The sequence below is a fragment of the Muntiacus reevesi genome, chromosome 1, assembly GCF_963930625.1.
Source record: "Muntiacus reevesi chromosome 1, mMunRee1.1, whole genome shotgun sequence".
Taxonomy (NCBI): Eukaryota; Metazoa; Chordata; class Mammalia; order Artiodactyla; family Cervidae; genus Muntiacus; species Muntiacus reevesi.
This window is the reverse complement of record NC_089249.1, coordinates 186084724-186149461: the sequence shown is the minus strand read 5'-3', so window position 1 is coordinate 186149461 and position 64738 is coordinate 186084724. Positions and strand designations below refer to the sequence as shown.

The 64738-nt window shown below is 40.6% G+C and overlaps 3 protein-coding genes and 1 pseudogene across 3 annotated transcripts; 3 read left to right on the top strand and 1 right to left on the bottom strand.

The window, feature by feature from the left end:
* The first annotated feature begins 8666 nt into the window (after window positions 1-8666).
* Window positions 8667-9599, top strand: LOC136155615 (olfactory receptor 10H1-like). The gene has a single exon (XM_065917539.1). It carries the CDS (start codon window positions 8667-8669, stop codon window positions 9597-9599), a length of 933 nt encoding a protein of 310 aa, XP_065773611.1.
* A 7041-nt stretch (window positions 9600-16640) lies between these two features.
* LOC136155151 (olfactory receptor 10H4-like) lies at window positions 16641-17744 on the bottom strand (annotated as a pseudogene).
* Window positions 17745-22702: 4958 nt separating this feature from the next.
* On the top strand, window positions 22703-42588 carry LOC136155008 (olfactory receptor 10H3-like). The gene is made up of 2 exons (XM_065917025.1): window positions 22703-22835; window positions 41627-42588. The coding sequence occupies exons 1-2, from the start codon at window positions 22703-22705 to the stop codon at window positions 42586-42588; spliced, it is 1095 nt and encodes a 364-aa protein (XP_065773097.1).
* A 20200-nt stretch (window positions 42589-62788) lies between these two features.
* On the top strand, window positions 62789-63736 carry LOC136165511 (olfactory receptor 10H1-like). Its single transcript, XM_065932021.1, has one exon. It carries the CDS (start codon window positions 62789-62791, stop codon window positions 63734-63736), a length of 948 nt encoding a protein of 315 aa, XP_065788093.1.
* Window positions 63737-64738: the final 1002 nt, after the last annotated feature.

Sequence of the window (64738 nt, the reverse complement as noted above, 5' to 3'; positions counted from 1 at the left end):
TAAGAAAGCTTGCAGTGGATGTTGGAGAGCTAGAGAGAGCACAGCCCACAAGATCTCAGTCTCATCCACTGAGGATCTTCTTGGTGGCTCTTGTTCCCAAGTTGTTGGCTTTCATTTACCCCATCAAGGATCTCAGGGTATCAGGACTGAGTGGGGCCATCCTGGGGATCTGTAAACAAATGCTGACCTAGAAGTGAGAAAAAGAAGCAAGTGACTCCAAGGGATGAAGGCTAAGACACTCTGGAAACTGATGATGTTTGGGGAATGCAGCCTCAAGTCACCAAAGTTTTATTCTCAACCTGTTGAGACTTGATCTAGGATATGAGTCCATTTAGTCAGGCATTCATTGGATTGTGGTATAATTCACAAAACAAAATTTACCATTTTCTCCTTTTTATAACATACAATTAATTCAGTGACAGTGAATATATTCATGATGTGCAAATTACATCTGTATCTATTTCCAGAACTTTCTCAGCATCCGCAAAGGAAACCCTATACCCGTTAGCAGTCAATCCCCTTTCTTCCCGTCCCCAGACTCTGGCAACCACTGATATGTTAAAACTCTGACATGAATGTTCATAGTAGCACTACTCACATGACTGCAAACATGGAAACAACCTGAATGTTTATTAGGGAATTTGGGGTGGACAGGTATACACTGTTATATTTAAAGTGGATAACCAACAAGAACCTACTGTATAGCTCAGGGAACTCAGCTCAATGTTATGTGGCAGCCTGAATGACAGGAGAGGCTGAGGGAGAATGCATACATGTACATACATAACTGAGTCCCTTTGCTGTCCACCTGAAGCTACAACATTGCTAATCAACTATAATCCAAAATAAAATTATATAATTATAATCAGGTATAATGCAAAATAAAAGTTTAATTAAAAAATACTCACTTCCTTGCCTTCTCCCATAGAGACCAAAAGTCATCAGTCCAGGCTGGATGCATGAGACAAGTGCTCAGGGCTGGTGCACTGGGATGATCCAGAGGGATGGTATGGGGAGGTAGGTGGGAGGGGGTTTCAGGATGGGGAACACATGTAAATCCATGGCTGATTCATGTCAATGTATGGCAAAAACCACTACAATACTGTAAAGTAATTAGCCTCCAACTAATAAAAATAAAAAAAATAAAAAAAAAAAAACTCACTCCTATGGATAGATCAACCAAACAGAAAATTAAAAAGGAAACACAAACTTTAAATGATATAGTGGACCAGTTAGACCTAACTGATATTTATAGGACATTTCACCCCCAAATAATGAATTTCACCTTTTTCTCAAGTGCACACGGAATATTCTCTAGGATAGATCACATCCTGGGCCATAAATCTAGCCTTGGCAAATTTTAAAAAATTGAAATCATTTCAAGCATCTTTTCCAATCAAAATGCAGTAAGATTAGATGTCAACTATAGGGGGAAAAGTTACAAAAAAAATGGAGGCTAAACAACACACTTCTGAATAAGCAACGTATCACAGAATAAATAGAAAAAGAAACCAAAAAATGCATAGAAACAAGTGAAAATGAAAAAAAAAAAAAAAAAAGGACTATCCAAAACCTATGGGAGTCAGTAAAAGCAGTGCTAAGGGGAAGGTTCATAGCAATACAAGTTTACCTCAAGAAACAAGAGAAAATTCAAATAAATAACCTAACTCTACACCTAAAGCAACCAGAAAAAGAAGAAATGAAGAGACCCAGGATCAGTACAAGGAAAGAAATCATAAAAATTAGGGCAGAAATAAAATGAAAATGAAACAAAGGAGACTATAGCAAAAATCAACAAAACTAAAACTGGTTCTTTGAAAAGATAAATAAAATAGACAAATCATTAGCCAGACTCATCAAGGAAAAAAGGGAGAAGAATCAAATCAACAAAATTTAAAATGAAAAGGGAGATATCACACTGTTGTGATACAACAGAAATACAAAGGGTTATAAGAGACTACTCTCAGCAACCATATGCCAATAAAATTGACAACTTGGAAGAAATGGACGAATTCTTAGAGAAGTATAACCTTCCAAAACTGAACGAGGAAGAAATAGAAAATTTTAACGGACCCATCACAAGCACGGAAATCGAAACTGCAATAAAAAATCTTCCAACAACAACAACAAAAGGCCAGGACCAGATGGCTTCACAGGTGAATTCTACCAAAAATTTAGAGAGAGCTGACACATATCTTACTCAAACTCTTCCAGAAAAATGCAGAGGAAGGTGGGCTGCCAAACTCAATCTATGAGGGCAACATCACCCTAATACCAAAACCAGACAAAGATGCCACAAAAAAAGAAAACTACAGGCCAATATCACTGATGAACATAGATGGCAAAATCCTCAACAAAACTCTAGCAAACACAATCCAACAACATTTTAAAAAGATCATACATCATGACTAAGTGGGCTTTATCCCAGGGATGCAAGGATTCTTCAGTATTCACAAATCAATCAATGTGATACAGCACATTAACAAATTGAAAGATTAAAACCCTATGATTATCTCAACAGATGCAGAGAATGCCTTTGATAAAGTTCAACATCATTTAATGATAAAAAACCTTTCCAGAAAGCAGGCATAGAAGGAAAATACCTCAACATAATAAAAACCATATATGATAAACCCACAGCAAACATTATCCTCCATGGTGAAAAATTGAAAGCATTTACCCTAAAGTCAGGAACAAGACAAAGGTGCCCACTCTCACCCCTACTATTCAACACAGTTTTGGAAGTTTTAGCTACAGCAATCAGAGAAGGAAAAGAAATAAAAGGAATCCAGATTGGAAAACAAGAAGTAAAACTCTCACTGTTTTCAGATGACATGATCCTCTACATAGAAAACCCTAGAGACACCACCAGAAAATTACTAGAGTTAATCAACATAGTATTGAATATACTATAGTATATATACTATATCAATATAGTATAGAATATAGTAAAGTTGCAGGATATAAAATTAACACACAGAATCCCTTGCATTCCTATATACTAACAATGAGAAAACAGAGAAATTAAAGAAACAATTCCATTCACCATTGTGATGAAAAGAATAAAATACTTAGGAATAAATCTACCTAAAGAAACAAAAGATCTAGATATAGAAAACTATAAAACACTGATGAAAGAAATCAAAGATGACACAAATAGATGGAGAAATATACCATGTTCATGGATTAGAAGAATCAATATAATGAAAATGAGTATACTACCCAAAGCAATCTATAGATTCAATGTAATCCCTATCAAGCTACCAATGGTATTTTTCAGAGAACTAGGACAAATAATTTCACAATTTGTATGGAAATACAAAAAACCTTGAACAGCCAAAGCAATCTTGAGAAAGAAGAATGGAACTGGAGGAATCAACCTGCCTGACTTAAGACTATACTACAAAGCTACAGTCATCAAGATAGTATGCTACTGGCACAAAGACAGAAACATAGATCAATGGAACAAAATAGAAAGCTCAGAGATAAATCCACACACCTATGGACATCTTATCTTTGACAAAGGAGGCAAGAATATACAATGGAGAAAAGACAATTTCTTGGCATTTGGTCCCACCACTTCATGGGAAATAGATGGGGAAACAGTGGAAACAGTGTCAGACTTTATTTTTGGGGGCTCCAAAGTACTGCAGATGGTGATTGCAGCCATGAAATTAAAAGATGCTTGCTCCTTGGAAAGAAAGTTATGACCAAACTAGACAGCATATTAAAAAGCAGAGAAATTACTTTGCCAACAAAGGTCCATCTAGTCAAGGCTATGGTTTTTCCAGTGGTCATGTATGGATGTGAGAGTTGGGCTGTGAAGAAAGCTGAGCACCGAAAAATTGATGCTTTTGAACTGTGGTGTTGGAGAAGACTCGTGAGAGTCCCTTGGCCTGCAAGGAGATCCAACCAGTTCATCCTAAAGGAGATTAGTCCTGGGTGTTCATTGGAAGGACTGATGCTGAAGCTAAGCTCCAACACTTTGGCCACCTCATGCGAAGAGTTGACTCATTGGAAAAGACCCTGATGCTGGGAGAGGTTGGGGGAAGGAGGAGAAGGGGACGACAGAGGGTGAGATGGTTGGATGGCATCACTGACTCGATCGACATGAGTTTGAGTAAACTCTGGGAGTTGGTGATGAACAGGGAGGCCTGGCATGTTGCAATTCAAGGGGTCCCGAATAGTCAGACATGACTCACTGACTGAACTGAACTGAACAAGTGGTGCTGGGAAAACTGGTCAACCACTTGTAAAAGAATAAAACTAGAACACTTTCTAACACCACAAAAATAAACTCAAAATGGATCAAACACCTAAATGTAAGACCAGAAACTACTGTAAAACTCCTATAGGAAAACATAGGCAAAACACTCTCTGACATAAATCACAGCAGGATCCTCTATGATTCATCTCCCACTGTAATGGAAAAAAAGCAAAAATAAACAAATGGGACCTAATTAAACTTAAAAGATTTTGGACAATGAAGCAAACTATAATCAAGGTGAAAAGATAGCTTTCAGAATAGTAGCAAACGAAGCAACTGACAAAGAATTAATCTAAAAAATATACAAGGAACTCCTGCAGCTCAATTCCAGAAAAATACGACCCAATCAAGAAATGGGCCAAAGAACTAAACAGACATTTCTCAAAAGAAGACATATAAATGGCTAACAAACACATGAAAAGATGCTCAACCTCACTCATTATCAGAGAAATGAAAATCAAAACCACAATGAGGTATCATCTCACACCAGTCAGAATGACTGCTATCAAAAAGTCTACAAACAATAAATGCTGGAGAGGATGTGGAGAAAAGGGAACCCTCTAACACTGTTGGTGGGAATGCAAACTAGTACAGCCTCTATAGAGAACAGTGTGGAGATTCCTTAAAAAACTGAAAATAAAACTGCCATATGACCCAGCAATGCCACTACTGGGCATACACACCGAGGAAACCAGATCTGAAAGAGACACGTGCACCCTAATATTCATTACAGCACTGTTTATAATAGCCAGGACATGGAAGCAACCTAGATGCCCATCAGCAGACGAATGGATAAGGAAGCTGTGGTACATATACACAATGGAATATTACTCAGCCGTTGAAAAGAATTCATTTGAATCAGTTCTAATGAGTTGGATGAAACTGGAGCCCATTATACAGAGTGAAGTAAGCCAGAAAGATAAACACCAATATAGTATATTAACACATATATATGGAATTTAGAAAGATGGTATATGCGAGACAGCAAAAGAGACACAGATATAAAGAACAAACGTTTGGACTCTGTGGGAGAAGATGAGGGTGGGATGATTTGAGAATAGCATTGAAACATGTGTATTACCATATGTGAAATAGATCACCAGTCCAAGTTCGATGCATGAAATAGGGCACTCAAAGTCAGGGCACTGGGACAACCCTGAGGGATGGGATGGGGAAAGAGGTGGGAGGGGGTTCAGGATGGTGAATACATGTACATCCATGGCTGATTCATGTCAGCATATGGCAAAAACCACTACAATATTGTAAGGTAATTAGCTTCCAATTAAGATAAATTAATTAATTAATTTAAAAAATAAAACCTCAAAAAAATTTTATTTTATTTTATTTTTTTAATTTTTCAGTGGATTTTATCATACATTGATATGAATCAGCCATAGAGTTACAAGTATTCCCCATCCCGATCCCTCCTCCCACCTCCCTCTCCACCCGACTCCTCTGGGTCTTCACAGCCCACAAGGCCCGAGCACTTGACTCATACATCCCACCTGGGCTGGTGATCTGTTTCACCATAGATAATATACACGCTGTTCTTTCGAAACATCCCACCCTCACCTTCTCCCACAGAGTTCAAAAGTCTGTTCTGTACTTCTGTGTCTCTTTTTCTGTTTTGCATATAGGGTTATCATTACCATCTTTCTAAATTCCATATATATGTGTTAGTATACTGTAATGTTCTTTATCTTTCTGGCTTACTTCACTCTGTATAATGGGCTCCAGTTTCATCCATCTCATTAGAACTGATTCAAATGAATTCTTTTCAATGGCTGAGTAATATTCCATGGTGTATATGTACCACAGCTTCCTTATCCATTCATCTGCTGATGGGCATCTAGGTTGCTTCCATGTCCTGGCTATTATAAATAGTGCTGCGATGAACATTGGGGTGCACGTGTCTCTTTCAGATCTGGATTCCTCAGTGTGTATGCCCAGAAGTGGGATTGCTGGGTCATATGGTAGTTCTATTTCCAGTTTTTTAAGAAATCTCCACACTGTTTTCCATAGTGGCTCTACTAGTTTGCATTCCCACCAACAGTGTAAGAGGGTTCCCTTTTCTCCACATCCTCTCCAGCATTTATTGCTTGTAGACTTTTTGATAGCAGCCATCCTGACTGGCGTGTAATGGTACCTCATTGTGGTTTTGATTTGCATTTCTCTGATAATGAGTGATGTTGAGCATCTTTTCATGTGTTTGTTAGCCATCTGTATGTCTTCTTTGGAGAAATGTCTGTTTAGTTCTTTGGCCCATTTTTTGATTGGGTCATTTATTTTTCTGGAATTGAGCTTCAGGAGTTGCTTGTATATTTTTGAGATTAATCCTTTGTCTGTTGCTTTGTTTGCTATTATTTTCTCCCAATCTGAGGGCTGTCTTTTCACCTTACTTCTAATTTCCTTTGTTGTGCAAAAGCTTTTAATTTTCATTAGGTCCCATTTGTTTATTTTTGCTTTTATTTCCAATATTCTGGGAGGTGGGTCATAGAAGATCTTGCTGTGATTTATGTCAGCGAGTGTTTTGCCTATGTTTTCATCTAGGAGTTTTATAGTTTCTGGTCTTACATTTAGATCTTTAATCCATTTTGAGTTTATTTTTGTGTATGGTGTTAGAAAGTGTTCTAACTGATTGGGTAAACCAAATTTGGTTTATCCATAAAGGGATATGAAAAGGCTACGAAAAGGCATGAAGTTCTTCATATATGCCACAATGTGTATGAATCTCAGAAACATCATGCTGAGCCAGCCCTCAACAGCTACATAGTGTATGAGTCCATATTGCCCCGAGCAGGCCAAACCACAGAGGTGGAAAGTAGATTGGTATTTTCGTGCCTTTCCAGTTGACTTTGGCTAATAAGAAAGATCACATAAAAATTGGTACTTTATTTATGGAGAGATATTGAAATCTCATTAAACTGAAGTTACTGAGCACAGACACTGTACATGTACTCATTTAGTGTATTGACTTAATTATCATAGATAGCACCTATTGTTTTCTGGATCACAGTCCAAGAATAATTCATTAACTTCTCAAACACTTGTTTGAGACAGGTATAGAGAAACAGAGGCAAAGAGAGGTGAACAAATTGCTCAGTCTCACACTGAGCAATGGGAAGAGCAGGGATTTGAATTCCGTCAGCTGACTCTCTCATCCCTTTGTCAGATGGCTGTGTTGCATTGCCTCAGAACACACAGATAGGCTATTGGGATCTGGAAAATAACCAGAACATTATTTCTACACAGTGTCTTGTCTCAGATTCCTTGCATGAATAACTCATCTCCAGAGGAAAAATCTGATTGATGCATGTTAAGTTAGAGATGTGCACAGGTCAAAATGACTGTAGGCATGGAATAGGGATGGCTCATGGTATTTGACATCCAGGCAAATCCTAAACCAGTCCATCCTGAAGGAAATCAACCGTGAATATTCATTGGAAAGACTGATGCTTGAAGTTGAGGCTCCAATACTTCGGGCACCTGATGCAAACAGCTGGCTCATTAGTAAAGACCCTGATGCTGGGAAAAATTAAAGGCAGGAGAAGGGGATAACAGAGGATGAGATGGTTTGGTGGCATCACTGATGTCCATTGGGACATGAGTTTGAGCAAGCTCCGGGAGATGGTGATGGACAGAGAAGCCTGGTGTGCTGCAGTCCATGGGGACACAAAGAGTCAGACACAACTGAGCAACTGAACAACAACAACAACATGGTATTTGAAGCCCTGAAAAGAACAAGACTTATCAGAAGGGAGTAGAAGGGCAGACAAGCAATGGTTGGAAGCTATTTCCATTTTTGGAAGATGTAGAAGTGAGAGAAAGGTAGAGTGTTTGGGGACAGCTAGGTATAGGTTCTGCCATTTTGACAGCTGCACCATAAACAAGTTGATTAGACTCTCAAATATTTTCAATGTGTATTCTCAAGATACTTTGTTCTTAGTCACTCAGCTGTGTCTTACTCTTTGCCACCCCATGGACTGCAGCCCACCCGGCTCCTCTGTCCATGGGGATTCTCCAGGCAAGAACACTGGAGTGGGTTGCCATGCTCTCCTCCAGGGTATCTTCCCAACCCAGGAACTGAACCCAGGTCTCCCGCATTGCAGGCAGGTTCTTTATCATCTGAGCAACCAGGAAAGCCCAAGAATACTGGAGTGGGTAGCCTAACCCTTCTTTAGACAGTGATAAAAACAGCATACACACCCTCCTCCCCACAAGATTGATGAGAAGATTAAATCATAGGAGGCACAGAGTAGGAATTCAGCCAAGGTCACCTGTCATTTATCAGGATCAGGAGCAGCCCCTGGGACAGAGCCGGGAATGATGGAAGCTGAAGACCTCCTTCCATCCAGTAACTGATCTCTCCATGTCACACTTCACTTCAGGAACAGCCCCCATGCAGGGAGGCAACTTCTCATCAGCAACTGAATTCATCCTCATCGGCTTCTCCGCCTTCCCCCACCTTCAGCTGATGTTCTTCCTGCTCTTCCTGCTGATGTACCTGTTCACGCTGCTGGGGAACCTGCTCATCATGGCCACCGTCTGGAGGGACCGCAGCCTCCACACCCCCATGTACCTTTTCCTGTGTGCCCTCTCCATCTCAGAGATCCTATACACCTTTGCTGTCATCCCACGTATGCTGGCCGACCTGCTTTCCACTGACCACTCCATTGCTTTGAGAGCCTGTGCCAGCCAGATGTTCTTTTCCTTCATGTTTGGCTTCACCCACTCCTTCCTGCTCACCGTCATGGGCTATGACCGCTACGTGGCCATCTGCCACCCCTTGCGCTACAACACGCTCATGAGCCCCCGAGGCTGCGCCTGCCTGGTGGCCTGGTCCTGGGCTGGGGGCTCAGTCATTGGCTTGGTCGTGACAGTAGCCATTTTCCAACTAACTTTCTGTGAATCTAATGAGATCCATCATTTTGTTTGCCATGTGCAGGCTCTTCTGAAGTTGGCCTGTGGAGAAAATGTCTCCATTCTGGCCATGGGCTTAGGACTGGTGTGTATCACCGCCCTGCTGGGCTGCTGTCTCCTCATCCTCTTGTCTTATGCCTTCATCGTGGCCACCATCTTGAGGATCCCTTCAGCCGAGGGCCGGCACAAAGCTTTCTCCACGTGTGTGTCCCACCTCACTGTGGTGATAGAGCACTACGGCTTTGCCTCTGTCATCTACCTCAAGCCCAAGGGGCCCCAGTCTCTGGAAATAGACACCTTGATGGGCATCACCTACACGGTCCTCACTCCCTTCCTGAGCCCCATCATCTTCAGCCTCAGGAACAAGGAGCTGAAGATCGCCATGAAGAAGACCTTCCTCAGCAAACTCTAGCCAGACAAAAAAGTGATTATCTGGGAGGAATTCCTTGGAAATAGTTAAATCGGTTTACTAGAGGCTACTATTAAAGATGGCACCCTGTAAGCACATAATAGCCTATATTTGCCTAATGCTGTATGGTTTATAAGGACCCTTGTAGGCAACATTCAAATGTTTGCAAAATGGTTAAACATCATTCTCCATATATTCTTGGTAGAAAGATGTATGTGATGATAACACGGAGAAAGTCAGATTCATTGATTCCTATTTCTTGCATGACACTTTGTCAGGTAGCATTAAACCTGGAATATGTTCTTCTGCCAGAAACCAGGGTGATCTAATTACTCCCATCACCATAAACCCAATTGCTAAGAGAAAAGTTATAGCTTACAGTGAATGATGCTGCATTCGTAATCCCTGAGGAAGAAGATAAAGCTTTGGGGATCAGGCTTGATCAGTCAGAGTTTTCGTGTGGCATAAGTCTTATTACAGTGAAAGGGGACAGAGAAAGCTTCTGACATAGACATTAGAAGGGGAATGGAGAGTGTCCCACTTGCTAGTCTTATCAAGGCCTTATATACTTTTATTAGAGCCACTCCCACAACATAAGTTATCTTGTTATCTTAAGATAACAAGATTAGTCACAAGGTTCTTGTTAAAAAGGAGAAACCTGTCTTCCAATAGTTGTCCATTGTTGTTATATAATCATTAGTACAGAGCTTAAGGAAAAAGATACCTTTGAGCAAGATATGTTATTTTGTTGTGTAATCATTAGCTCTGGGCTTAAAGAAAGTTAGTCTTAAAGATTGTTTTCATAACAACTCAGAGTTTAAGAAGAAATGTCTTATGTGACTAAGACAAAGCAATGTAGAAAAAAAAGTTTGTCCCTTTTTCCTTCTTGAGAGCCCCATACCCCTTTCTCTTCCTTGGGGACCCCAGACTTCTTATCAACCTACCCTGGACTTCTTACCAACTCTGTCAAAAGGAATAGGTCAAGCCTCCACCCTCCCCTGGGCAGCAGCATATAGCCACAACACAAATTTTGTGAGGCTACAAAAGCCTAGGCCAGATTACCATAGAGGAAAGCAAAACACCCCTGAATTTTAACTTTGCATGGATCTGTGCAGTAGCAGTTAGAAACAGTAATAAACAACCTCAGAAAAAGTCAGGGAAACCACCACATTTCAAATGTGAATTTTGAGCAGCTGTAGAGAGAAATCTCCAGAGTTGAGTTAAGGAAAAAAGTCCCACCATGAGAAATTGCTTTCTCTGTGGGAGAGTGACATTGCACACAAGTCAGTGTGGAACTGTTTGTTGAACAATGGTGAGTGCAGAGCCCAGGATTAAATTTACTACTTAGTCACAATGTGTAATGATATCCCTTGAGTATGAGGGGAGGATTTAAAGTTGACTACACATCATAATACTTAGAATTTGTTGAAAGCATGTGTATTCAAGAGAATGACAAATACAGCATAATATCCCTTATAAATGGAATCTGAAAAAGGTAAATTCATAAAAAACAGAGAGTGGAATGTTGATTACCCGGGAATGAGGGGTGGGGGAATTGGGGAGATGTTGTTTAAGGGCACAAATTTGCAACCAGTAGATCAACCAGAAGATAAATAAGACCTGGGGGTCTAATGTATAGCACAGTGATGCTAATAATAATGTATTAGAAATTTCAAATTTGCTAATACTCTAGATCTTCATTGTTCCCACCACAAAAAGCTATGATAGATGTGTTAGTTAACACTGCAGTGATAATCATATTATGATAAGTAAATATATCAAATCATACTGTATACCATAGACTTACACTATGTTATCTGTCAATCATATCTCAATGTTTAAAAAAGTTTCATTGACAAAGTTAAATTGCTTTGGAATATGAATTTTTGCAGCTATTTAAAATAACAATTTATAACACTTAACGGACACTAGGTTGTGGTGATACTGCTATACACAACAACAAACATGAAACCATGCATGTGTGGTCAGTCATGTCCAACTCCTTGTGAGTCCATAGGCTGTAGCCCACCAGGCTCCTCTGTCCATAGCATTTTTCAGGCAAGAATGCTAGAGTGTCTTGCCATTTTCTACTTCAGGGGATCTTCCTGACCCAGGGATCGAACTCACATCTCCTGTGTCTCCTACATTGGCAGGCACATTCTTTACCATTGTGCCACCTGGGAAGTCCATGTATACAATAACAAAATAAAGTTTAAATGCACAAGCAATAAATTAATCAAATTATCCAAAGTTAAAAAGATATGAGCATTCACGTTTAAGTTGAATAGTAACTATACATCATTTGTCTCAAAGCTACATTCAGTCTTTCTCCATAAGTTGAGCCTCTGTTTGACAATCATTTGAGATCTCCTGTGTGCCAAATCCTGTGCTAGTTTTGGGAGAACAGAGATGGGTCTGTTGCTAGCCCCTGTCTTTGAAGAGTTCCCATGATCCATGGTGGAAAGACACATAGAGAAATGTCAGGGCTCTCACCAAAATATGGACCAGATGCTAAGAACCACCAAAGGGGCGTGACTCTGCAGCTTGGGAGCATCAGCCAGATCTTCCCTCATTCCTGTACTCCAGTGGCTCACCAGTACCTCCAGAGGACACTTGGTTCTGTAGACATTTTTGGTTATTACTACCAAAGGAGGAGGAGATGTGCTATAATATCTAGTGAGTAAAGTTACGGGATGTTGCTCAACGCCCTACAAGGCACAAAACAGATCCCACTGCAAAGAATGAGCCAGCCCCAAATGTCAATAGTGCCAAGTAATAAACCTTGATGTATATACTTAACAAACATTTATTGAGCACCTACTATGTGTGTTAAACACTTTTATGGATGCTACAGGGGATCCATCATTGAAGTATTTAGATGTGACCCTGATTACAGTGTTCAAGAAAGCAAACAGTAGTGGAGAGACAAAGATGTGACTATTAAAAAAATCACAATAATTAATATACATGATCTATTGTGATTAAAAGCTACAAGGAAAATAAAGAAGTAACTATGAGGGTTTAAAATAGGAGTGATGACTTAGTATCGGAAAATTAGGGGAGGCTCCCCTGAGGAGGTGACATTTAAGGTCAGACTCAAGAATGTGTAGAATATGCCAAAGGAAGGGTATTCCAGGCAGAATCAACAGCATGTGCAAAGTTCCTGAGGTCTGAACATGTTTGGTTTTTCCAGGAACACCCAGGAAGTTAGAAAAGCTGGAGAGCTGTGGAGGGCTGGGATGTAATGTTGAAGATGAAGCATGATCTTTTGACCACAGGAGAGTTTATACTGTGTCCCAAGGGTATAAGCAGACAGGTCATTTTTCAAGTGTTCCCTTCTCTTCAACTTTTTGGAGTAGTTTGAGAAGGATAGGTATTAGCTCTTCTTTATATGTTTGATTGAATGTTCCTGTGAAGCTGTCCAGTCCTATACTTTTGTTTGCTGAGCAACTGTTATATCAATAATGAAAGCAAAAGAGAATTTTTAAAAATATTGGAAGACAGGAAAATGGATACATAACATACCAAAACTTGGGATACAGCAAAAGTAGTTCTAAGAGGGAAGTTTATTTTGATAAGCATCTACATTAAGAAAAAAACATAGATCCCCAAATAAAGAAGCTAACTTTCAATCTCAAGGAATTAGAAAAAGAAGAACAAACAAAGGCTAAAGTTAGTAGAAAGAAGGAAATAAAACAGGTAAAAGCAGAAGTAAAATACAGACTAGAAAAACAACAGAAAAGATCAATGAAAATAAGAGCTGATCCTTTGGAAAGATAAACAAAATGGACAAAACTTTAGGTAGGCTAAATACAAAAAAAGAAAGAGGACGCAAATGAAATCAGAAATGACAAAGGGAATATTGCAACTGATACCACAAAAATAAGAAAGGTCGTAAGAGACTATAATGAACAATTAAACACAACAAAATGGACAACCTAGAAGAAATGATTAATTCCTCAAAATCCAAAGACTGACTCATAAAGGAATAGAAAATGTGAACAGATCAAGACAAATAAAGAAATTGAATCAATAATCAAAAACCTTGAATCAGGTTTTTGTTTAGGTGTTAACCCTTCTCTAAATGTTTCATAGAATTAGAAAAAAGAAGTCCAGAACCAGCTGTTTCACAGATGAATTCTACCAAACTCTTAGAGAATCAATTCCAATCATTTTCAAGCTCTTCTAAAGAATTGAAGAAAATGAACACTTTCAAACTCAGTTTAAAAGACTACCTTTCCCTGACACTACAAGATAATAACACTACAAGATTTAAAAATGACAGGCCAATATCCTTGATGAATATAGGTACAAATAATCTCAATTAAAATACTAGGGAATCAAATTTAAGGGTCCATTAAAAGCTTTTCTGCATAAATTGAGATGATCATATGATTTTTATTCTTCAATTTGTTAATGTGGTATATCATATTTATTATTTTGTGTATATTGAAGAATCACTGCCTCCCTGGCATAACATGGTGTAGGATCCTTTTAATGTGCTATTGGATTTTGTTTGCTACTACTTTGTTAAGAATTTTTGTGTGTATATTCATCAGAGATATTGGCCTGTAATTTGCTTTTTTGTGGTATCTTTGACTTGTTTTGGTATCAGGGTGACAGTGATTCATAGAATGAGCTTGGAAGTGTTCTTTCCTCTACAATTTTCTGGGACAGTTTCAGAAGGATAGGTGTTAACTATTCTCTAGATGTCTCATAGAATTAGCCTTTGAAACCATCTGGTCCTGGAATTCTGCCTGTTAGGTGTTTTAAAATCACAGTTTCAGTTTCAAATCTTGTGACTGGTGTGTTTACATATCCTATTTCTCCTGGTTCAGTCTTGAAAAGTTGTACCTTTTTAAGCTCCTGCAGCTCAATATATATAAACAACAACAACAAACAACTCAATCCAAAAACTGAGTGGAAGATCTAAATAGACATTTTTTCAAAGAAGACATATAGATGGTGAAAAAGCTCATGAAAAGATGCTCAACATTAGTAATTATTGAAGAAATACAAATCAAAACTATAATGAGGCATCACCTCATGCCCATCAGAATGGCCATCATCAAAAAGGCTATAAGCAATAAATACTGGACAGAGTATGGAGAAAAGGGATCCCTCCTACACTGCTGGCAGGAATGTAATTTGGTACAGCCACTATGAAAGTTTCTTTAAAAATTAAGATAGAGCTACCATCTGATACAACAATCCCACTTGGGCATATATATGGAGAAAATCATAATTAGAAAATGTATATGCACCCCAAAGTTCACTATTTGCAATAGCCAGGACATGGAAGCAAACTAAATGTCCATTGACAGAAGAATGGATAAAGAAGATGTGCATATATTCTTATATATATATATACACACACACATGTATGTATATATATAAAGGAATATTGCTCTACCATAAAAAAGAATGAAATAATGCCATTTGCAGAAACATGGATGGAACTAGAGATTATCATAGTAAGTGAAGTAAGTCAGACAGAGAAAGATAAACATTCATGATAACATTCATATGTAGAGTCTAATTTAAAAAGTGATATAAATGAGCTTATTTAGAAAATAGAAACAGATTCAGAGGCTTTCAAAACAAACTACAGTTACTGAAGGAGAAACATGAAGGGGAGAGATAAACTATGAATTTAGAGTAAAATATACACAATACTATATGTAAAATAGGTAACCTACAAGGACCTATTGTATAGTACAGGAAATTCTCTCTATTCAATATTCTGCAATAACCTACATATGAAAAGAATCTGAAAAGGAATGAATATATGTACATGTTATAATTGAATCAATATGCTGTATACTTGAAACTAATGCAACATTGTAAATCAACTATACACCAATAAAAAAAAATTTTTTTTAAAGACAAAAGCAACAAAACATGAGATCCAGTGCTTCGTATATGAAAAAGGCACTGTTCTGGTAGCATTTCTTATTATCTTCAGGTTATTCTAGTATTTTTTTTAAGTTGGGAGAATGCGGAAATAAAATCTTTTACTAGTCCATTCAAGAATCAGCTGTGTCAGGGTCCTGACACATCCATGTGGTGCTCTTCATCTGCCTATAGAAAAATAATACATTCTTAGGCAAAAATAATGGGATGGAGTTCATCTCACTGGGCACAAAGATATATGCACCCCAATATTCACTGCAACACAATTTACAGTAGTCAGGACATGGAAGTAACCTAGATATCCATTAACAGATTAATGGATAAAGAAGATGTGGTGCATATCTACAATGGAATATTACTCAGCCATAGAAAGGAAGAAAAGTGAATCAGTTGAACTGAGGGTGAAACTTGAGTCTGTCTTTTACCCCTAAATTTTTTTTACTGGCATATAGTTGATTCGCAGTGTTGCATTAGTTTCAGTGTACATCATGTTGATTAGTTATACATGTACATATATTCATTCCTTTTTCAGGCACAGACTAGAGTAAGTCAGAAAGAGAAAAACAAAGATCATATATTAACACATAAATGAGGAATTTAAAAAAATGATACAGATGAACCTATTTTCAGGGCAGGAATAGAGACACAGACATAGAGGACTGACATGTGGGGAAAGTTGAGGGGGGGAGGGAGATTGGGATGAAATGGGAGAGTAGGATTGACATATATACACTATCCTGTGTAAAACAGTTGACTAATGGGAACCTGCTGTTATAGCATAGGGACTTCAGCTGGGTGCTCTATGATAACCCAGAGGGGTAGGATGTGGAGTGGGAGGGACAGAGGTTCAAAAGGAGGGGATATATGCATATATACAGTTGATTTTCTTTGTTATAAAGCATAAACGAACGCAACATTTTAAAGCCATTATACTCCAGTTAAAAAAAAGAGATTGTGATGATAGAGTCTATGGCAGGAAAGGGAAAATTGGAGAAAAACTAATAGCTAGAGCGCATCAAACTCCTATGAAGTGTGGGTATTTTACAGACCTAAATCACTGCAGGAGTTATATAGAGATAGAAATTATTAAACCCAAACCATCTGTCACCTTCCATACCACCAAACTGGCCATCAGGAGCTTAGGGGATGGAAAGTTCTATGGAAGCTTCTCTGTATGGCGTTCTTCAGCTCCTTATTCCTGAGACTGAAAATGATGGGGCTAAGAAAGGGGGTGAAGACTGTGTAGGTGGTGGCCATGAGCGTGTTACTGTCCATAGAATGAGAGCCTTTGGGCTTGAGGTAGATGAGGGAGGCAAAACCGTAGTGCACGACCACTATGTTGAGGTGGGAGACACAGGTGGAGAAGGTCTTGTGCCGGCCCTCAGTGGAGGGGATCCTCAAGATGGCAGCCACGATGAAGACATAGGAGAGGATGATGAGGAATAAGCACCCCATCAGGGCTGTGACACAGACCAGGATCACACCCATGGTGACAGAGGCTGTCTCCTTCCCACAGGCCAACTTCAAGAGGGAAAGCACATGGCAGACAAAATGGTGAATCTCCTTAGACCCACAAAAGGTGAGGTGAAAAACGATCAGTGTCAGCATCATCCCCATGACTGAGCCACCGGCCCAGCAGCAGACACAAGGCGGGCACAGTCACAGGGGCTCATGAGCATGTTGTAGCGCAGGGGGTGGCAGATGGCCACGTAGCGGTCATAGCCCATGATCATGAGCAGGAAGGAGTGGGTGAAGCCAAACGTAAAGGAGAAGAACATCTGGCTGGCACAGGCCACAAAGGTGATGGAGCGGTGGGTGGACAGCATGTCTGCCAGCATGCGCGGGGTGACCGCAACAGTGAACAGGATCTCAGAGATGGAGAGGGCACAGAGGAAGAGGTACATGGGGGTGTGGAGGCTGTGCTCCCTCCAGATGGTGCCCATGATGAGCAGGTTCCCCAGCAGTGTGAACAGGTACATCAGCAGGTACAGCAGGAAGAAGGAGGGCAGGAGCTGCTGAGGGAAGTTGGAGAAGCCGATGAGGATGAATTCAGACACTGTGCTGTCGTTCTGATCAGACGAGGATGTTGCATCTGGGGAGATGAGAAACAAGATGAAGGCCCAGGGTTAAAACAGGGGCTCTAACATAGGTGAAATGGCAATCGAAGACCTCTATACTAGTCTCACAATCTTCATCAGTAAGATGTAGTAAATCATAATAGTACTTTTTGCTCATGCTTGCGGTCATTCGCTCAGTCATGTCTGACTCTTTGTGACCCAATGGACTGCAGCCTGCCAGACTCTTCTGTCCACGGGATTTCCCAGGAAGAATACTGGAGCAGGTTGCCATTTTCTCTTCCAGAGGATCTCTGACCCAGGGATGGAACCCACGTCTCCTGCATTGGCACGCAGATTTTTTACCACTGAGTCACCTGGGAGCCCATAATAGTACTTACCATTTATTAATGTGATATCGATAAACTAAGATCAGCTCCCTAAGTGCTTAAGATATTGTTTGGCTACTGGGTTATTTTTATTAACAGTGATGGAAAGAAATAAAAGAATCTAGATTTGTAATCGTTAAAACAGACATGGGTGATCTGGGTCATATTCTCTTGAATAGGGCTCCTGTTCTAGAAAACATATATTTGGTTATTAGTATTCTGAAAATATCTTTTCTCTCTGATCATCTTTGTCCTTTTATTGAGCAACTCATTCATCTTTATTTTCATACAATTTATTGGTACTCACTTCTGGCAACCTATCTCACATTTTGTACTTGCTCTTCTAAAGAACCAAATGGAAAATTTGAAAATGAAAAAATGGACAAATATATGCCAGGAAAATGTGTACCAAAGGAAATCTGAAGCAGCAATCTTGAAAGCAGGAGCAATTAAATTAATTTTAATAATAGCCATAAAATCTCTGTTACCATATGTCAGTAAAAAGAACCAGGTTCCCTGGAGAGATGGTCTGGTCATGGAAGGAAGCTTAAGAGATCTCTTCCACTGTCAAATGGAACTTTCACTGAAAATGTGTTAACGTTAAAGGATGCCAGAACCATGCCTACTGAGCATCAGAAAAGGTGATCATGTGCAGAGGATGAAGGAGTAAGCTAAATGACACCTTGAGGGATCAGTCAGAAAATCTGGAAGGTGAAATCCTACACAGAACAGTTGGTCTGTTCTCATCAATCAGCCAGGATCAAGAAAAAATGAATAGACAAGCAAAGGCCATAATAACAATATACAATATGAGGTATTGATTTAGATCAATAGCTGGAAAGTATTTTTAAGGAACTAGTCTCTTCTTGTGTGAATGAATGATGAAATACAAATAATAGGAATTATTCTTAATTTAGTTATTCATTTAAATGTGATTTTTGTTATAAAAAGGCTTTGAAGGAAAATATATCCAGTTTAAAATCATATTGAAATATAAAAATTACACATATGCACACAGGATGGGCCTAAGAGGAATATTTTATGTAAATTGAAAGAAAATTGTAGCAACCTGCATATATATGATTAACACATACAACAATATACACTTGAATATTAGGAAGAAATATTCAACCTAACTTCAGTGGAATAGCTATAAAATAGAAATAGCTAAATCAGTACTAGATAGATAAAAAATTGAAGTTGGAAATTCAAACAGAGCTTAGAATTGCAATTTGGGAATTATTCATTGCAATTCTTTAATAATATTCAAACATTAGCTTCTAGACATACTTAGGTTCTTCAACAAACAAAATTAAACATTTTTTTTCAAGTACGCAGAAGGCCTTAACCAAATCTTGCCCTGTTTTAGGACATAGAGAAATCCTTCATTCACTTGGAAGTATAAATAATATATAGATTAAAATGCAGTAAAAATGGAAATCAGTAGAGAACCAGTAGCTTTCCAAATTCCACAATTGGGAAATAAACATAGTATTAAATAATCATTTGTTTCAGTAGTAAATAATATAATAAATGAAGAAATAATTAAATAATGTAAGCATCAAATGTCAAAGTTTTAACCTAAAACATTACTATGAGGGGCGTACACATCTTTAAATATATTTTTCAAGATACTTTGTCCAGAAAATAATGCTTAACACAATGAAAGTCAGGTGATTGGAACAGATTAATAAGATAGAAGCAAGGAGAAAATGCCAATAAAAAAACCTAAAATTAAAATTGGAACTAACTACAAAAATAAGGGATGCTTTTAAGTGAATAGAAATAGCAGTAATAAAACATAAGTTAAGAAATTGAAACAAAATGAAATGAATGTTCAGAAGCATATAAAATTGCAGAGCTAGTGCAAGAAAATAAAAGAGACCCTAGATATTCAAAAAAGTTTTAAAGAAACTGAAATGGTTAAAGACTTTCTCTTCCTATAATCATTAGTTCCAGTTTACAAGTGAGTACTCTTAAACCTTTAAGGAACACTTGATGAATATCTTACACATATGTTTAAAAAAAATAAAAGAAATCCACTGAGCTCATTTCATCAGGTTAATGCAATCTGATTCTAAAGCCAGGTAAGAATGTTATAAGAAATGACAATTGCAGGTCCACTTTACCTATCCTTGCAAATTTTATAATCCATTAAAAGATATTACTTAACCAAATAAAATGATGTATTAACTTTAGTGTGTTATGATCAGGTGATGTTGATATATGAATGACAAGAGGGTGCAGCATCTTTAATTCATCCCATAAACAAACTGAAAAAGAAAAATGATAGAATTCTTTTGATCCAGGAAGGAATATATTTTCTAAAATTAAACTACTATTTATGATTTTTAAATTTTTTGTATAATTGACATATAACCTTGTATTAGTTTTACATGTACAGCATAATGATTTGATATATGTATATCTATTTGTGAATCTTTAAAAAACCTTTTTACACCACGAACTTGAAGGGGACTTTCTTGGCTAGATAAAGAATACATACTAGAAACCTAGCTAATATTATATACTAAGCGGGGACCTTTACATGCACCATTCTGTAGGAACAGGAATAAGTCAAGGTTACTCACAGTCTCTGCTGTTCTTTAGCATGGAACTGAAAGCCATAAGCAGTTCTACAAAGAAAGATAGGAAGGGAAGTGACCTTATCATCTATCCAGAAAAAAATGAAAGAATCAAGATGTAAAATATTAAAAATTAAATAAACGAGAGAGATATACCCTCCCGGGTAGTGAGAACGTTATAGTCATAGCCACATTTTAAAAGTGTGAACCTGGATTAGACATGTTGTTTGTTGTTTAGTTGCTAAGTCATGTCTGACTCTTTTGCAACCCCATGGACTGTAGCCCGCCATTCTCCTCTGCCCATGGGATTTCCCAGGCAAGAATATGGGAGTGGGTTGCCATTTTCCTTCTCCAAGGGATCGTCCTGACCCAGAGATTGAACTCACATCTCCTGCATCTCCTACATTGGCAGGGAGATTCTCTACCACTGAGCCACCAGGGAAGCATTGATTAAATCAGTTTCATATTTCAGAAAATATCCCTTCATTATTCAGAACTTAATATGATAAAGGTGGCAGCATAAATCAAAGGGAAAAGATAAGATTGTTAACTTCTTCTTGATGGGAAAACTGTTCATTTCATGAAGCAAAGTAAATCTGAATTTCTGCCCAAGAACAAATGCAAAAGTGGCATTTAGACAGATTCGAGAAATAAATATGTAATATCAAGACATAAATATGTAATCTCAACCAAAGTTAATGGAAGAAAGGGCAAGAGAATTAGTTTTTTGATATTCAAAGATGCAAATGCTAAGGATATTTAAAAAAATGCAAACATCCACATTAAGGATTTTTATTCACAAAGGAAATTCTGGACAAAGTTATTAGTCAGATGGAACATTGGGAAAAATAATTGCATTGTGTAAAACTGACAAAGAAATACTATCTAGAAGAATGAACATGAATTAGAAACCTTGGTACAAATATGAGCAGAGAAATTACAGGAGTTTGTAAAGATGTGCCAAATGTAAAGATGCTTAGTAAAACAGGGAAGGGGAGTGGGCGCACACACACATACACACATAGGGGAATTTCACTGTATAATTATTTAATTCCCCCAATTAGACAATGCTTGGATTATGGGGAAAAAAGAATCCTCCTGCAATGCTGGTGAGAATGTAGAATGGTGGAAATTCAGAATAGGCTTGCTCTGTACTCCAGCAAATTTGGTCCTAAGTATATTTCAATTTCTGAAACCTATTTGTAGGGGAGCAGGTAAGAGGATGTTCCTTTTATTAGTGGGAGACTTGGACAAGCCTGCAGAAAGCAGAAAGATGGGGTGGATACAAACACTGGAGCCCCAGCCAGGTGTACACATAACAGTGTAAGTGGATTTTTAAAAATAAAATTGAGTGAATAAAGCAAAAAACAGAGTGAACTGTCTATGAAAAGTGAAGTGAAGTTGCTCAATCTTGTCCGACTCCTTTCGACCCCATGGACTATAGCCTACCAGGCTCCTCCCATGGGATTTTCCAGGCAAGAGTACTGGAGTGGGTTGCCATTTCTTTCTCCAGAGGATCTTCCCCACCCAGCGATTGAACCTTGGTCTTCCACATTGCAGGCAGACGCCTTACCGTCTGAGCCACCAGGGAAGTCACTGTCTATAATTCCACATAAAAAATATAGCACATGAAACTGCTTTGTATGAACGGGGAACAGCTGATACATGTCACTGCACATTTGTCAAAATCCATAGAATGTACCACACAGAGAGTGAAGCTTAAAGTAAACTTGGAGTTTGGTTAATTATTATGTATCTATATAGGTCCCTCAATTATAACAAATGTATCACACTCATGCAACATGTAAATGACAGAAGAAACTATATAGGGAAGGAGGTAAGTGGGAACACCGTATACTTTCTGATCAGTTTGTCTGTAAACCTAAAAGGTCTCTGATAAATTAAAATCCATTAATTTGAGAATTAAAAGGTTAAAAAGATATGCATATGGAAAACTAGATAAACGTGGAAGAACATATACAAATCAAAGAGCCCTCAGCTTCAGCCTCAGCATTCATGATCACTTCAGGCCACATCATTCTTTGGCTGTCATTTTCATTGTAAAACGTGTAGCAGAAACACTGGCCTCTACTAACCAGATGCCAATAACATCCCCTTCTCACCATGAACTGTGACAACTAAAAAAATTTCCCGTTTATGTCCAAATGTGCTCTGTGGGCCAGAATCAGCCTGAGCTCAGAACCGCAGTCCTAGAAGTTGCCAGGGGCACACAGGCTAAGCGAGAACTAGGGATGCACATTTCTTCCTACCCGCTCTCTCCTGGCCCCCCTCTGCCTGGTCTGTCTCTTCCAAGAAATGGCCAGCAGGGAAGGGCAGAAGAGAGTGTCTGGCTTGCTGCTGTCCATGGCATCCGCAGGCAGGGGTGGGGCCAGACCTAAGGACTCTTCTCCCTCATACAGTGTGCTTTATCCCCACTGACATCTCCAGCAGACTGTTCCCAAGAGTCTGTCCATGAAACCAGACCAAAAGGGCAGTCCTCTGGGTATGGAGAAACCAGGTGGGACCTCAGAGGGCTGTCTGGCACCTGTAGTCTCTGCTTCCTCCTAGAGAGACTGCAGCCCCTATTGAGGACTGAGGAGCAACTAGCTATGGGAGAGAAAAGCCTGAATACAGATGCCCAAACCCCTCAGGGTCAAGTCAGAGGGAAGGCAGGAGCTAGACAAGTCCAGAGTGAGAATCCACTGTGGTGCCCTCAGGGAAAGGGAAGTTGGAAGACTTCTCAGAAAAAGCGTAACTTGGAGCTGGGTCTTGGAGAACGACTTCTCTTGGGGGTAATGTAAGTGCTCAGGGTGTTCTAGTCAAACTGCAAAACCTCACCTCTCTTCTCAGTCAAGTTCTACCCTATTCCTGTTGTCCTGTTGATCTAAACCAGATAGTCTGATACTAGCACATGTGTCCCTAGGATAAAGTATAAATATTTGATCTCTCATTCTTCATCTTGTTCCTGACACTCAGCACTTAAATTTGTTAGTATCTTAGGAGTGATTAGTTTCTTTTTTATGCTGATGAGATGACTAGAGGCTGGGGGCCTCTAGGTAGCTTCAGGATGAGGACTGGTCTCCAGAAACACCAACCATGAGAAATTTTGTTCTGTGTATGTCTTGTCTTTACTGCTCTATCCTGGTTTGGCCCAAAGTGGTTGCTACTAACCTAGAAAGGAGGCTCTGGGGGAGACAGAGGTGTGAGGTGGGAGCACTCCTGTGATGTGTATGTGTATTTGCTCAGCACTGGTGTGTGAATGATCTTCTATGAGACCAGAGGAAACAGAATTCAGTCCACCTGCCATAAGAGCTCGGAAAGCCCAGCCTCGAAAGGAGAGTCTGCTGTTGTTCAGTCACTCACTTGTGTCTGACTGTTTGTGATCCCACAGACTACAGCATGCCAGGCTTCCCTGTCCTTCATTCTTTCCCAAAGTTTGCTCAAACTCATGTCCATTGAGTCGGTGATGCCATCCAACCACCTTATCCTATGTCGCCCCCTTCTTCTCATGCCTCCAATCTTTCCCAGCATCAGGGTCTTTTCCAATGAGTTAGCTCTTTGAATCAAGTGGCCAGGGGCTATAGATTAAGTTAAGCACCAATAGCCAATGATTTTATTAACCATGGATCTGTGATGAAACCTTTATCAATGCTCCCCAAGCAGCACAATTTGGAGAGTTACTAAGCTGCTGACCACATGGAGGTGCTGGTAGAGTGGTGTGTCCAGGAGGGATGGAAGCTCCTTGTACCTTCCCCCACACCTTGTCTATGGCTCCCCTTCTATTTGGCTGTTTTTGAGTTGTGTCTCTGATAATAAACTGGTCATAGCCATTGAAGCACTTGTCTGAGTTCCATGAGTTATTCTACCAAAGTGTGAAATCTGAAAAGGGGGTGCTTTTTGGCCAATTCAGGTGGAAGTGTGGGTCCCATAGGAACCCAGTACTTGCAACTGATGTCTGAAGTGGAGGCACTCTTGTGGACCTGAGCCCTTCACCTCTGAAGTCTCAAAGTAATTTCAGGTAGTTAGTGTCTGAGTTGAAATGAATTATAGTACATCCAATTGGTGTGCAGAGTTGGAGAACTATCCTTGGTGTGGAAAGAAGCCACACAGTTGGTGTCTTAAGTGTTGTGAGTAAAAGCAATTGGCCCTTATCTCCTTCTGTCTAGGCAGCAACACTGCCCACTTCACTCCTGTAATCAGCTTCAAATCTGGCCATTCAACAGTCCAGGGTGCCTGCACCTCCCACACCCTACCTCTCCCCATCTCTTCCTAGGTCTCATCACACCCACCCCTGCTATCAGCAGCATACTCCCCTCACAACATCCAGAAAGAGCTCTCTATATCAAGAATCTAACGTTGCTACTTGTTCTTGAAACCAACTCCTTGTTACCACCACTTTGGAATGTATTAAAAGCTCTTGGAGTCTCACTCTCTTTATTTGACTAGTAGTTCTCATGTTGTTGGTGTTGGAGAAGACTCTTGAGAATCCCTTGGACAGCAAGGAGATACAACCAGCCAATTCTAAAGGAAATCCATCCTGAATATTCATTGGAAGAATTGATGTTGAAGCTGAAACTCCAATACTCTGGTCACCTGATGTGAAGAACTGACTCACTGGGAAAGACCCTAATGCTGAGAAAGATTGAAGGTGGGAGGAAAAGGGGATGACAGAGGATGAGATGGTTGGATGGCATCACTGACTTGATGGACATGAGTTTGAGCAAGCTCCAGGAGTTGTTGATGGACAGGGAAGCCTGGCATAATGCAGTCCATGGGGTTGCAAAGAGTCATAAATGACTGAGAAACTGATCTGAACTGAACTGAACCTTGTAGGATGGGTGTGAAGAGTAAATGTGATTATGGATTTTGTGTGTTTTGCAGTGAATCTGGAAAATAGAGGACATTCCAGGTAAGTTAGTTCCATTCTCCCTCCTTGTTGCATCCTAGATTTAAAATTAAAATAATATGTACTGCAATTTCCTCATCCATTCATCTGCCAATGGACATCTAGGTTGCTTCCATGTCCTAGCTACTGTAAATAGTGATGCAATGAACATTGGGGTGCTTGTGTCTTTTTCAATTCTGGTTTCCTTGGGATATGCCCAGTAGTGGGATCGCTGGGTCATATGGTAGTTTTATTCCTAGTTTTTAAAGGAATCTCCATACTTTTCTCCATAATGATTATATCAGTTTGCATTTCCACCAACAGTGCAAGAGGGCTCCCTTTCTCCACACTGCCTCCAGCATTTATTGTTTGTAGACTCTTTGATGATGGCCATTCTGACTGGAATATTGTAATCATCCTCCAATTAAAATAACTAAATAAAAATTAAAATAACTAAATAAAAATTAAAATAATAGTAAGAGAATAAAAGTGTAGGGGAATGCTTATGACAACATGCAGTTAAAGAAAAGAGCATTTAGAATGATTGCTTCCTTGAAATAGCTGCCTCTGCTTCACTGAGAACTGGCAAGGACCTTTCATGATAGAGCTGAGCAGAAGGCTAGAACCAGGTTCTTTCTCCAAATAAATCAACTGATGCTCATCTCTATGGATATCTTGTATCATGGGCCCAATGCTGAGTTAGAAAGGATTATGGTGCACAGCCATGGCCAAAGACAGAGGTGATCTGTTCCCTGGGCTTCTTAGGGTTCAGCGGGGAAGGTGTCATATAACCAAGGATGACAACACAGAGGGGTCTGAGGTGTGATGAGGGAATCCTAAGGGTCTGTGGGAGCTGAGTTTCAATTAAAGACCAGCCTGGGGCTTAAAGAAAACTGCTAGAGAGGAATGATGTCTAAAATGAGACCTGGAGGGTAAGTAGATGTGATACAGGTGAGGTAGGAAATAGGATCAGGGTTTTCTACATAGAGGGGACAGAAAAGTGCAAAATATCAAGGTGACAAAATCATGGTGCCTTCAGGGATAATAGTGTGTCTGGTGAGCCCTGGAGAGTTAGATGTGGTTCGGGGGTTTCTGGGATATGAAGGCATAGAGGTGGGAAGGGTAAGAGCAGGCAAGACTATGAGGTCCATTTGAAGAGTTTGTTCCAAGGGCAGTGGGGTACCATAAATATTTTAAATACACTTTAAAAAGTTTATAAAATATTCCATGATATGAACATATTCATAAACATTTGGGTTGTTTCCACTTTAGCGATCCTATAAATGGTATTCTGGAATAACTAGTACATGTCCTTTAGTAAATAATGCTTATTTGTGTTCCTTTAGGTCTGCACCTAGATGTGTAATTGCTGAATCATAGTGGAGATCTATGTTCACCTGGAATAGATGCTGCCAATCAGTTTTCCAAAGTGGTGATACCACGGAGTTGGTTTCAAGCACAAGCAGCAGCATCAGATTCTTGATATAGAAAGCTCTTTGTGGATGTTGTGAGGCTGGCTGTGGTGAGACCTAGGAAGAGATGGGGAGAGGTTGAGGCACTCTGGACTGAGCTGAACAGCCAGATTTGAAGCTGATGACAGGAGTGAAGTGGACAGTGTTGCTGACAAGACAGAGGGAGAAAGTAGTCAATTGTTTTTACTCATAACACTTATGACACCAACTGTGTGACTTCTTTCCATATCAAGGATAGATCTCCAATTCTGGACACCAACTCAGTGTCCTACAGTTCAATTCAGTTCTGACACCAGTTACCTGGAGTTACTGTCAGGCTTCAGAGGTGAAGGTCCCAGGCCCACAAGACTGTCCCCACTTCAGACATCAGTTGCAAGTACTGGGTGCCTGTGGGACTCACACTTCCTTTCGAATTGGCCAAGAAGTTGGAACTTTCCACAACACACCTCATTTTCAGGTTCCACACTTTGATATAATGACTCATGGAACTCAGGCAAGTGCTTCAATTGTTATTCAGTTCCGTTCAGTTCAGTCACTCAGTCCTGTCCGACTTTCTGCAACCCCATGGACTGCAGCACACCAGGCCTCCCTGTCCATCACCAACTCCCGGAGTTTACTCAAACTCATGCCCCTTGAGTAGGTGATGCCATCCAACCATCTCATCTTCTGTCGTCCCCTTCTCCTCCTGCCCTCAATCTTTCACAGCATCAGGGTCTTTTCAATGAGTCAGCTCTCTATCAAGTGGCCAAATTATTGGAGTTTCAGCTTCAACATCAGTCCTTCCAATGAACACCCAGGACTGATCTCCTTCAGGATGGACTGGTTGGATCTCCTTGCTGTCCAAGGAACTCTCAAGAATCTTCTCCAACACCACAGTTAAAAAGTATCAGTTCTTTGGTGCTCAGCTTTCTTTATAGTCCAACTCTCACATTCATACATGACTACTGGAAAAACTATAGCCTTGACTAGACAGACCTTTGTTGGCAAAGTAATGTCTCTGATTTTTAATATGCTGTCTAGGTTGGTCATAACTTTTCTTCCAAGGAGTAAGCATCTTTTAATTTCATGGCTGCACTCACCATCTGCAGTGATTTTGGAGCCCCCAAAAATGTCTGCCACTGTTTCCACTGTTTCTCCATCTATTTGCCATGAAGTGATGGGACTGGCGGAGAAGGCAATGGCAACCCACTCCAGTACTCTTGCTTGGAAAATCCCATGGACAGAGGAGCCTCGTGGGCTGCAGTCCATGTGGTCAAGAGTCGGACACGACTGAGCAACTTCACTTTCACTTTTCACTTTCATGCATTGGAGAAGGAAATGGCAACCCACTTCAGTATTCTTGCCTGGAGAATCCCAGGTATGGGGGAGACTGGTGGGCTGCCATCTATGGGGTCACACAGAGTCGGACATGATTGAAGCAACTTGGCAGCAGTAGCAGCAGATGCAACTGAATGCCATGATCTTAGTTTTGTGAATGTTGAGTTTTAAGCCAACTTTTTCACTCTCCTCTTTCACTTTCATCAAGAGGCTCTTTAGTTCTTCTTAACTTTCTGCCATAAGAGTGATGTCATCTGCATATCTGAGGTTATTGATATTTTTCCCGGCAAACTTGATTCCAGCTTGTGCTTCATCCAGCCCAGCATTTCTCACGATGTACTCTGCATATAAGTTAAATAAGCAGGGTGACAATATACAGCCTTGATGTACTCCTTTTCCTATTTGGAACCAGTCTGTTGTTCCATGTCCAGTTCTAACTGTTGCTTCCTGACCTGCATACAGATTTCTCAAGAGGTAGGTCAGGTGGTCTGGTATTCCCATATCTTGAAGGATTTTTCAAAGTTTATTGTGATCCACACAGTCAAAGGCTTTGGCATAGTCAATAAAACAGAAATAGATGCTTTTCTGGAACTCTCTTGCTTTTTCCATGATCCAACTGATGTTGGCAATTTGACCTCTGGTTCCTCTGCCTTTTCTAAAACCAGCTTGAACATCTGGAAGTTCATAGTTTATGTATTTTTTATTATAAAAGACATGACACAGAAACAGCCCAATAGAAGAGATGCATAAGGCAAGGTGTGGGGGATGGTGCAAGGAACTTCCATCCCTCTCTGAATACATCACTCTACCAGTACCTCCATATGGCCACCAACTTAGAAACTCTCCCAATTCTGTTGTTTAGGGAGCATTTATAAAGGCTTCATCACAGAGCTATAATTAATTAAATCATTGGCCATTGGTGCTTACCTTAATCTAGAGCCCCTCTCCTCTCACTGAATGTCTAAGAGGTGGGGCTGACAGCTTCACCCCCTTATCATGCTTAATCTTTCAGGAGCCCAGTCCCCACCCTGAAGCTATCTAGACCCCCAGCCTCTAGTTATCTCAGCATAAAAAAGACACTCTTACCAATCCTAAGATGTGTGTGTGTGTGTGTGTGTGTGTGTGTGTGTGTGTGTGTGTGTCTGTGTGTCTGTGTGTCTGTGTCTGTGTGCTAAGTCACTTCAGTTGTGTCTGACTCTTTGTGACCTTATGGATTATAGTCAAAGGAACCAGGCTCCTCTGCCCATGGGCTTCTCCAAGAAAGAATACTGGAGTCAGTTGCCATGTTTTCTTCCAGGGGATCTTCCCGACCTAGGGATCAAACCCGTGTCTCTTATGTTTCCTGCATTGGCACCTAGGTGGGTTCTTTACCACTAGCACCACCTGGGAAGCCCCAGTCCTAAGATAGTAGGAGTTTTATAGGCTGAGTGTCATGAATGAGAGACAAATACCCCCAAATTAAATATTTATATTTTATCAAAGGGAGGCATATGCTAATCTCACATTTTCTGGTTTAGACCAACAGGGCAAGAGGGTTTGGATAGAACTTGATTGAGAAGAGAGGTAAAGCTTTCCAGTTTGGTTAGAAGAGGCTGAGCACTTAAAATACTCCAGAGAAACCATTCTCCAAATCACCCTTATTCTGGGAAGCCTTCCAACTGCCCTTACACAAGGAGCATAGCCCTGGATTCTTACTCTGTGCTCCTTTAGCTCCTGCCTTCCCTCTGACTTGACCCTGAGGGGTTTGGGAATCTGTGTCCAGTCTTGTCTCTCCCAAGACCAGGTGCTCCTCAGCCCTCGGTAGGGACTGCAGCTTCTCTGGGCAGAGAGAGGCAACAGGGAGTCCTATTGTGAGTGGATAGTTGGAGGAGCAGGTAGAGACTGCAGATCCCAGCAGACCCCCTGAGGTCCCTCCTGGCCTCTCTAGACCCAGAGGACTGCTGTTTCAGGTTGGTTCATGGAGAAACTCTTGGGAACACCTGTTGGAACCTGCAGCAGGGATAAATCATCCTATTAGTTCCAGAGCCCTTAGATCTGACTCCATGCCTGCCTGTGTATGCTGCTGACAACAACAAGAAGGAGACCTTCTTCTGTCTTCCTCTGCTGGCATTTCTTGGGAGAGGCAGCCCAGGCAAAGGGGATCAAGAGGGAGAGGGTAGGAAGGAAGAATCCTACAGATGTGGATGGTGCTACCTAGCCTGGGCATGAGGTCAGGGCTGGGAAGAAGGGTCATAAAAGAGGATCTTATTCTCTGGGAGGCTGTTGGGGATCTTCTCATTTTGCGCATCTGTATCCCCAGTTCTTGCTTAACCTAGGTGCCCTTTGTGGCTTTTAGGTCAGTGGTTTTCAGCCCAGGGTGATTCTACCTGACAGTGGACATTTGAACATATCAGGGATTTTTTTTGGTTGTTCAAAATATACGGTGAGAAGGGGGTGCCAACAGCATCTGGTAGGTTGAACCTAAAGTTTCTGCTGAACATTAAACAGTGAAAAGGACAGTCAAGGAATAATCTGGCTTCAAATATCATGAGTACTGAAGCTGAGAAATCTTGTTGTATGTATGTCTTGTCTTTGCTGCTGTATCGTGGTCTGGCCCAAAGTGGCCCCTGCTAATCTGGAAAGGAGGCTCCAGGGGAGACAGAGGTATGAGCTGGGTGCTCTCCTGTGATGTGTGTGTGATGTGTGCTCAGCACCTCTGCTTGAGCACTCCTCCATGAGACCAGAGACACAGAATTCTGTGCCCCTGTCATAAGAGTTGGGAGAGTCCCAGCCTCAAGAATCATGGCCTTTCCATCAAGTGGGAAATGAGAAGGTGGACTGTAGCAATGATGTAGAGGTGGAGAAGAGAGTGGGGATTCAATCAAACTCCTGGGGGGACTGCATTGTGTGATTAACAGGTTCTAAGTGCTCCATGGGGTTCAGAGATTATGCATTTAAAATGGGACTAATCGGTACCATTAGGTACAGAAGGATGACAGCAAACCAGATCAGAAATGCAATCTCAAAGTCAGCGATAACTACATTTATTTGGTAAACCCTAAGCCTTTATGTGAATCCTCATGGTTCTCTGAAGGTGGTCCTCTGCGTACATTCATTTTCCACTGTGGCAGGGTGGCTCAGCGCCGGAATGTTCCTTCTCAAAGACACACAGTGAGAGCTGGGGTTTGAACCCTGGGTCTTATGACTGCATACCTTGTGTATGCTTCACAAAATTTTTCTGTAAGCCAGAGTGGAATGGGAACAGAGGAGGAGGCATGGGTGGAACCTGGGGCTGTAGTCCTGGAGAGAGGAGATGGAGTCATATGGATGGAGAAGAGACAGAAAATTCCAGAGCTACTTAGTGGGGACACAAATGCTCAAGGGAGAAATGAAGCCCAGAAGGATGTTGATGCCATAGTCTTGTTTTCTGAGTTGGTGCATTATTGACATCCCTTTTCCGGTTAAATTGTAGTCTTCCTCACTCCAAAGACGATCCTCACTCCAAACAAGTTTCTCATTGTCCTGGTAATCCTGTGTCCAGGACTTGTCCTGCAGCCAAGAATACTTAGAGGCAAAGCTCTAGTGAGATTCAGTTCAATTCAGTCACTCAGTCGTGTCCGACTTTTTGTGACCCCAAGGACGGCAGCATGCCAGGCTTCCCTGTGCATCGCCAACTCCCAGAGCTTGCTCAAACTCATGTCCATTGAGTAGGTGATGCCATCTCATCCTCTATTGTCCCCTTCTCCTCCCACCTTCAATCTTTCCCAGCATCAGGGTCTTTTCAAATGAGTCAGTTCTTTGCATCCGGTGGCCAAAGTACTGGGAGTTCCAGCTTCAGCATCAGTCCTTCCAGTGAACATTCAAGACTGATTTCCTTTAGGATGGACTGGTTGGATCTCCTTGCTGTCCAAGGACTTCTAAAGAGTATTCTCCAACACCACAGTTCAAAAACATCAATTCTTCTGTGCTCAACTCTTTTTATAGTCCAACTCTCACATCCATACATGACTACTGGAAAAACCATAGCTTTGACTAGATGGACCTTTGCTGGCAAAGTAATGTCTTTGCTTTTTAATATGCTGTCTAGGTTGGTCATAACTTTTCTTCCAAAGAGCAAGTGTATTTTTAATTTCATGGTTGCAGTCACCATCTGCAGTAATTTTGGAGCCCAAAAAAGTCTGTCACTGTTTCCACTGTTTCTCCATCTATTTGCAGTGAAGTGATGGGACCAGATGCCATGACCTTAGTTTTCTGAATGTTGAGTTTTAAGCCAACATTTTCACTCTCCTCTTTCACTTTCATCAAGAGGCTCTTTAGTTCTTCTTTGCTTTCTGCCATAAGTGTGGTGTCATCTGCACATCTGAGGTTATTGATGTTTCTCCCGGCAATCTTGATTCCAGTTTGTGCTTCATACAATTCAGCATTTCTCAAGATGTACTCTGTATATAAGTTAAATAAGCAGGGTGGCAATATACAGCCTTGATGTACTCCTTTTCCTATTTGAAAACAGTCTGTTGTTCCATGCCCAGTTCTAACTGTTGCTTCCTAACCTGCATACAGATTTCTCAAGAAGTAGGTCTGGTGGTTTGGTATTCTCATCTCTTTCAGAATTTTCCACAGTTTATTGTGATCCATAGAGTCAAAGGCTTTGGCATAGTCAATAAAGCAGAAATAGATGCTTTTCTGGAACTCTCTTGCTTTTTTGATGATCCAGCGGATATTGGCAATTTGATCTCTGGTTCCTCTGCCTTTTCTAAATCCAGCTTGAACATCTGGAAGTTCACAGTCCATATACTGTTGAAGCCTGGCTTGGAGAACTTTGAGCATTATTTTACTAGCATGTGAGATGAGTGCAATTGTGTGGTAGTTTGAGCATTCTTCAGCAGTGCCTTTCTTAAGAATTGGAATGAAAACGAACCTTTTCCAGTCCTGTGGCCACTGCTGAGTCTTCCAAATTTGCTGGCATATTGAGTGCAGCACTTTCACAGCATCATCTTTCAGGATTTGAAGCAGCTCAACTGGAATTCCATCACCTGTACTAGCTTTGTTCGTAGTGATGCTTCCTAAGGCCCTCTTGACTTTGCATTCCAGAATATCTGGCTCTAGGTGAGTGATCACACCATCGTGATTATCTGGGTCATGAAGATCTTTTTTGTATAGCTCTTCTGTGTATTCTTGCCACTTCTTAATATCTTTAGCTTCTGTTAGGTCCATACCATTTCTGTCCTTTATTGAGCCCATCTTTGTCCTTTGTTGTTCCCTTGGTATCTCTAATTTTCTTGAAGAGGTCTTTCAGTTCAGTTCAGTTCAGGCACTCAGTCGTGTCCGACTCTTTGCGACCCCATGAAACGCAGCACGCCAGGCCTCCCTGTCCATCACCAACTTCTGGAGTTTACTCAAACTCATGTCCATTGAGTCGGTGGTGCCATCCAACCATCTCATCCTCTCTCATCCCCTTCTTCTCCTGCCTTCAATCTTTCCCAGCATCAGGGTCTTTTCCAATGAGTCAGCTCTTCATATCAGGTTGCCAAATTATTGGAGTTTCAGCTTCAACACCAGTCCTTCCAATGAACACCCAGGACTGATCTCCTTTAGGATGGACTGGTTGGATCTCCTTACAGTCCAAGGGACTCTCAAGAGTCTTCTCCAACACCACAGTTCAAAAGCATCAATTCTTTGGCGCTCAGCTTTCTTTATAGTCCAACTCTCACATCCATACATGACTATTGGAAAAACCATAGCCTTGACTAGACAGACATTTGTTGACAGAGTAATGTCTCTGCTTTTTAATATGCTGTCTAGGTTGGTCATAACTTTTCTTCCAAGGAGTAAGCATCTTTTAATTTCATGGCTGCGATCACCATCTGCAGTGATTTTGGAGCCCCTCAAAATAAATCAGCCACTGTTTCCTCTGTTTCCCCATCTATTTGCCATGAAGTAATGGGACCAAATGGAAGAGATCTCTAGACTTTCCCATTCTATTGTTTTTCTCTATTTCTGTGCATTGATCACTGAGGAAGGCTTTCTTATCTCTCCTTGCTATTCTTTGGAACTCTGCATTCAGATGGATATATCTTTCCTTTTCTCCCTTGCCTCTCACCTCTCTTATTTACACAGTTAATTGTATGGCCTCCTCAGACAACCATTATGCCTTTTTGCATTTCTTTTTCTTGCAAGACCAGGGGATGGTCTTGCTCCCTGTCTCCTGTACAATGTCATAAACCTCTGTCCATAGTTCTTTAGGCACTCTGGCTATCAGATCTAATCCCTTGAATCTATTTCTCACTTCCACTGTATAGTCATAAGGGATTTGATTTAGTTCATACCTGAATGGTCTAGTGGTTTTCCCTACTTTCTTCAATTTAAGTCTGAATTTGGCAATAAGGAGGTCATGATCTGAGCCACAGTCAGCTCCCAGTCTTGTTTTTGCTGACTGTATGGAGCTTCTCCATCTTTGACTGCAAAGAATATAATTAATCTGATTTCGGTGTTGACCATCTGGTGATGTTTATGTGTAGAGTGTTCTCTCATGCTGTTGGAAGAGGGTGTTTGCTACAATCGGTACGTTCTCTTGGCAAAACTCTATTAGCCTTTGCCTTGCTTCATTCTGCACTCCAAGGCCAAATTGCCTGTTACTCTAGGTATTTCTTGACTCCCTACTTTTGCATTCCAGTCCCCTATAATGAAAAGGACGTCTTTTTTATAGGGGACTGGAACTAGAAGGTCTTGTATGTCTTCATAGAACCGTTCAGCTTCAGTCTCTTCAGCATTACTGGTCAGGGCATAGACTTGGATTACTGTGATATTGAATGGTTTGCCATGGAAACGAATAGAGATCTTTCTGTCATTTTTGAGATTGCCTCCAAGTTCTCCATTTCAGACTCTTTTGTTGACTATGATGGCTCTATTTCTTCTGAGGGATTCTTGCCCAGAGTAGTAGATATAATGGTCATCTGAGTTAAATTCACCCATTCCAGTCTATTTTAGTTTACTGATTCCTGAAAGGTTGATGTTCACTCTTGCCATCTCCTTTTTGACCACTTCCAATTTGCCTTGATTCATGGACCTAACATTATAGGTTCCTATGCAATATTGCTCTTTACAGCATCAGACTTTACTTCCATTATCAGTCACATCCACAACTGGGTGTTGTTTTTGTTTTGTTTCCATTTCCTAATTCCTTCTGGAGTTGTTTCTCCACTGATCTCCAGTAGCACATTGGGCACCTACTGACCTGGGAAGTTTGTCTTTCAGTGTCCTATATTTTTGCCTTTTCATACAGTGAGATTGCTAAGGGAAAAATTATATGGGTCCCTGGAGGAGGGCATGGCAACCCACTCCAGTATTCTTGCCTGGGAAATCTCATAGACAGAGGAGCCTGGCGGGCTACAGCCCATGGGGTCATAAAGAGTCGGACATGATTGAACGATTAAACAGTAGCAGTGAAGTTGCTCAGTCGTGTCCAACTCTTTGCGATCCTATGGACTGTAGCCTACCAGGCTCCTCTATCCATGGAATTTTCCAGGCAAGAATACTGAAGTGGGTTTCCATTTCCTTCTCCAGGGGATCTTCCCAACCCAGGGATTGAACCCAGGTCTCCCACACTGCAGGCAGACGCTTTAGAGTCTGAGCTACCAGGGAAGACCAAACAGTATCAGAGTGTATATATATTCTGAATTTTCATCAGTCTACATTCTCACCAGCATTGCAGGAGGATTCCTTTCTCCCCATAATTCAATAAGTACAGCATTTTCTAATTTGGGGAACTGAATAGTTATTCAGCAAAATTCCATTCCTCTCTCTGTCTGTCCTCCACTTTTTTTTTTTTTTTTTAACTGAGCATCTTTATATTTGCCTGGGTAATTCCTTCTGCCCTTTCTTTTCCCATATCTGTACTGAGGTTCCAGCTTCCTTTCCATTTTTCTAAATAGTTTTCCTTTATCAGTTTTACATAGTGCAGATTATTTTTTCCCAGTGTTTTTTCCCATCTGCCTGATAACTTTATCCAGGATTTCTTTTGAATAAAAATCCTTAATGTTGACGCTTTCATATCTTTTAAAAATATATTCTTAACATTTTTGCCTTTGAAAATTAACAAACCAATTCTTTTGCCCTCTCTCCTATTGACTTTATAGTTGACACTACATATTATGTTTTGAATCTATCTAGAGTCTACTTCGCATTTGTTCTTGGGCAGAAATTCAAGTTTACTTTGCTTCCTAAAATGAACAGTTTTCTTACTGGAAAATACGAAACAAATGGGTTGCCATTTTCTCCTCCAGGGGATCTTCCCCATCCAGGGATCAAACCAGTGTCTCTTATGTCTCCTACATTGGTAGGCAGTTTCCTTACCACTAGCGCCCCCCGTGGAGCCCAAAACAGTATATAACCACAGACTAAATAAAGAAGCAGATGTGAGCATCAAGCTGTGTCCTACAAGGTAGGCCTTGGGTATACTTGCCAGAGTGTAAAACCAGGCCACTCTTCCCAATAAATGTCTTTTGAAAATATAGTTACTCTTGTATATATATGTTGTTAATATTAACATGTATCAAGTTTATTAATGTTCTTTTAAATTTACTAATAGCTAAATATTTTTAAAGATTGTCTGTTTTAGTTTCTAATATGATAAAAATTGATAGCTACAACTCACCCAAACAAAAGCCCGTTAAGGACCTCAGTAGTAGTTTTTTACTGTAAAAGGATCCTGAGACCAAAAATGGTTGTTTACAGTTTGTGTCACTACTGAGAGTTTATCTTTATTTTAACTTAAATTCTATATTTTGAATGATTATTACTGGTGTAATACTTTGATACATACTATATTTTTTGAAGTTGATCTTGCTTTTTGCAGCATTGTGCCTTCTTATGTTCTAACGTATTACACCTTTGTTCTTTTATCTTTTCTGGATAGGTGATCAGGTCACATCCCTTCCTATCCTTATGTATCTTCTTTCTTTTTTTTCCTTGTAGCACCATTCATGACTTTCAATTCCATGTTGAAGAACAGCAGAAACAGTGAGTAGCCTTGCTTTCTTTCTGATTATAAAATAGTGTATGTAAAAGCCCCACTTATATGCTATTTGTTTGTTTTCTAGCATGTATTCTTTATCTAGCTAAGTCCCCTTCAATTTCATGTTGTAAAAAAGTTTGCAAAAAAAAAAAAATCATAAGTCGACATACCTATATCAAAACGTTATGTTGTAACCTAAAACTCATGCAGTGTTACATCAATTATATACAAATTTTAAAAATCATAAATTGGAGTTGAATATTAGAAAATGTACACCTCCCTTGATCAAAAGAATTCTATCATTTTTCTCTTTTAGTTTATTTATGTGATAAATCACATGATGCTTCACCACCTTGTTGTTCATGGGATAAACCAACACCACTTGACCATAATTTACTAATTTTTCTACATCATTTCATTTGATTAGGTGATGTCTTGCAATGGATTTTAAAATTTGTTTGGATAGGTAAAGTGGGCCCATAATTGTTTCTTACAACAGTCTACCTGGTTATGGAACTTAGAATGATGAAATCAGCTGAGTAGATTTCAGATTTTTCCCCTTTCCCCCCTTTTATGTGAAGAGTATGTATAAGATTTAATCAGTTGTTCCTCAAAGGTTTATGAGCACTTACTTGTAAATCCACTGGGTCTAGTGAATTATAGGAAGGGAAGGTCTCTAACCATTTCCACTGCTTTAAAAGTTTTTTGAAATGGTTTCTATTTCTTTCTCATACTTCTTTTGCAATTTTATGTGTCTCTGAGAATTCATTCCATTTCTTATCTTTTATTACTATTTCATTTATTTTAAGATAGCCATTATTTCTATAGTTATTTCTGATTTGAATTTTATGCTTTTTCATTGGCATTTTCTCCTTGACTTTATCTTTTTTTTAAATTATTATTATATTGTAGTGGTTTTTGCCATACATTGACATGAATCAGCCATGGATTTACATGTGTTCCCCATCCTGATCCCCCCTCCCGCCTCCCTCTCCATCCCATCCTTCTGGGTCTCCCCAGTGCACCAGCCCTGAGCACTTGTCTCATCAAGGGTGAAAGAGATCACCAGCCCAGGTTGGATGTATGAGACAAGTGGCGTTATCTTGCTAATCTATCACCCAGTTTGGGTTGTATTAAGTATGATTTTCTGGATAATGTTTCTTCTAAATACATTTTAAAATGTGCATTCCCATTGTAGTACTCTTTTAGCTTAAAACTTTGACGTTTGTTACTTAAATTATTTTTGTAAATATTTCTTCATCAATTAATATTGACACAAATGATTGCTTAATAAATCTAACTCATGGAATTTGGAAGGTTATCCTTTCTCTACTGATTTTCAATTTTAGTGTATTATAATCTACATATTATTTGTACTTTGAAATGTATGGAGGATTTCTCTATGTCCTAAAACAAGGTCAGTCAGTTCAGTCACTCAGCCACGTTTGACTCTTTGTGACCCCATGGTCTGCACCACAACAGGCTTCCCTGTCCATCACCAACTCCCGGAGCTTGCTCAGACTCATGTCCATCGACTCAGTGATGCCATCCAACCACATCTCATCCTCTGTCGCCCCCTTCTCCTCCTGCCTTCAATCTTTCCCAACATCAGGGTCTTTTCCAGGGAGTCAATTCTTTGCATCTGGTGGCCAAAGTACTGGGAGTTCCAGCTTCAGCATGAGTCCTTCCAATGAATATTCAGGACTGATTTCCTTTAGTATTGACTGGTTTGATCTCCTTGCTGTCAAGGGACTCTGATAGCTCTGATGGGTAAATTTTTGTTAAAGTCCTCTATGTGCATGAAAGAAATATATAGTCTCACTTAGTACACAGCCTACCTATGTCCAGGAGCTAACATCTGAATGTTATTAGTCCATTGGAATTGTTGTTGCTGTTCACTCATTAAGTTGTGTCTGACTCTTTGTGACCCCATTGGCTGCAACACATCAGGTTCCTCTGTCCTCCATTATCTCCCAATGTTAGCTCAGACTCATGTCCATAGAGCTGGTGATGCTATCTAACCATCTCACCCTCTGCAGCCCCCTTCTCCTTTTGCCTTCAATCTTTCCCAGCATGAGAGTATTTTCCAATGACTCGGCTGTTTCCATCAGGTGGCCAAAGTATTGGAGCTTCAGCAATAGTCCTTCCAATGAGTGTTGAGGGTTGATTTTCTTTAAGACTGACTAGTTTGATCTCCTTGCAATCCAAGGGACTCTCAAGAGTCTTCTCCAATACCACAATTCAAAAGCATCAATTTTTCAACACTCAGCCTTTTTTATGGTTCAACTTTTCCCATTTGTATGTGGCTACTGTAAAAATCATAGCTTTGACCATATGGGCTTTTGCCAGAAAAAGGATGTCTCTGCTGTTAAATACACTGTCTAGGTTTGTCGTAGCTTTCTTTTCAAGTAGCAAGCAAAGGCTGCAGTCACCATCCACAGTGATTTTGGAGACCAAGAAAATAAAATCGGTCAGTGCTTCTGCTTTTCCCCCTTCTTTTGCCATGAAGTGATGGGACTGGATGCCATGACCTTAGTTTTATTAATGTTGAGTTTTAAATCAGCTTTTTCACTCTCCCCTTTCACCCTTATCAATTTCATTTAATAACTTCCAAATTGCGTTTCATTTCAGAACTCTGTTAAAATTTCCAACTTTAATTTAAAAATCTATCTAGCAATGTCTTTGTAATGATTTCACTGAAGTTATTTTGAATACTTATTCCTAATATTCAACCTGTATATCATCATATAGGTTAATTATATATATATGCAGGTCGCTACAGTGTTCTTTTAACTTTCATAAAATATTCCCCTTTAACACTTCCTATGTATGTAAATTTTCCACTTCCTTCTGCTTTTAAACTAGTAATATTTTCCTACACAACCTTTTTACAACAACATCACAGTTAAAAATGGATAACTAGATTAAGAATAAGAATAATCCCTTGATATTATTCATAACCCATCATTCATTAATGTCATAATAAAAGTCTTCTCTAATTCCTTAAAAACTCTTTATAAATATATTATGTAAATTAGCACCTAATCTACTACCCTATATTGCATATGGTTGCTATGTCCCTTGAATTTCATGACCTTGGCTTATTGATGAGACCAGATCAATTGTTCTGTGGAACATGTCAGGTTCTGGATTTTCTGATTGTGTCTTCATGGTGTCATTTAGCTTGTTCCTCCATCCTCTGCATATGATCAATCTTTCTGATGCTCATCTATTCCAGTGGACACATTTTCAATCTGGTTCCAGAATCCTTTAACATTAACAATTGCTCAGTGAAAGTTCAATTGAACTGTTGCAGAGATGTCCTAGGCTTGCTTTCATGTCCTGGGCCATTTCTTCAGGGAATCTGGTTCCTTTTATTGGCCTATGGTATATGAACTTTGCTTGTGGCTCAGAGGGTAAAGCGTCTACCTACAATTTGGGAGACCTGGGTTCAATTCCTGGGTTGAGAAGATCTGGAGAAGGAAATGGCAACCCACTCCAGTATTTTTGCTTGGAAAATCCTATGGACGGAGGAGCCTGGGAGACTACAGCCCATGGGGTCGCAAAGAGTCAGACACGACTGAGCGACTTCACTTTCATTTTCTTTCAACAGAGATATTATGATTATTGTTTCATTACATTTCTTTTTTTTTGCCTTTAGGATTGTTTCCCCATCATTCCTTTGGTGCACATTTGCCCAGCATATATTTGTCCATCTTTTTATTTTTAAGCATTCTCTTCAGTTCCTACAAAATACATTGACAGAAATGAGTACTAATAAAATAGTATTAAAATAAATATGAATTGGGTACTCAATTAAAGGCAAAGACTCTCAGTGAAAATTTATAAATCCAAGATCCAAACATATTTCTGAGAACAGGCACAGCATTCAAAAGAATATGACCCTGACCACCTATGTCTGTCTTGATTACAAACCTGAATCTTTTATTCCTTTTCATCACTGTTAACAAAAACTTAGAAGCCAAACTATGTCTTCAGCATTTAGTGTAAGGGATCTCATTTTATTTTTATCACACAACTAAATGGTAAAAAGTATTATGACTTATTCCATCTTACTGATGAAGATTATGAGTCCCAGACAAGCTAAGCAAATGAATATTTAGGATGGTGGTGGTTTAGTCACTAAGTCATATCCTGTTCTCACGACCCATGGACTGTAGCCTGCCAGGTTCCTCTGTCTATGGGATTTCACAGGAAAGAATACAGGAATGGGTTGCCATTTCTTCTCCAGGGGATCTTCTTTGACCCTAGTATTGAACCTGCATCTCCTGCATTGCAGGTGAATTCTTTACTGCTGAGAAACCCTTGAATATATAGTATAGATCTCTTCAGTTGCCATTTAATTTATGTTAGAGCCTCTCTTTTAATCACTGTGCCTTCATTCTGTTTCTAATCTCCCCAGATGCAGCATCCTTGTCTGGTCAAAACTACAGCACAGTGTCTGAATTCATCCTCATCGGCTTCTCCAACTTCCCTCAGCAGCTCCTGCCCACCTTCTTCCTGCTGTACCTGCTGATGTACCTGTTCACACTGCTGGGGAACCTGCTCATCATGGGCACCATCTGGAGGGAGCACAGCCTCCACACCCCCATGTACCTCTTCCTGTGTGCCCTCTCCATCTCTGAGATCCTGTTCACTGTTGCTATCACCCCTCGAATGTTGGTGGACATGCTCTCCACCCACCGCTCCATCACCTTTGTGGCCTGTGCCAGCCAGATGTTCTTCTCCTTTACATTTGGCTACACCCACTCCTTCCTGCTCATGATCATGGGCTATGACCGCTATGTGGCCATCTGCCACCCCCTGCACTACAACATGCTCATGAGCACCCATGACTGTGCCCATCTTGTGTCCTGGTGCTGGGCTGGTGGCTCAGTTGTGGGGTTGATGGTGACATTGATAGTTTTTCATCTCAGCTTCTGTGGGTCTAATGAGATTCACCATTTTGTCTGCCATGTGTTTTCCCTCTTGAAGTTGGCCTGTGGGAAGGAGACAGCCTCTGTCACCATGGTTGTAATCTTGGTTTGTGTCACAGCTCTGCTGGGGTGCTTATTCCTCATCTTTCTCTTCTATGTCTTCATCGTGGCTGCCATCTTGAGGATCCCCTCCACTGAGGGCCGGCACAAGACCTTCTCCACCTGTGTCTCCCACCTCACCATAGTGGTTGTGCACTACGGTTTTGCCTCCATCATCTATCTGAAGCTCAAAGGCCCCCATTCTATGGACAATAACACTCTGATGACCACCATCTATACAGTCTTTACCCCCTTTCTTAGCCCCATCATTTTCAGTCTCAGGAATAAGGAGCTGAAGAATGCCATAAAGAGAAATTTGCACAGAACTTTCTGTCCCCTAAGCTTCTGATGGCCAGTTTGGTGGTATGGAACTGTGATGGATGAGAGGGGTTTAATAATATCTGTTTCCATAGAACTCTTGTAATGATTCAGGTCTGTAAAACACTCAAACTCCATCGAAGTTTGATGCATACTAGCTACTCACTTTTCTCCAATGTTTCCTGCTATTGCATAATTTGTCTCATCATAATCTTTTATTTATTCCCAGTGAAATGAACTCTATCCCTTTATCTATACCTAAGAATGTACTATCTATCTATAAGCAGGTGGGGAGCACCAAATGCATGTATCAGGACCTTAATATAGGTGGTTATCTTTGAATGGACTAGCAAAAGTAGACTTTAATTCCCCATGCCCCACAATAAAAATGAATAAAATTACCTAAAGATAATAAGAAATACCACCAGGATTGGGTCTTTTCCATATATGAAACACTGACATGTAAAGTAATTACTGACTGTTGAGAATGTTTGCTGTGGGTCTGTCATATATCGCCTTTATTATGTTAGGGAGGTTCCCTCTGTGCCCACTTTCTGTAAAGTGTTTGGTTTTTTTTTTTAAATCATAAGTGGGTGTTGAATTTTGTCAACAACTTTTTCTGCATCTTTTAAGGTGATCATATGATTTCCATTCTTCAGTTTGTCAATGTGTTGTATCATATTGATTGTTTTATGTATATCAAAGAATCCTTGCATCTCTGGGATAAATCTCACTTGATCATGATGTATGATCCTTTCAATGTGTTGTTGGATTTGATTTGCTAGTATTTTGTTGAGGATTTTTGCCTCTATCTTCATCAGTGATATTGACCTGTAATTTTCTCTTTTTGTGGTTTTGATTTCAGCGTGATGGTGGCCTCATAAAATGAGCTTGGGAGTGTCCTTCCTCAGCATATTTTAGAAGAGGCTCAGAAAAACAGATTCCAGTCTTTTTTGTCCAGGTTATGCAGCAGTGAGATTTTAGTGTTTTCAGGAGGGGGAATTGAGCTCAAGTTCTTCTACCAAGAAAAAACAAGTGTTGTCAAAGATGTGGAGCTAAAGGAACCCCCATGTGACATTTCTGGAAATGTAAATTGGTGCAGCAAACCTGGGAGACTATGGAGATTACTCAAAAAAAAAAAAAAAATCCTGGGACTACTATATGATCCAGCTACTCCATTTTGGTGTTATTTATCCAAAGAATACAAAAACATTAGTTCAAAAAGATGTGTGCAGCCCTATGTTTATCATGGCATATTTTACAACAACCAAGATGTGGAAACAACTTAACTATGGGATAAGGAAAATGTGAGATATATCTAATACAAAATGGAATATACTCGGCCATAAGAAGTATGAAACCTTGCCACTTGTGACAGCATGGGTGGATGGTAAGCATATTATGCTAAGTGAAATAACTCAAGTGGTTAAAGACAAATAGCATATAATTTCACTCATTTGTGCAATATAAAAAACAAAGAAATAAAGACCACAATAAATGAACAAACCAAACAAAAGCAAACATGACACAGAGGGGAAGGAGAGAAGAGGGTAAAATGGGGAGAGAGGTCAACTGTGTGGAGATGAATAGAAAATAAATTTTTGATAGTAACTATAATGTGTACAGAGTAGATATATAACGCTGTACACGTGAAACATACGTAATGTTTCAATGTTACCTCAACAAAAAATAAATTTTTTAAAATGAGAGATATACATAGGAAAAATATACTTATTCATGGCCAATGTAACTATGGCTATGTACATTTTGTATGTAACCATGGCTATGTAACTTTTTTATGGTTCTGTTTCCTGAATTTGAGAAATGCAGATATCATAAGTACCTAGTTCATATGGTTATTGTTAGGATTAATGACTTACATATGTATCTGCTCAAATAATTATAATCATAAATGACTACAAGAGGCAGAGTAGTGACTAAGTCTTAGTCATTATGAACTACTGTAACTATCTTTACTATCATGTTATATATATACCACACTATAAATATTTTACTACCACTAAAATTAATTTAGAAAACTAAAATAATTTTTTAAAAATAATATTATCTTGTACAGAAATAGACATGTAAAACAGTGGAATGGCATAAGTGTCATGGAATAACCCCATTTCAAAACCATAGATTATTCATTAATTCTTGTTGGGGCAATTAGTTAGCCATTTAAAAAATGCATTTTACCACCACATGCCTATTAGAATGACTAAAATCTGTAATAGTGGCAACACTAAATGCTGGTAAGGATGTGAAACAACAGAAACTGTCATTCATTACTAGGAATGCAAAATAGTACAGCCACTTTGGAGGACAAATTGGTGACATCCTACAAAACAGAACATAATCTTCCTATATAATCCATCAAACACACTCCCTGGTATTTACCCAAAGGAGCTGAACACTTAGGTTTACAAAAAAAAAAAACTGATTAGCTATGCAATGGTTATAGCATATTTCTTCGAAATTGCCAAAACTTGGAAGAATCAAGATGTCCTACAATAGGTGAATAGATAAATAAGCTGAGCAATCCTAAAGGAAATCAGTCCTGAATACTCATTGGAAGGACTGAAGCTGAAGCTCCAATAATTTGGCCACCTGATTCTAAGAGCAGACTTCTTAGAAAAGACCCTGATGCTGGGACAGATTGAGGGCAAGAGGAGAAGGGGGCAACAAAGGATGAGATGGTTGGATGGCATCACTGACTCAGTGGACATTAGTTTGAGCAGCTCTGGGAGTTGGTAATGGACAGGGAAGCCTGGGATGCTGCAGTCCATTGGTTGCAAAGAGCTGAAGATGACTTGGTGACTGAACAACAACACCAAGACAATGAAATATTATTCAGCGCCAAAAATTTGAGTTATCAATCCAAAAAGACTTTGAGGAACCTTTATTGCACATTACTAAGTGAAAGGAGCCCATCTAAAAAGACTATGAACTGTATGACATGATTCCAACTGTATGATGTGGAAAAAGCTAAACAATGGAGGCAATAAAAAGACCAGTGGTTGCCAAAGGATAAGGGAGAGGGATGGATGACTAGGCAGAACACAGAGGATTTTTAAAGCAGGGAAAATACTCTGCATGATACTATAACAATAGATACATCTCACTATATATGTTGATCCATAGAAGACACAATGAAAGTGAACCATAATGTAAATTATGGACTTTGGTGATGACACTATGTCAACCTAGCTTCATTGATTGCAACAAATGTACTACTCTGGTGGAGGAACTTGATAATGTGAGACTCTGTATGTGTGAGGGGACACGGGGTAAATGGGAAATCTCTGCTTTCCTCTCAATTTTGCTGTGAACTGGAAACTGCTCTGAAAAAAAATTGTCTTAAAAAATAATCAGCTGATTCATGTCAATGTATGACAAAAACCACTACAATATTGTAAAGTGATTAGCTTCCAACTAAAAAAATAAATGAAAAAAAAATCAGCTGAAACCAAATTCGAAATGGTTGCACAAGATTTTTGGTAGATTAAAGTTTGAGAGGTTGACAATTTTTCCTGTTTTTAAAAATTAATTGATTTATTTTAATTGGAGGATAATCACAATATTGTGATGGTTTTTGCTATACATCAACATGAATCGGCCACAGGTATACATGTGTCCCCACAAATCCTGAGCCCCTCTCCCACCCCCCTCCCCACCTTATCCCTCTGGATTGTCCCAGAGCACCGGCTTTGAGTGCCCTGCTTCATGCATCGAACTCGCACTGGTCATCGATTTTACATGTGGTAATGTACATGTTTCAATGCTATTCTCTCAAATCATCCCACCCTCGAACAGAGGGTAAATATTTTCAGCTCTGCCGGTCACACTACCTCCATCACAACTATTCAGCTCTGCTGTCATACCACAAAACCAGCCATAGACAATATGTCAATGAATTGTCATGAGTGTGGTTTCAATAAAACTTTATAAAAACAGGCAGTGGACCCACATGCTGCAGTTTTTCACCCTTAAACCTATTGTATAAAAGCATTACAAGAAACCGAGTAGAATGTTTCCAACAGAAACAGCATTAAGGCACAAGAAACAGAAGGTAAATGAAAAAGATTCATAGGCAAAATTACAATTTAGAATCTCTAATTATTTGCCTGCAAATCAATAGGAACAAAACAATCTTGAAAAGGGGGAAGGCTTTGAATAGGCATAAAACAAAAAAAAAATCCATGTAGTTAACAAACAATAGAGATTTTTTTAACCCATTTGTAATTGTTGTTGTTGTTCAGTCTTTCTCGTGTCTGCCTTTTTGTGAACCCATGGACTGCAGCAGACCAGACTTCCCTGTCCTTCACTATCTCCCAGAATTTGCTGAAACCCATGTCCATTGAGTCAGTGATGCCACCTAACAATCTCACCTTCTGTCGTCTCCTTCTCCTCCTGCCCTCAGTCTTTTCCAACATCAGAGACTTTACCAATGAGTCTGCTCTTCACTTCAGGTGGCCAGAGTATTGGAGCTTCAGCGTCAATCCTTCCAATGAATATTCAGAGTTTATTTCCTTTAGGATTGAATGGTTTGATCTCCTTGCTGTCCAAAGGAATCTCAAGAGTCTTCTCCAGTACCACAGTTTGAAAGCATTGGTTCTTCAGCACTCAGCCTTCTTTAGAAATTATGCTTTTGGGGAGCAGTCCTAAAATGGCTGAGGAATAGGACAAGAAGACCGCTTTCTCCCCCACAAATTCACCAAAAGATCATTTGAAGGCTGAGAAAATTCCACAAAATAACTTCTGAATGCTGGCAAAAGACACCAGGCACCCAGAAAGGCAGCCCATTCTCTTCAAAAGAAGGTAGGACAAAATATAAATGATAAAAAGAGAGACAAAAGAGTTAGGGACAGAGACCTGTCCCAGGGAGGGAGTCATGAAGGAGGAGAAGTTTCCAAACACCAGGAAACGCTCTCACCAGTGGGTCTGTGGGGAGTTTTGGAATTTCAGAGGGCAACATAATAGGGAGGGGGAAAGAAACACAGAATACATGCCTTAACCACAACTCCCAGTGGAGAAGTAGCCCAGAAGCTTGCGACAGCCAGCAGCGAGCAGGGACTGAACAGGGAGGTGCGGGCTGCATTGCTTAGGGTAAGGACCGGGTCTGAATGCCTGCAGGACAATCTGAGGGAGCTAACATGAGATAGCAACCCAAACTGTGGCATAACCTAAGAGAAAAAAAAGAGTGAACTTTCCCACAAAAAGTTCTAAGGCACAGCCTGACCCACTCACAGAACAAAGGATTGAGCAAATACCAGAGGAGAGCTAGCCGGCTGCGGACCGGCCCATCCCCCCACCGGAGGCAGAGAGGGAGGTGGGCAATAGCCAGAGCCAGAAGACGAGGGGCAATCTCGGCTCCAGAGATGCATCCTCCACCAAACTGTGAGCAGGCTCCCAGTAGCTAACCAAGTCTTCCTGGGATCCTGGACGATTGACATCCGCCAGGAGGTTTGCAGTCAGAGATCAGCCCCCCAGAGGAGAGACACAGTGTGCCTGAGATGGTGCTGTCACTGTGCACACAGGAAACCGAGGGGCTGGGACCCGGGAGGTGATAAGATGCACCGCCCAGCTGGGAGAATGTGCTCACCAAGCACCTGGTCACCTGAGCTCCTGGGAACTGGGAAGGGCACAAAATGCAGGCCCAACAAAGTCTGTGCCTTTGTGGAGTACCCGAGAACCTGAACCTGAGTGGCTTAGACCTGGGAAGTGCACGCAACTCAGGGCCCACTTTAGACAGTTCCCCTGCAGAGCAACCTGGAGCCTGAGCAGTGTAGACCGGGAAGGAACACACACCGTGAGCGGGGGCAAACCCAGTGTGGCCGAGACACTGCGAGCACTCCCCACACACGCCAGTGATATTTGCTTCCAGTGTTTCTCCCTCCCCACAGTACAACTGAGCAAGTGAGCCTGAATAAGTGACCACCTTCACTCCCCTTGTGTCAGGGTGGAAATTAGACACTGAAGAGACTTGCAAACAGAGGACTCCAAAACAAAGAAGAGGGAGCCGATCTGGAAGTGACAGGTGCAACAGATTAAAACCCTGTAGTTAGCATTGACTACATTGGAAGGGGCCTATAGACCTTGGGAAGAAGTATAAGCTGGAACAAGGAACTATCTGAAACTGAACTGACCCCACACTGCCCTCAACAGCTCCAGAGAAATTCATAGATATATTTTACTATTATCATTTTTTAAAGAATTTTTTTATTTTTAAGTTCTTATTACTCCATTAATTTTCATTTCTATAACCTATTACCTTGCAAGAAAAGACCCTATTTTAAAGCAAATTTCATATATACATTATATATATGTGTGTTTTTAATTTTGTATTTTTGAGAGTCTAGCCTCTACTCTAGATTTTTAATCTTTTGATTTTTGGTATTGCTATCAATTTTGTATCTTTAAGAAGCCAATCTTCAGTACCCATTTTTACTTAGGAGTGTGATTACTGGCTAGATTGCCCTCTCCCCCTTTTGACTCTCCTTTTTGTCTCCAGGTCACCTCTATTTCCTCCCCTTCTCTTCTCTACTCAACTCTGTGAATCTCTGTGGGTGTTCTGAGTTGTGGAGAACACTTAGGGAACTGATTACTGGCTAGATCTGTCTCTCTCCTTTTGACTCCCCCTCTTATCCTCCTGGTCACCTCTATCTCCTTCCTCCTTCTTCTCTTCTCCATGTAACTCTGTAAACCTCTCTGGGTGTCTTTCACTGTAGAGAATCTTTTCACCAATAACCTAGATGTTTTATTATCAGTGTTGTATGGATGGAGAGGTTTTGAGGCTACTGGAAGAATAAGACTTAAAGCCAGAGGCAGGAGGCTTAAATCCAAAACCTGAGAACGCCAGAAAACTCCTGACTTCAGGGAACATTAATCGACAAAAGCTCATCCAAAAGCCTCCATACCTACACTTGAACCAAGCTCCACCCAAGAGCTAACAAGTTTCAGAACAAGACATACCAAACTAATTTTCCAACAATGCAGGAACATAACACTGAGCATTAAAATACAGGTGGCCAAAAGTCACACCAAACCTATAGACACCTCAAAACTCACTATTGGACACTTCATTGCACTCCAGAGAGAGGAGATTCAGCTCCACCCACCAGAACACTGACACAAGCTTCCCAACCAGGAAACCTTGACAAGTCACTCGTTCAGCCCCACCCACAGGGAGGAACCTCTACAGTAAAGAGGAATCACAGTCTTCCAGCATACAGAAAGACCACTACAAACACAGCAATCTAAACAAGATGAAAATGCAGAGAAATACTCAGCAGGTAAAGGAACATGATAAATGCTCACCAAACCAAAAAAAGAGGAAGAGATAGGACGCCTACCTGAAAAAGAATTCAGAATAATGATAGTAAAAATGATCCAAAATCTTGAAAACAAAATGGAGTTACAGGTAGTCTGGAGACAAGGATTGAGAAGATGCAAGAAATGTTTAACAAGAACCTTGAAAAAATAAAAAGAATCAATCGATAATGAATAATGCAATAACTGAGATCAAAAGCACTCTGGAGGGAACCAATAATAGAATAATGGAGGCAGAAGATAGGATAAGTGAGGTGGAAGATAGAATGGTGGAAATAAATGAAGCAGAGAGGAAAAAAGAAAAAAGAATCAAAAGAAATGAGGACAACCTCACGGACCTCTGGGACAATGTGAAACATTCCAACATTTGAATCCTAGGAGTCCCAGAAGAAGCAGACAAAAAGAAAGGCCACGAGAAAATACTTGAGGAGATAATAGTTGAAAACTTCCCTAAAATGAGGAAGGAAATAGCCACCCAAGTCCAAGAAACCCAGGGAGTCCCAAACAGGATAAATCCAAGGCAAAACACCCCAAGACACATATTAATCAAATTAACAAAGATCAAACACAAAGAACAAATATTAAAAGCAGCAAGGGAAAAACAACAAATAACACACAAGGGGATTCCCATAAGCATAACAGCTGATCTTTCAATAGAAACTCTTCAGGCCAGAAGGGCATGGCAGGACATACCTAAAATGATGAAAGAGGAAAACCTACAACCCAGATTACTGTACTCAACAAGGATCTCATTCAAATATGAAGGAGAAATCAGAAGCTTTACAGACAAGCAAAAGCTGAGAGAATTCAGCACCACCAAACCAGTTCTTCAATAAAAGCTTAAGGATCTTCTCTAGACAGGAAACACAGAAAGGGTGTATAAACTCGAACCTAAAACAGCAAAGTAAATGGCAGCTGGATCATACTTATCAATAATTACCTTAAATGTAAATGGGTTGAATGCCCCAACCAAAAGACAAAGACTGGCTGAATGGATACAAAAACAAGACCCCTATATATGCTGTATACAAGAGACCCACCTCAAAACAAGGAACACATACAGACTGAAAGTGAAGGGCTGGAAAAAGGTATTTCATGCAAATGAAGACCAAAATAAAACGGGAGTAGCAATACTAATATCAGATAAAATAGACTTTGAAATCAAGGTCATGAAAAGAGACAAAGGACACTACATAATGATCAAAGGATCAATCCAAGAAGAAGATATAACAATTATAAATATATATGCACTCAAACAGGAGCACAGCAATATTTAAGGCAAATGCTAACAAGTATGAAAGGGGAAATTAACAATAACACAATAATGGTGGGAGACTTTAATATCCCACTCACACCTATATATAGATCAACTGAACAGAAAATTAGCAAGGAAACACAAGCTTTAAGTGATGCAATTGACCAGTTAGACCTAATTGATATCTATAGGACATTTCACCCCAAAACAAAGAATTCCATCATTTTCTCAAGTGCACATGGAACATTCTCCAGGATAGATCACATCCTGGGCCATAAATCTAGCCTTGGTAAATTCAAAAAACTGAAATCATTTCAAGCATCTTTTCTGATCACAATGTGGTAATATTAGATGTCAACTACAGGGAAAAAAAACTATTAAAAATACAAACATATGGAGGCTTCTGAATAACACACTTCTGAATAACCAACAGATTACATAAGAAATCAAAAAAGAAATAAAAATATGCATAGAAACAAATGAAAATGAAAACCCAAAACCTATGGGATTCAGTAAAAGCAGTGCTAAGGGGAAGGTTCATAGCAATACAAGCTTATCTCAAGAAACAAGAGAAAAATCAAATAAATAACCTAACTCTACACCTAAAGCAACCAGAAAAAGAAGAAATGAAGAACCTCAGGGTCAGTACAAGGAAAGAAATCATTAAAAAAAATTAGGGCAGAAATAAGTGCAAAAGAAACAAAGGAGACCATAGCAAAAATCAACAAAGCTAAAAGCTGGTTCTTTGAGAAGATAAATAAAGTAGACAAACCATTAGCCAAAGTCATCAAGAAAAAAGGGAGAAGAATCAAATCAACCAAATTAGAAATGAAAATGGAGAAATCACAACAGATGACACAGAAATACAAAGGATCATAAAAGACTACTATCAACAGCTATCTGCCAATAAAATGGACAACTTGGAAGAAATGGACAAATTCTTAGAAAAGTGTAACTTTCCAAAACTGAACCAGGAAGAAATAGAAAATCTTAACAGAGCCATCAGAAGCATGGAAATTGAAACTGTAATCAGAAATCTTCCAACAAACAAAATCCCAGGACCAGACGGCTTCACAGCTGAATTCTACCAATAATTTAGAGAACTAACACCTAACACCTATCCTTTCAAAGTCTACCAGAAAATTGCAGAGGAAGGTAAACTTCCAAACTCATTCTACGAGGCCACCATCACCCTAATACCAAAGCCAGACAAAGATGCCACACAGAAAAGAAAGAAAACTACAGGCCAATATCACTGATGAACATAGATGCAAAAATCCTTAACAAAATTCTAGCAAACAGAATCCAGCAACAAACATATTAAAAAGATCATACATTATGATCAAGTGGGCTTTATCCCAGGGATGCAAGGGCTCTTTAATATTCACAAGTCAATCAATGTAATACACAACATTAACAAATTGAAAGATAAAAATCATATGATTATCTCAATAGATGCAGAGAACGCCTTTGACAAAATTCAACATCCATTTAGGATAAAAACCCACCAGAAAGCAGGGTTGAAGGAATATACGTCAAAATAATAAAAGCCATATATGATAAACCCACAGCAAACATTATCCTCCATGGTGAAAAATTGAAAGCATTTCCCCTAAAGTCAGGAACAAGACAAGGATGCCCACTCTCACCACTACTATTCAACATAATTTTGGAAGTTTTAGCCACAGCAATCAGAGAAGAAAAAGAAATAAAAGGAATCCAGATTGGAAAAGAGGAAGTAAAACTCTCACTGTTTTCAGATGACATGGTCCTCTACATAGAAAACCCTAAAGACACCACCAGAAAATTACTAGAGCTAATCGATGAAAACAATAAACTTGCAGGATACAAAATTAATACACAGAAATCCCTTGCATTCCTATGCACTAACAATGAGAAAACAGAAAGAGAAATTAAGGAAATAATTCCATTCACCATTGTGACGAAAAGAATAAAATACTTAGGAACATATCTACCTAAAGAAACAAAAGACCTATATATATAAAACTATAAAACACTGATGAAAGAAATCAAAGATGACACAAATAGATGGAGAAATATACCATGTTCATGGATTAGAAGAATGAATATAGTGAAAATGAGTATACTACCCAAAACAATCTATAGATTCAATGCAATCCCTATCAAGCTACCAACGATATTCTTCACAGAACTAGAACAAATAATTTCACAATTTGTATGGAAATACAAAAAAAAAAAAAAAGAAAAAAGAAAACCTCAAATAACTAAAGCAATCTTGAGAAAAGAATGGAACTGGAGGAATCAACCTTCCTGACTTCAGACTATACTACAAAGCTACAGTCTCAAGACAGTATAGTCCTGGCACAAAGACAGAAACATAGACCAGTGGAACAAAGTAGAAAAGTGAAAGTGAAGATTCTCAGTCATGTCTGAGTCTTTGCGACCCCATAGACTATAGCCTACTGGGCTCCTCTGTATATGGGATTTTCCAGGCAAGAATACTGGGGTGGGTTGCCATTTCCTTCTCCAGGATATCTTCCCAACCCAGAGATTGAACCCAGGTCTCCCGCATTGTAGGCAGACACTTTACCGTCTGAGCCACTGGGGAAGTCCACAAAATGGAAAGCCCAGAGATAAATCCACATACCTATGGACACCTTATCTTTGACAAAGGAGACAAGAATATACAATGGAGAAAAGAAGATCTCTTTAACATGTGGTGCTGGGAAAACTGGTCAACCACTTGTAAAAGAATGAAACTAGAACACTTCCTAACACCATACACAAAAATAAACTCAAAATAAATTAAACACCTAAATATAAGACCAGAAACTATAAAACTCCTACAGTAAAACTTTCTCACATAAATCACAGCAGGCTCCTCTATGACCCACCTCCCAGAGTAATGGAAATAAAAGCAAAAATAAACAAATGGGACCTAATTAAACTTAAAAGCTTTTGTACACTGAAGAAAACTATAAGCAAGGTGAGAAAACAGCCTTGAGAATGGGAGAAAATAATAGCAAATGAAGCAACTGACAAAGAATTAATCTCAAAAATATACAAGCAACTCCTGTGGCTCAATTCCAGAAAAATGAATGACCCAAGCAAAATAAATGGGCCAAAGAACTAAATAGGCATTTCTCCAAAGAAGACATATAGATGGCTAACAAACACATGAAAAGATGCTCAACGTCACTCATTATCAGAGAAATGCAAATAAAAACCATAATGAGGTAACATCTTACACCAGTCAGAATGGCTGCTATGAAAATGTCTACAAAATATAAATGCTGGAGAGGGTGTGGAGAAAAGGGTACCCTCTTACACTGTTGGTGGGAATGCAAACTACTAGAGCCACTATGGAGAACAGTGTGGAGATTCCTTAAAAAATTGGAAATGGAACTGCCATATGACACAGCAATCCCACTGCCTGGCATACACACTGAAGAAACCAGAATTGAAAGAGACACATGTACCCCAGTGTTCATCATAGCACTGTTTACAATAGCCAGGACATGGAAGCAACCTAGATGTCCATTGGCAGATGAGTGGATAAGAAAGTTGTGGTACATATACAGAATGGAATATTACTCAACTATTAAAAAGAATGCATTTGAATCAGCTCTAATGAGATGGATGATACTGGAGCCTATTATACAGAGTGAAGTAAGCCAGAAAGAAAAACACCAATACAGTGTATTAATGCATATATATGGAATTTAGAAAGATGGCAATGATGATCTTATATGCAAGACAGCAAAAGAGACACAGATGTAAAGAACAGACTTTTGGACTCTGTGGGAGAAGGGAGGGTGGGATGATTTGAGAGAATAGCATTGAAACATGTATATTATCATATGTGAAGGATTGCTAGTCCAGGTTTGATGCATGAGACAGGGCACTCAGGGCTGGTGCACTGGGATGACCCTGAGGGATGGGTTGGGGAGGGAGGTGGGAGGGGATTCGGGATGGGGAACACATATACACCCATGACTGATTCATGTCAATGTATGGCAAAAACCACTACGATATTTGAAAGTAATTAGCCTTCAATGAAAATTAATTAAAGAAAAGAAATGATGCTTTTGAACTGTAATTTCCACTAGTAATTAGGGGAATGCAAATTAAAGTGCCAGTGGCACCAACTTGGCACCCATATAGGCAAAATTAAGTTTCACCACGTTGAACATTGGTGAGGGTGTGGAGAAACAGTCAAGGTTGAGAAACATCAGTCTATAAGAAACTAAGATGAATATCACTCCAAAATGATGATCAAATAAGCCAAGCTACAGCAAGATACCTACAGAACAATCAGATCTGTGTTAACATACATAGTATGAAAACTAGTTTGGTGGTCCACCAAAAAATGATATATGGAGTTACTACTCTATTACTCAGCACTTTTACTCCTAGGAGCACGCCTCAAAGAAATGAATTCAATTAAATCTCTTTACACAACTAACCAGAGCAACACTATTCATGCAGCCCAAAGTCAGAAACCACCCAAATGCCCATCAATAGGTGAATGACTAAACAAAATATGATCCATCCACACAGTGGAATATTACTTAGTTATAAAAAGCAATGAAGCACTGATGCATGCTACATGATGGATGAATCCTGAAAATATTACACTGAGTGAAAAAGCCAAATCCCAAAGGCTACATACATATTGTATCATTCCATTTCCATTTGCATGACATGTCCAAATCAGGCAAACCCATAGGGTAAAAAAGCAGATTAGTGGTTGCCAGGAGCTCAGGGGAGGAAGACTGATAATGGGATAAGATCTCCCAGTTCTTGAAGTGGTGAAAATGTTTGAGAACTGGGTAGCGATGGTAGTTTAATAACATTGTGAATGTGCTAAATGAAACGGAACTGTTCGCTTTACAGTGGTGAATTTTAAGTCCAATAAATTTCACCTTAAAAAGAAAAACAAAACCAAAAAGCACACCACAGAACCCCACAATAATACTCTTATTTTAAGAGCTTGTGTTACTCACTTGCCACGTGCAAACAAAGGTGTGTAGCAATGTCCATCAAATTTATCATCGTGACCTCATGACTGGCCATCACTTGACTTCTAGTCTGGTTTGCAGCATTTCAATTATTTAATAAGAAGAAACATATGTTTGTGTGCTTATTAAAATTTTTTTATTAAAAATTTTTTTGCCACTTAATTTTTTTAATAGAAGGATAAATGCTTTACAGAATTTTTAAAAATGCATTTAATTGAGCAAATGCCCTGAATGCACAAGAAAGAAAGTGGAGAGTGAAGCCAGGCAGCCTCCTCAGCCCCAGTGGGCAATGGCAGGGCTGCTCTCCTGCCACTGCTAGGAGCCAGGGACCCAAATTCCAGATTTGTGAAGTATTAGGCTCTTATTGAGCCCCTGAGAAGCTCAGGTAATTGACTTACCCCTGGTAGGCAGAGAGGGAGGGACAAAAGGTGATGACAGTCTCCCTGAGATTGCCCAATGCATTGCAGGGTTCCCGAGGGTTCCAGCATCCTTGTAGCAGCAGCAGAGACAGAGGCCAGGGGATCACAGTGATAGAAAGCAGCAGGCAGGGAGCTGAGGCAGCATAAATAATGGAGGTGAGGCTCAGGTAGCCCCCCCACCACCAGTCTACTCATGGTGGCAGGTTCCTTGCCCTGCAGCCCTCACTCATCCAGCCCTTATCTGCTGGAGAACATCAAACCAGAGCCTCCAGCTGTAGTAAAGCAGAAGCAGTTGCAGAGCCTGGGGTCTCAAGTGAGTCACCTTCCATCTCTTCCACTTGATCAGGAGAGACCTGGGGAACCAGCACCTGTCACAGACAAGGAGAGCCTTTGTGTTTATAAAACTTGCTGTGAAATTGAGTATATGAATTGGGGTGGTAGGTAGGGCTCTACCCTTCCCACCTTCAAGGTAATGAATGTGATGATTACTTTGCAGGATGGGTAAGAAAACCGGGCTGCAGAGAGAGAAGAGCTACCACTTTAAGTTACACAGAGTACCTGTATGACTTTTAACCTCATTCCCTTCACTGCCCTGGCCTATCCAGTGGTAAAAAGGATTGGGGAGAGGCAGAGAAAAGAGCCAGTCAAGAGGATTCAGGGTGGAGAGGCTCCAGTCACCCCCTCGCTAAGGTTGTTAAGTATCAGGGAGACACCAGGGGAGACAGGTGCATTGATGGTAAGGAGTCAAGGATGAAAATAGGGAGGCAGGAGGTATCTGAGGTGGGAGGGATGATGCAGAGAGGGGAACCTAAACAGCTTCATGAGGAGAGAGAGGATGGGGGCAGACAGGTAAGGCAAGATGGAGACAACACACCTAACCTGTGGTTCTCCACCAGAGGCTGTTACCTCCCCAGGGGACACTTGACAATGTGTGAGGATACTTCTGATTATCACAACTGGGAGATGCTACTGGTGTATAGAGAGTGGCAGAGTTGTTGCGCAGTATCTTATAATGCACAAGACAGCCTCTAACCACAAAAAAATTATCAGCTCCTAAAGTCCCTGTTTCATTGGAAAAGACCCTGATGCTGGGAAAGATTGAGAGCAGAAGGAGAAGGGGAAGACAGAGGATGAGATGGTTGGATGGCATCACTGACTCAATGGACATGAGTTTGATTCCAGGAGTAGTGATGGACAGGTAGGCCTGGCGTGCTGCAGTCCACAGGGTGGCAAAGAGTCAGACACGACTGAATGACTGAACTGAACTGAACTGAAAGTCCCTGATGTTGAGAGGGTAAAAGGCAGGAGGGCCAGGGGTCTCCAAATGGAGGAAATGGGCTGCAAGTGTCAGACATTTTTATCTCTCTTAAGCGGCAGGAGGAAACAAACTAGCGATAAATTTTTTCCTTCTCTATACAAATTTAAAAGGAGGTTTCTCTTAAAATACTGTGATGCCATAATGACACCTGGTTTCACTTGAAGTTAACTATTCTCAGACCTTGAGTTAATCAATGCATTTTTCTTATGGAAATGTTTGTCTTAAGCTATGTTAATGTACTATGAATTTACCCAAGACTCTGTGTTCAAGTCAGTTCCACCTAATGGCTCAGAAGTTACTTGACAAACCAGTATGTAATACTCAGATATTGTTCCCCTAATCTATGTAAATGAAACTATTTGTATGGTAATCTGCCCTTCTACAAGATTCAAGTCAATCATTTTATGGCCTGGGATGAATCATCTGGTGCCAAGGTTATCCCAAAATGCATCTTACGGATGAGGAGCCTGGTGCCATTCTGAGTTTTAAGATAGCCCTTTCTTTTCATTAACAGATTGCTAGTGACTATATAATATACAGCTGTAGACTAGCAGGGGGGTACTCTTTCTGACCCCTTCTGATGCCTATGTCAGAAGCTTTCTCTATCTCCTTTATACTTTAATAAAACTTTATTACACAAAAGCTCTGAGCGATCCAGCCTCGTCTCCGGCCCCTGATTGAATTCTCCTCCAGAGGCCAAGAATCCTGGTGTCTTTTCATTCAGCAACAACCTTTCAATGCTAAAGTTGGAAAACCCTGCTGCCATGGTATGTGCAGATAGGATTTGGCCATAGGCGGGTTTGACCCCTGAGTTCTGGATGGGGACTGGCCCCTCTGTGAGTTCCTCCAAGTGCCACATCGCAAGGTCACACTCCTTCTCTGGGGCTGTTCAGTTTAACTGCAGAGAAACCACTAGGTGTTCTCCTGGTTGGTCAATGACTAGGGCCTTCAGTCCACCTCTTTGCAATCCTGGACCTACACCCATTGTGGTTCCAAGGCTTCTTATTTTACTTAGGTAGGAGTCTCTACCTCTTAGAGCAGTTTTAGGTTTACAGAAAACTGAGCAGACAGTGAGCTTCCCAGATGGCTCAGCGGGTAAAGAATACACCTGCAATGCAGGAAACAGAGGTGATGTGGACTCAGTCCCTCGGTTGGGAAGATCCCTGGAGGAGGGCATGGCAACCCACTCCAGAATTCTTGCCTGGAGAATCCCCATGGACAGAGTAACCTGGCTAGAGTCCATGGGAATCACAGAGTTGGACACAGTCGAAGCAACTGAGCATGCACGCGTGAGCAGATAGTGCAGAGGATTTCCACATGCCCTCTGTCTCCCTGCACTCAGCTTCCCCTGTTGTTAACATCCTGCATTAGTGAGTAACTGTGTTACAGTTGCTGAACCAATATTGACATATTATTATAACCGAAGCCCACAGTTTACATTAGAGGTCACTGTTGGTGCTGTGCAGCCTACACGTTTTGACAAATGCCCTGTATCATGTATGCAAGATATAGTATCTATTATACAGAACTGTTTTGCAACCTTAAAAATTCCCATGAGTTCCATCTATTTGTCTCTTCTCTTCTGCTGAGTCCTTGACGAGCACCAATCTTTTTACTGTCTCCATAGTTTTGCCTTTTCCCAGAATGAAGAGGTACCAAACTTAGCTGAGTTCTGGATCCCCATCATCAGAGAAGGTGTATATGCAGCCCTGGGCCACATTGCCAGGACACGGTGAGCTCTAGTCTTCCCATAGTTCCCATCTTTCTTTTTCATGTGTACGATTTTTGTGATCTAATTAATTTGGAGGGGGAATGTGTGAATAGCCTGGAATGGTGAAGTTGACATTTCTTTGGTCCTGAAAGTGGCTCTGACATTCACTAACAGCCACCAGTAAATGGCGAATGTAACAGAGAGGTTAGGAAAAGATAGGCTTTGGGGTCATTCAGATATAGGTTCAGATCCTGGCTCAGGATCACCCCACTCAGGGGCCATGGTCTCTTGGACAAATGATGTGTCCTCTATGGATGCAGCTGCCACGTCTGTAAAACAGGGATCATGGCAGGGATCTCACAATATTGAGGAACAAATTTAATAAGAATTGCATGAACATAGGAACCACATCCAATTAAGGGCAATTGTTCTCATCGAGAGCTCAAAATCCAATGCCAGAGATAGTTGTGTATCCAGCACGGTACATTATAATAACAATCATGACGAAGTTAGAAATGAGGACTTTTAAGCTCACTCTGGAGTAGTTGTTTGGAAAGCACACAGGACTGAGTGACTAAATCTGCTTTAGAAAGAAATGTCCAGAAAGACTGCACAGAGTAGGTAACATTGATGCAAAAGAACAATAGGTTTCTGGTTGGAGAAACCAAGATCTGGGTAGAAGGAGCAGCTAAGTAAATACAACTGTACTCTCTAGATCATTGGTTTTCAACTGAGGGTGATTTTGCCACCATCAATGGGGACACTGAAAGTGAAATTCTCTCAGTCATGTCTGACTCTTTGAGACCCCATGCACTGTAGACCACCAGGCTTCTCTGTCCATGGAATTCTTCTGGCAAGAGTACTGGAGTGGGTTGCCATTCCCTTTTCCAGGGGACCTTCCTGACCCAGAGATTGAACCCAGGTCTCCTGTGTTGAAGGCAGATTCTCTACTGTTTGAGCCAGCTGTGAAGTTCACATTGGCAATATCTAATAATGACACTTTTGGTAGTTACTACTGAGCATAGATTACTGGCATTCAGATGGTAGAGGCCAGGGATGCTGCTAAACACCATATAGTGCACAGGATGGCCCCCACCTCATAACAAAGAATAATTTGTCATAAAATACTGAGAAAACTTGCGCCAGACATTTGAAAACCTGGCCGCTTGTAAGCAGAGCCCACTTGATCCTGGTCTCACCCATTCAACCTCTTCTTGGAAGTTCTTGTTTCCAAGTAATCCACTTTGATTTGCCCCTCTAGGATCTCAGGGTATCAGGGCCAAGTGGGGTTTCTGGGGACCTCCAGGCAGGTGCTGACTGAGAGGGGACAGAGAAATGCAATTGACTCCAAAGGAGGGAGGTAAAAAAAACTCTGGAAACCAATGATGTTGGGGACTGAAACCTCCAGTCCCCAAAGTGTCTGGTTCCCCTTCATGTCCTCATTATTAATCTGCCAGGGCTTGAGCTAGGACCCGAGCCCATTTAAGAAGGGGTTTCCTACTCCCCCCCCCCTCCATTTTTCATGTGTTGTGGTAAAATACATGTACTGTACAATTTACCACTTTAGACACATACAGCATACGATTCAGTGGCATCAAGTTCATTCACGATGTTGTATGAGCATCGACTCTCTAGTTCCAGAACCTTCACAGCACACCCAAAGGAAACCCTATACCCATTAGGAGTCCTCTCTCTTCTCCCCTTCCTCCAGCTCCTGGAAACCACTGCTATGCTTTAAATGCCTACATGAACATTCATAGCAGCACTATTCACAAGAGGGGGAAAATGGAAACAACTGACATGTCCATCAATGAGGTGATTGAATAAGCAAAATGTGATATCCATAAAGGAATATTGTTTGACCATAAAAAGGAATGAAGTTCTGACAATGCTACAAGTATATGAACCTCAAAAACATCATGCTGAGTGGAAAAAAAAAACAGACCTCAAAGGTCACACAGTATATGATTCCATGATATGAAATGTCAGGCACAGGCAAATCTATAGAAACAGAAATCAGATTAGTGGTTCACTGCGATTTAAACTTGAAAATGCCTTTTAAAAAATCACTCAAAAATAGTTGTTATTTATAAAGGCACATTGAAATCTCATTAAATTGAAGTTATTTACTGAGTACACTGTCACTGTGCATGTGTGCTCAGTTATGTCCAACTCTTTGTGAGCCTATGGACTGTAGCCTGCTAGGCTCCTCTGTCCATGGGATTTTTCCAAGCAAGAATCCTGGAGTGGGTTGCCATTTCCTTCTTCAGGGGAATCTTTCTGATGCAGAGTCTGAACCTGTGTCTCCTACACTGCAAGTGAATTCTTTACCACTGAATCACTAGGTAGGTTATTTACTGAGCATAGACCATATACATTTGTTCACTGAGTGTATTGAGTTAATTATCATAGGTAGTATCTGCTTTTTCCAGGTCACAGCCCAAGAATAGCACATTTAGTTCCCACAAAGAATCTTAGAGTTGGGTAGAGAGAAATGGAGGTACAAAGAGGTGAAGTAACTTGCTCAAGTTTACACAGTTGGCAGAGCAGGGACTCAAACTTCCAGACTCTCTCATTGCTTTCCTTGACGGCTATGTTGCATTGCCTCAGTCGGTACAGATGTACCTCAAGGGATCTGGAAAACAAGAACATTATTCCTACACAGTCTCTTACTTCAGATTCCTTGCATAGATAACTCCAGAGGCACAGTCTGATTGATTCATGTTAAATTAGAGATGCACACTGGTCCAAAGTGTTGTAGACACGGGGTAGGTAGGTCTTCTGGTATCTGAGACTTTGAGAAGAACATTTATCAGAAAGGGTGAGGTGGACAATGGCTGAAAACTTTAGTGAAGGAACATTTATATTTTTTGGAAGTAACCAGAGTGAGAGAGGGGTATAGTCTTTGAAGGCAGTCAGTCGTGGGTTCAAGTCTTTACTCTGCCATTTTGACAGCTTCACCTTGAACAAGATGCGTAGCCTCTCTGAACCAAATATTCTCAGTGCTTATGCTTCAAACGATCAGAATAATTGATAAAAACAACATCTCCCCCACTACATTGATTCAGCCAGTGTCATCTGTCTTTTGTCAGGAGCAGCCCTTTGGACAGAGTCAGGAATGATGGAAGCTAATTCCCCTGTCTATCCAGTAGCTGACCTCTCCACGTCACACCGCACTTCAGGCACAGCCCCCATGCAGGGAGCCAACTTCTCAGCAGTGACTGAATTCATCCTCATCGGCTTCTCCGCCTTCCCCCACCTTCAGCTGATGTTCTTCCTGCTCTTCCTGCTGATGTACCAGTTCACGCTGCTGGGGAACCTGTTCATCATGGCCACCGTCTGGAAGGAGCACAGCCTCCACACCCCCATGTACCTCTTTCTGTGTGCCCTCTCCATCTCTGAGGTCCTCTACACTTTCACCATCATCCCGCGCACGCTGGCCGACCTGCTCTCCACCCACCGCTCCATCCCTTTCAAGGCCTGTGCCAGCCAGATGTTCTTCTCCTTCACGTTTGGCTTCACCCACTCCTTCCTGCTCACCGTCATGGGCTATGACCGCTACGTGGCCATCTGCCACCCCCTGCGCTACAACACGCTCATGAGCCCCCGAGGCTGCACCTTCCTGGTGGTCTGGTCCTGGGCTGGAGGCTCAGTCATGGGGCTGGTGGTGACATCTGCCATCTTCCAACTCATCTTTTGTGGACCCAATGAGGTCCACCATTTTGCTTGTCATGTGCCCCCACTATTGAAGTTGGCCTGTGGAGCTGACGTGCAAGTAGTGGCCAAGGGCGTGGGCCTGGTGTGTATCACCGCCCTGCTGGGCTGCTGTCTCCTCATCCTCTTGTCTTACGCCTTCATCGTGGCTGCCATCTTGAGGATCCCTTCAGCTGAGGGCCAGCACAAAGCCTTTTCCACGTGCGCGTCCCACCTCACCGTGGTGGTCGTGCACTATGGCTTTGCCTCTGTCATCTACCTCAAGCCCAAGGGGCCCCAGTCTCTGGAAGGAGACACGCTGATGGGCATCACCTACACGGTCCTTACTCCCTTCCTGAGCCCCATAATCTTCAGCCTCAGGAACAGGGAGCTGAAGATCGCCATGAAGAAGGCCTTCCTCAGCAAGTTCTACCCTGAAAATATATGATTATCTGGGAAGAATTCCTTGGAAATAGCTAAATTGGGTTACCAGATGCTACCACCAGAGGTGACACCCTGCAAGCATGTAATAACCTACATCTATCTGATGCTTTACGGTTTACAAGGACCCTTATTGGCAACATACAAATGTTTGCAAAATTCAACAGCCCATGAATGTATTCAGGGTGGAAAGATGTATGAAATGATAAAATGCATGATGTCAGATTCATTGATTTCCTATCTGTTGCAGGACATTTGACCAGGTAGCAGCATTAAACCCCAAATCTGCTTTTCTTCTGCCAGAAACCAGGATAGACTAATTGCACCCATCACCATAAACCCACATCGCAAAGAGAAATGGATGAGGCCATGCCTTCACTTTCTACTAGGTGGCAACAGGGCTTCCTTTGTGGCTTAGCTGATAAAGAATCCTCCTGCAATGAGGAAGACCTGGGTTCAATCCCTGGGTTGCAAAGATCCCCTGGAGAAGGGAAAGGCTACCCACTCCAGTATTCTGGACTGGAGAATTCCTTGGGACTGTATAGCCCATGGGGTCACAAAAAGTCAGACACGACTGAGTGACTTTCACTTCTCAGGTGGCATCAGGTAGCCACAACTCAACTTTTGTGAGGCTACAGAAGACTTAGTCAGATTACAGCAGAGGAGTGCAAAGCACCCTAAATTTCAGCATTGCACTACCTGTAACAAGCAAACTCAGGAAAAGCTGAGGACATCTCCAAGTTTCAAGTGTGAATCTTGAGCAGCTGCATAGAGACAGAGAAGTCTCTTTAGTTAAGTCCAGGAAAGAAGTCCCTCAGTTAGAAATCACCTGCTGTGTTGGAAAGTGCCTGGAGAATCTCCATGGACAGAGGAGCCTGGTGAGATACAGTCCATAGGGTCGCCAAGATTTAGACACAACTGAAGCGACTTAGCATGCTTCATAGTACTTATAATTTGTTGAAAATATGTATATTCAAGATCATGACAAACACTGTATGATTTCCCTTAT

What these genes read in the sequence shown, in the direction of transcription:
- LOC136165511 (XM_065932021.1), top strand. Translation starts at nt 62,789, where the DNA reads ATGCAGGGAGCCAACTTCTCAGCAGTGACTGAATTCATCCTCATCGGC.
- LOC136155615 (XM_065917539.1), top strand. Translation starts at nt 8,667, where the DNA reads ATGCAGGGAGGCAACTTCTCATCAGCAACTGAATTCATCCTCATCGGC.
- LOC136155008 (XM_065917025.1), top strand. Translation starts at nt 22,703, where the DNA reads ATGTGCTCTGTGGGCCAGAATCAGCCTGAGCTCAGAACCGCAGTCCTA. An exon ending in TCCTGGCCCCCCTCTGCCTG is followed by an intron (nt 22,836 to 41,626) that starts GTCTGTCTCTTC and finishes TAATCTCCCCAG; the next exon opens with ATGCAGCATCCTTGTCTGGT.